The 72,089-nt window shown below is 42.3% G+C and overlaps 3 protein-coding genes across 3 annotated transcripts; 1 reads left to right on the top strand and 2 right to left on the bottom strand.

Annotated features, from left to right (window-relative positions):
- The first annotated feature begins 6,812 nt into the window (after positions 1 to 6,812).
- Positions 6,813 to 23,196, top strand: LOC308285523 (uncharacterized protein). Its single transcript, XM_080726305.1, has 7 exons — positions 6,813 to 7,011; positions 11,322 to 11,595; positions 12,103 to 12,203; positions 17,511 to 17,601; positions 17,808 to 18,173; positions 20,294 to 20,778; positions 21,674 to 23,196. Exons 1-7 carry the CDS (start codon positions 6,964 to 6,966, stop codon positions 21,812 to 21,814), a joined length of 1,506 nt encoding a protein of 501 aa, XP_080582431.1. The 5' UTR covers positions 6,813 to 6,963; the 3' UTR covers positions 21,815 to 23,196.
- Positions 23,197 to 34,154: 10,958 nt separating this feature from the next.
- Positions 34,155 to 66,867, bottom strand: tmem71 (transmembrane protein 71). The gene is made up of 12 exons (XM_080726307.1): positions 66,737 to 66,867; positions 54,763 to 54,915; positions 53,057 to 53,227; positions 50,381 to 50,429; positions 49,161 to 49,373; positions 45,086 to 45,246; positions 44,408 to 44,560; positions 43,615 to 43,818; positions 38,250 to 38,319; positions 35,249 to 35,310; positions 35,039 to 35,088; positions 34,155 to 34,885 (listed from the first exon to the last, which is right to left on the bottom strand). Exons 3-12 carry the CDS (start codon positions 53,085 to 53,087, stop codon positions 34,862 to 34,864), a joined length of 1,017 nt encoding a protein of 338 aa, XP_080582433.1. The 5' UTR covers positions 53,088 to 53,227; positions 54,763 to 54,915; positions 66,737 to 66,867; the 3' UTR covers positions 34,155 to 34,861.
- On the bottom strand, positions 54,871 to 61,471 carry LOC308285228 (polypeptide N-acetylgalactosaminyltransferase 10-like; the record flags this gene model as incomplete). Its single annotated transcript, XM_080725947.1, has 2 exons — positions 54,871 to 54,915; positions 59,717 to 61,471. The coding sequence occupies 2 exons, from the start codon at positions 61,469 to 61,471 to the stop codon at positions 54,871 to 54,873; spliced, it is 1,800 nt and encodes a 599-aa protein (XP_080582073.1).
- Positions 66,868 to 72,089: the final 5,222 nt, after the last annotated feature.

Genomic DNA, 72,089 nt, shown 5'->3' with positions numbered 1-72,089 from the left:
TTAATAAATATTTTCTGTATAGTAGCCTACTGAGTTTTATTTGTCTGTCATTTAATGTTGTATGCGTTAAAAAAAGGACCCCAATTGAAACAAGCCCAAAAGCTTTCATTAGGCATTGTTTACTTTTAGTTGACCTTGTACAAATGTAGGCCTACTGTCCTGTATTTTTACAAACTTCTAAGTTCTAACAAAGGCTTCAATCAATCAATCAATCAATCAATCGCTGATCTCTCGCTTATCATTTATAATAGCAGTGTTGTTAAACAGTGATTATTTCTGTAGAATAGTATGAACTTTGACATTGAAGACACAGACAGTATTCAAGATTTGTATTGTAAGTCTTACAAGCATATAAGAATTAACAGCTCCAGGGGGGGCTAGAGGGGGCTTTAGCCCCCCCCCCCCCCTGGTGAAGGCTTAGCACCCCCTAAGCCCTCCCACCCCACACACCCAATTGTGATGAAAAATATTTATGGAATACATAAATTAAATATGAATATGTGAAAGACAATTGACTGACTTCTATGACTGACTTCTATGTAAACCATACAATAAAACTATACTCAGCCTCACAAAAACACTATTCGATCACCTACAGTACAGGTACTCAGATTTGGAGCTTAAAACGGACAGTGATCTGGTCTGTTCCATTATCCATACTCTAAGCGAGAGATCTTGTTTGTCATATTAGTACTATTCATTGTTGTTTGTTGCCAAAAATTAATTAGCCCCCGCTCTAAAAAAGCCAGCTCCCCCATAGCCCCCCCAGTCCCAATTCTCTGGAGCCGCCACTGCACATAGGCACTACTTTGAATACTAAATGAGTGTGACATTATAGGCCTATCTATTGTTAAGATATGTGAACGTGTGAAAGTACTTTGACACCTTGTGTCAAGTGTTCATTGTCACTACCTAGCCACACCCAAGCCTCCCCATCCCAGTGCACTGACACTACATTTACATTATCATCTGAAAAAGGGTGATTGAAGTTCACTTTCTTCCTAGACCCAGCTCCTCCTCCAGAGTATCAGGCACGTTTATTATTGTGGTTACAGACGGTGTAGGCCTACTATTTTTCCCCTTTTTTTTCCAAAAAAAGGGGGAAAGCATACTATACTGCTTTTTAATTTTATGTTTTTTACTGAATAGGTGCTTGGACTACATGTTTTTTTTCTTTCTTAGATTAGCCTACTATTTCTGTGCTTTTGATGTATTGATGTTGATGTGCTGATGTATTACCTTGCATATTGCAAATCGCTCTGGATTAAAGAAGAAGTTCACCCCCAAAATGACTTTTTTCTATTGATTACTCATGTAACAGAGGTGATCCGAACCTCCCCACCCGGCTTCGAACCCGGGTCTCCCGCGTGAAAGTCCAATATCTTAACCATCACTCCAAAGGGATATCCTCATGGAACAAAGCAGATACTAGACTTTTGAGGCTTCAGGCTGGGGCTGCGACTCTCTCTGCCACACTCACACCATTGAGACTTGAGTTCAATAATATATATTTTTGTGTACTTGTCACATTCCTAAGACAAAACATTTATTGTAGTAAATGTGCTCCCATTGATTCTGAAATCAACGGGGGTACATTTATTGTAATAAAATGCGACAAAAAACAACAACAAAAATGTATGAACTGAAGTCTCTCACTTTAAGAGCGCCTGCTACGTAAATGCCTTCATTGTAAATTGCAATAAAGCCTGCGGCTTGTTGCGTCCCTTTCACATGTAGGCTACTGTAGGTATCGGCACAATCTCTTTAGTTACATGTAGTTACTTTATCAGTTGAAGCTCTGTAATTCAGCATTATGAAAATGTGTCTCTCTTCAACAAACCTAGCTCTTTAGTTAAATGTGTGTGTGTGTGTGTGTGTGTGTGTGTGTGTGTGTGTGTGTGTGTGTGTGTGTGTGTGGGGGGGGGGGGGGTGTCAAGAAGACTAGTGCTTGAGTGGGGGAGTGAGCATATGAGCAGAGACTTGGGGTATTGGAATTTGGCTTGGGAGGGGGGGAGGGCAGGGTGGGTGGGTACAAGGAATGTATTTAAAGAGGCAGCAGTAGGCCTAGCACACACACAACCAAAGAAGTGAACCAAACCTATTGTGTCTTGTCTTCAGTGTCGGGTCTCTTACTGGCTTCAATCTCCTGCATTCAAGAACCACAAGCTGGTCAAAGCCTCCAGCAAGCTTCAGGACAACATCTGCTCTCATCACTGCGAGGTGAAGAAGTGTTTCTGATTCTGCCGTACTGATCAGCATGTTAGAACTGTTATCTGTGCTCCGTAGAAGAACACAAAGGTCACGATACATTATCAGCTGCTGAGAGACAGAAAAGGTTTGACATGGATAAACAGAACACCCAGCAGAGAATCCAGGAGAGAGAGAAAGACGTGAAGGTTCTTCACCAGGAGGTGAAGTCCATCAATCAATCTGCCGATAGAGCAGTGAAGGACAGTGACGCCGTCTTTACTAACCTGACGACTTCCGTTCAGAGACGAAGATCTGAGGTGAGAAAGCTGATCAGAGACCAGCAGAAACATGAAGTGAGTCGTGTTGAAGAACAGAGGCAGCGTGTGGAGCAGGAGGTCTCTGAACTGAGGAGGAGACATGCTGAGCTGGAGCACATCTCACACACAGAGGATCCCATCCATTTCCTAAACACTTACACCTCCCTCTCAAGGATCAGTGAATCTACACACCCAGTCAGCAGCAACGTGCATCCTCAGAGATCCTTTGAAGATGTGACTGTGGCCGTGTCGAAGATCAGGGACAAACTAGAGGACATTTTTAAAGAGGAAGAGACAAACATCTCAGAGGCAGTGAATAGAGTGGATGCTTTACTGTCAACATCACTGGAACCGAAGACCAAAGCTGAGTTCTTTCAAACAAACATATTAGGGAATATTTTTCAGATGAAACATATGGATAGGGCATTTCTTGTGATCCTTTTCCTATTTACTCTGACACATGCTATTAAGAGCAGTGATCAGCCCCAGACCAGAGACGAGTTCTTACAATATTCATCTCCAATGACACTGGATCCCAGATCGGCACACCCCCATCTGTCTTTGTCTGAAGGGAACAGAAAAGCAACACTGACTGAACCACAATCATCTGATCCAAATAAAGACATCAAGGTTTGGAGTGGAGATGGTTTGATTGGACGCTGTTACTGGGAGGTGGAGTGGAGTGGATACGCTGTTGGTTTAGTATTCTACTATAAAGATGACACTGAACACGGATATAAATCTTGCCGTTTCCTGTGTAGGCATGACGTATGTCAGTTCCGAGGCACATTCCTCTCTACGGTTTCCACAGGTCATGTTTACTCAGGTCATGTCTCCTCCAGACTAGGCGTGTTCCTGGACCACGATGCAGGAACTCTGTCCTTCTACAGTATATCTTTTGAGTCCGGCAACATGACTCTGCTCTACAGTGTTGAGATGTCATTCAACGAGGAGTACGTCTATGCTGGTTTTACTTTTTATCTTGAGGAAGACACTGCCGAGCTGTGTGACCTCATGTGGAACAGAATTTGGGCTTGTCTCTCTAAAATAATACCCTTTATTGTGCTTTGTTTTTTGGTTTACAACTTTTTCTCTGATGACATCTACTGCATAGCACTGTCTGTGGCCTATCTGTCTGTCATTCAATATATTTTTATGAGTTTAAAAGAAGTATCTAAATGGAAATAAGGCTCCTTTTAGTTGACCGTGTACCAGTGACCTTGTACCCTAACTGTCATGAAACTGTACCTTTTCCTATATGCAAACTTTTAATAAATACTCCAATCAATCAATTTGTCATAACGATAATTGAGTCATAATTTGATCAGTTGATTTGTTGTTTGGCCGCAGAAACAACTAGAAGCAGTGCTCCTCCGAGCACATGGGCAGGCATCCTGGTAGCGCTATAATAGACCAATGTAAAAAATCTTAGACCTTTCATGGCAATCGGACACTCCATGCATGATTTGAGGCATTGTGTCCCAAAAATGTGTTTTGCTAAAGTCTACCTGCTGGTGGCGCTATAACAGGCCAATGTGAAAAGAATGACATTTGTTCCTTGACCTAGTGGGAATATGTGTGGCAAATTTCACAGTAATCGCAAGCTGCTTTGATGATTTGAGGCATTTTGTTCAAAAACAGAAATCCTGCGAACTTTGGAAACCAATATTAGCCAATTAGGATGGAATATGAAATATCAGACGGATCGGTCTTGATCACATGACTCTAGACTATATACTGTGTACTGATTTGTGGAAAATCCGAAGGAGTAATATCCAAAAATGTGTTTTAAATAAGTCGGTCTCCTGGTGGCACTATAAAAGGCTTGTGTGAAAAATGCAGGGAAAATGTTTTTCCTTAGCCTCTAGGGAGTGCACGTACAAAGTTTGACACTGATCGGTGGAGTTATAGATAAAAACACAAATCGGCCTGTTATAGCGCCACCAAGATTTAAAGTTGCATTTCTTCCTAGTTGGAATGTGCTTGCACAATTTCACGAACTCTGCACACTGCGTTAGTGATTTGAGGCATTTTGTTCCAAACAGACCAATCTTACAAACTTTGGAAGCCAATCTTAGCCATTCAGGATGGAATATGGAAAGCTCTGTGTCGATCACATGACTGTAGAGTTACTGTGTACTGATTTGTGATATTTTTGGATAAAATATGTAGGAGTACTGTTACATGATTACAGCAGTGAGAACAAAACAACACTGACGGCCTGGGTGTCGCCACCCAGCTTAAAGTTCGTCCGGACTCCTTGGCCAGACAACTCAATTCAATTCAATTCAATTCAATTCAATTCAATTCAATTCAATTCAATTCAATTGGCTTTATTGGCATGAGAAAACATACGTTTTTACATTGCTAAAGCAGTTACAATCAGAACAAAAGCCAGGCCCAGCAGGGTCCCGTGACAATCAATGGGTGATACAGTCTTTTACACAATAGCTTGATCAAAGGGTTGAATCAAGACAGGCCTTCAGTCCAATTAAGGTGCACCTCAGCCAGGCACAGCCAGACCAGAACAGCATGGAACAATTACACTCCCACTACCCACACCCAGACCCCCCTCTATGCTGGATTTGGGTCTTTGGTTTGACAATGGAGACAGTGATGAACTGTGGGACCTCAAATAGATAAAACTTTGGAGTTGTAATAATCAGTGTTGGGCAATATTACTAAGGAGAGTAATATGTTGCTTATTACATATTACTCCTTAAAGATTGATTGGTAGAACAAACAGTGTTCCAAAAGAAAGGTGGAGATTTGTCTGACCCTTTTCCGCCTTTTTTATGTTGAATTTGCGAAAACATCATTTTTGGAGGAATACAATTTAAAAACATATACCCTGTCACTATACTGCACTTGAGAGGCTCTCTCTCTATCATGAAAATTTGAGAGATTGAAAACTATTTTTGTCTATTGACAAGATGTAATATAATTCACCTACTGTCTTGTGTTCGAATGCCAGAAAAGTCGCCCTCTTTCAAAGTCGCCCCAGACTCGTTTCCCAACGGGTCTGTGGCCTTAAGCTAGATGCAGATTAGACCAAAATCAAATCTGTGCTTCTGGGGGTCCCTGGAACAAAAATGTTTGCAATAGGGGTCCATCCGTGGAACAAAATATTTTGAGATGGGGGTCCACGGCCAAAAACACATTTTGGGGGTCCTTAACCACTGATAGGCACATTCTACAAATGTCTTCTAAATCATAACAATTTTCGGAAAAAAACTTATGTTGCCATCAGTGTTTCTCAAACTTTGTCATGTGAAGGACCCCCAGAATGATATGCATTTGGTTACGGACCCCCATCACAAAATATTTTGTTCCAGGGACCCCCAGAAGCAAATATTTGATTTTAGTCTATTCTGCATCTAGCTTAAGGCCACAGACCCGTTGGCCGTTGGGAAACAAGTTTGGGGGCAACTTTGAAAGAGAGCGACTTATCTGGCTACCTTGTGTTCTTGTGTGTTTTTAGTTTGTGTTTTACTATTGTGTTCTCTTCTTGTCTTCATACAATGTACCGGGGCTCTCAGAACTGTACTATTTGGTACAATGTTGTCTTGACTTGTTATGAAGTATGCTATTCATCATTTTCTGGGTTTGATATGGTGTCATGTTAAACATTCACTGATGCTGATAATTTTCTCGTGTTTAATGTTTATTTTAAACAAATGAATTGACAGAACCTTCAAAATGTAAATTTCAATTCAATTAAATTGTATTAAAGTGTCAAATCACAACATCAACGTGTTGTCTCAATTCACCCTAAACATGACACAGACAGTTTGAGAACCATTGAACATAGGCCTAGGCCTACTACGTATTTTCAGAAAACTGTTATAAGACATAAAATAATCTGCCTATATCAGTGGTTCTCAAACTTAATTTGTCATGTCAAGGACCCCCAAAATGATTTAGGCCTATATTTGGTCCACGGATCCCCATCCCAAAATACTTTGTTCCAGCCTCCAAAAAAGCCTCTTTTTAACTCAAGATTTGAGTTAAAAATGTTAAATGTGCATTTGGGTCTTCGTGCCTTAAGCTAGATGCAGAATAGATACACACGCGAGGGCACCGGATGCTATGTTGGAATCCGTAGGAGACGCTTGCGGGAGGAGCGCTTGTTTTGCCTCCGCTCCAGCCAATCACAAGCCGCGGATTTTAATGTATTTACCGCCGTGTCCTACGGACTCTATTTTTGCAAAAACGGAAACGCTGTGGTGACGTTTCCTCTATGGTTTCCTCCAACACTTCCGGGTTGGTCCTGCAGTGTTTACAGAACGGTACCGGGGGAAAGAAGACAGATGTTACTGCTATCTCCATAATAACACTGACTTTTAAAGCCGTCTGGAAGCCTTTATAAATAAACAGAGGTGTTCTTCTGAAGAGGATAGAGTCTGCTAGTGTGTCTATATACACGCAGGACACGCACGAACGCACACACACAACAATGTCCGGGGCCGTCGCGTTCCACACGCAGCTCGCCTCCATCATGGAGGTAAGGCCTGTTGGGATTATTATTATTTACCTTATTATTATTAATTAGGCAGACCTATAACTGCTAACTATCACCTGATTGCATTAAATGCAAATATGCATTACATTACATGCGGGACGATTTGGAAGAATGGACAAAAGGGGTGTGTGTGTGTGTGTGTGTGTGTGTGTGTGTGTGTGTGCGTGTGTGTGAACAATGAATTGAGTACAAATGACCCCAATGTAAACAAGCCATAGTGCTTTCATGGGTTTAAACCTCTTGGTAGACTTTGTATTTGAACTGTAGGCTTAGTGTATTTCAGCTAATCAAGTATTAATTCAGTCAATCAATCAATCAGCAGCTAATCACTGTGGTGGCTCCTCAGTGTTAAATGGCATTTATTTATTCCCCCCAAAATGTAAACAAAGAGTTTGGAGAAAATGGTCCTCTGAAATAATTTGAACATGCATGTTACATCATTATGCAGGGTTGTCAACATTGGACAGTCAGAATCCAGGAGATTATTTTTTTGGGGGGTGCGCGGAACTCCCCTACCGGGGTCTGGGGGTCCTCTCCCCAAAACCTCTTAACAGATATATATATTTTCCTGGGTTCTGTTGAATTTTGTGCATGTTTGATACTTTTATCAGGCTTGCTTTACTAGCACTGGTACAATTTCAGCCTTAAAATGCCAAATGTAGGTGAATAATAATGATCTTTCTTGCATGCATTGCCCCCAACCCTAAAGCGGGGGGTCTGGGGGTCCTCCCCCCGAAAAAATGTAACATAAGCCCCGTTTTCACTGAGTCAAACTTCTGGAAGTTTTTTCCAAAATGACGGCAATTTTGAAATTCACGCCATGTGAAAACGGCCACTTATTTTGTCTTCCGTGAGTTTTGGTGTCCCAAACGTGACGGGAAAATACCTAGTAATTTTTGCCTAAAGTCCCGGCAGAATAGAAATATCCCCACAGTGAAAACGGCATACCGTGATTTTTACTTTTTTCGGACAAGCAGGTGCACGCAAGGAGCCAATATTAACAGTTAAAGCATTGTAATTGGGATTGAAAGCTTCAGAATCCATATTGCATTCGAATGTTATGTAAGCCAGCCAAACACAGAAGACAGACGTCGAGAAATGCAAGCTTAATGCTAGATCAATGCATGGTTCAAAATTATTCTATAGCCTATTTGTAATTAAGCTGTGTGGGTTTTGATACAAGTCCGCTCTGGAGACAGGAGCGCGATGCGCTCGTAATGTGATAAAAGCTGGAATCTTTACCAACTTTTTTTACGGTGCTATAGCCTATTTTTTGTCTGAGTGAGACACAATGCGCTCATTTGGCCTATGCTGTGATGAAAGTTGGAAGCTACCAACTCAAAGAGCGGCATCATTAGTTAATAGTTTCTCGTCGTAAAGTGTTTTACTGAGCAGCGAGCGAGTGGATGACCAGCATCCATCGGTGACGCGTGAAGAAATAAAAAACAAGCCCACAATCCCACATGTGCAACACGTTGCATAAGCGATCCTTTCTGAACCTTATGTGACACACATAAGGTTCACATGTGTTGTTTCATGAAGAATATTTCTTGTAACTTGTTAAATCCATTGGTGAGAGAGAAAAGGAGAGACGAACAGACGTGACTCGCTGCTGCTTTAGCAAGCGACCAAGCGTCCAGACGCAGACGGTGTGGTAAGCACTGGTTGCCATGTTTGCTAATTATAAGCGACTATGGTCTTGATTTCCGTAAAGTTGCTTGTATGTATTGATCGTTTCTGTCTGCTTTTTATTTGTTGTGATCTTTTAGATCGGTAATTGTCAAGTAGCTGATGTGGCGATGCTTATAGTTTTAAATTGCTTTTGTGGCCTAGATAATATCACTTTTTGGGGCTTATTTTCGTACACCTGGTTGCTTATTTCTCTCGCAAAGTCTGGCAACACGGATTTTCATTCCGTGATGGTTTAGTAGTGAAAACGATGTATTTTATGGCGATGCCAGCATTTTTGCTCATGTGAAAACACCCAAAAAACAAAACTCCCGGCAAGTTGAAAATGATTATGCTAATTATTTTGCAGGAAAAATTCCGGAACTGTAGTGAAAACATGCCTATAGTAGATGTAATTTCCTGTGTTCTGGTGAATTTTGTGCATGTTTTATACGCATGTATTGATGACTGAACCAAAGGACATCTTTAATGATGACTTCTAATTTTTAAGTCATAACTTAAGTGATTATGTGTCTGATCTTTCTTGCATTCATTGCCCCACCCCTAAAGCGGGGGGTCTGGGGGTCCTCCCCCAGAAAAAAATGTATATAGTAGATGCAATTTCCTGTGTTTTGGTGAATTTTGGGAGTTTGATACCAAATCCAGGAGAAATCCAGGAGATTTGCCAATCCAGGAGACTCCCAGGAGAGGGGTTCAAAATCCAGGAGACTCCTGGGAAATCCAGGAGAGTTGACAAGCCTGTCATTATGAGAGACCTGCATTGACAATGACATTTGAACTTCTTGTCAAATCATGTGTGTTTTACTTTATTACAGAGCATTTTCCAAATTATTTTGTTTGTTTCTATTTTGGATAAACAGAAATCTGTGATTTCTTGAGATTAGGAGTTGTGTCACACGAACATTTCCGTCGTGAGATTGTATTGTTGCTTTTAATCGAGTGGTTCTGGCTCAGGGCACCCCGACCCCGTAAACAACTTTCTCATCCATGCCACCCCTGTATTATATTGTTTCTTTATGTGTATTGACTGAGGTGAATGTATCAGCTCGTAGGATAGTAGGATTTAAGACGTATAAGTGATGTGTCAGTTATCTCCAGATTTGGGCACTGTTTCATCCGTTTAGGGACATATTTGGTGTTCCATATTGTCAGTCAGTGATGTCAGTCATCTCCAAATGTGGTCACTGTTCAATATCAGTGATGTCAGTCATCTCCAAATCATGTGGGCATTGTTCCATTGTTAACATGGTGGCGACTCTGTTTCAGTGATGTCAGCATGCAGACAGACAACAGACTTAATAATTCGATGTCATATTATGGTATGTCGTAAATATTTCCCCCAAGATACCGTAAGTCACAAGGAACATTTTGGAGAATGTCTGTTTCCGTTATAGGACAGATTGAAACATGAGACTGACCCAATATGTCTATATATGGGCATTCCCAGATATGTGCTTAATATTGATGACAGGGATGATCAGGGATCTCCGTATATGGGCATAAAAGGGACAAGGACGGCCATGTATGGAGTGTGACATGAGGCTGAGGTTTTGATACTCACTGCTCCCTACGGTCGCAATCGTCTGCCTAGCTGGTCGAGTATGACATAACATTGATGTCAGACTCAGAGCGTGACAGTCAATGTGATGTCAGAACAGGTCAGCTATAGACATTACGGACGGACGGACTGGCGGACAGGAGCTGCCAGTTTTCATAGTAAACTGTCACGTTGTTAGATCTGCTATTTTTCGCAAATAGAGATTTGGTGTAGCCTCAAAAAGAACGCACCAAGTACAGTGCAACTCATGTCCGTTTTACAAAGTCATGTCCGTTTTACACCCTGCGTGCCACAGCACCCACTTTGAAAAACCCTGTTTTAATCCAGGGGTCTTCCATGTTTTCAGGCCAAGGACCCTTTAGTTGAGAGGGAGATGAAGCAGGGACCCCCACAACCCAGATTCCATATACAGTATTTTCCGGACTATAAGGCGCACCAGACTATAAGGCGCACTGTCAATGAATGGTCTATTTTCGAACTGTTTTCATAAATAAGGCGCACCGGACTATAAGGCGCACATAATAGACGCTATGCATCCAACAGATGGAGCTGTGCTAAAGGGAATGTCAATGTCAATGAATGATCCATATATAAGGCGCACTGGACTATAAGGCGCACTGTAGTTTTTTGAGAAAATTAAAGGCTTTTAAGTGCGCCATATAGTCCGGAAAATACGGGTAGTTTCATTTTTTGACAGCACGATCATCAGTGTATTTTGGATTCATGTCAATTTAACCATTTAACCACTTGAACCGTCAATACTTAATAAACTTGACCTTTCACTCTGTACTTAGTCTGCTCTTTTCCCCCCCTACACCAAAGCTAGCTCTTTGCCAAAAATAGCAGATCTTCAAAAATAGCAGATCTACAAGCCCACAACGCCTCGCGGTGTGCGGCGCTGTGGGCTTGTAGATCTGCTATTTTTGGCAAAAGTTCTCAGAATATAGACGCTATAGGGTTCAAATGATTAATATAAAAAAAAGGAGAAAAACGAGTTGGAGACCCTTGGGTTAATCCATGCCCCCCTGGTGGCCATACGTTGCAGGTGCTGGCCAACGCGGCGGTGGCAGAGATCTGCGAGCTGGTGGACAGCGGCTACGCCGTGCTGCACGTGGAGATCTCCCGCGGCCAGAAGGAGAACGAGGCGCTGCGGCGGAAGCTGCGCCTCATGGAGCTGAAGGTGGCGCGGGCCTCCGCCCTGCGCCAGGCCCACGGCCACCACCACCACCACCACGGCAGCGGGGGCTTCGCCAGCGGCCGCGCTTCTGCCAGAGCCTCCTCCCACCTGGCCGCCGCCGGGGAGCTGAGGAGGACGCACGGTACGGTAGGGCAGGGGTTCCCAAACTGTGGATCGAGACCCACAGTGGGGTCTCCAAGTTATTTTGGGGGGTCCCAAGATGATTAACCTAATTTGCAACTTTGTTTTCTCACTCAAGAGTAAACAAACCAACATAACGTTTAAGTGTATAGAGGGTGTCTGAACATTTCTAAAGTGACAATTTAAGGACTTTTTAATACCTCTAAAAATGACAAATTCAACATTTGTCAAACTGTCAAATATAGAGGCAGAAATTGTGAAAATAGCAGATCTACATGCTCGCATGTAGATCTGCTTGTTTCACAATAGAACCATGTTATACAAAATGTAATGCACTGGAGGCGTTGTGAGCTTGTAGTTCACAATATTTATCTGTGGAACTGAGTCAAACAAAATGTAATGCCTCAACTCTGATGGGAAAATCACAGCCCTGTGTATCTGGAAATGTATTATTACAGTGTGATCAGTGTGCTATTATTTAGTGTTGTGTGTTCTGAATGAATTTCAGGTGAGGTGCCCTTGCCCAGGGTGACTGCCCTCGTGCCCACCTCCAGGTGTGAGGTTGTGGGGTCCACTGTTGTTGTGGTGGAAGATGTGGCTCCAAGAAAGGTCTGTGCTCACTACTTGAACCCTCTACCTAGCTTCATTATTCCTTCTATGAACAGGTTTTGGTCAATGAGACGAGTGCATGGCAGTAGAAAGACTTGTGTCTTCTCTGTTCATTTTATGACGTTCACACAGTCACTAAATGTATATTATACTTTGTCGTAGGACAGGGCCGTGCGCGGAAAATAGCAGTTGCGTTGGTAAGCTATTTTCAAAACACGGCCCGCTACACTGCGAAGTATAACTCCAGCTGGGGATCGAAGCTTATATATAAGTGTTATACTTATAACCTAACTTGTGACACTTTTGGCAAACTTGGTGTCTATTTTGTTTTTGAGCATTTGACGCACATTGCAATGCTCAGATTTATGATTAGATCTATCTAGAGCACTCTAATTAGCTTATTATCAATATGACCACTATCCCACATAACCTATTAAACATACATTTTCACCCAGATTGACTGCAGAGAAGTAGGAACAACCTAAAAAGTTTAACCTATGTATCTCACACATATGGCTTTATTGAAACAACATAATAATGGAGTAAAACACATTGCTCTTGATACTGTAGGCAGTAGAGTTTTTATATGAAAGATATAAACACAAATTGTAATGCTTTATACCAGTGTTTCTCAACCTTTTTTCTGCATGGGCACCCTTTTCATGTCCCAAGAATCCATGGGCACACCAACATAATGGGGGTGTAAATATTGTCACTGTCGGGAAGAAATCTCCAAGTTTCAAATTTGTATGTTTCTTTGCAAAGTAAAGCCCTGCTTCATCATACAAGGCTGTCGCACAACAGTAGTGAAAACAGCAGATCTGGTGCGAGGCGTTGTGTGCTTGTAGATCGGCTGTTTTCACTGGTTTAAATCATTTTTAAAATGATAAATACAATACTGGCTTTCAAGCAGTTTCAAGGGGCACACTTGACCCTTCTCAGGGGCACACCAAAGGTCCCTAGGCACAGTGGTTGAGAAACACTGTTCTATACTGCACAAAAACAAAAATTAAGTCTAGGTGGTATATTTACGTGCATAATTTACACGTCTGGGTTTTTTTCTGGTGGGTAGGGATGTTCTGTGTTGTCGTCTGAAACCTTGTTGGTGCAGGCAACTTCACATCCACTTAATGAGGACTCTGCTTTACAACACTTGCAGCGCCCACTACGTGGTGGCTTCTTGCAGCCGCAACGGGAGGAGAATGGCACATGCTGTAGTAGCACCTGAAAGATGGGCTCAAGTCTTTTTTTTTGTGGAAAAATTAAGCTTTTTCTGCCCTCGGTGTATGGGTGTTGCCATCATTGTATTAATGGAACCCAGGGAATGCTATTGGCTGCCAACGGTCACCTGCAACCGCAGGGATACTTGGATACATTGTCTTGAGCTTGCCGAAAATAAAGCACACAAAGAAGAAGCATTGGATCAGAATCATCACAAGATAGCCACACCCCTCCTATAGCACACCCTGCTTTAACATCAATTATAAAATTAATAGGAATATATTTTCACAAAATGCATATCATGGTGATTGAAACGAGACTTTAAACTAGCGACAGGAACCATACATTATTTATGGCAATTTTTAAGGCAAGAAAATCAAAGTTGCTTTTTAGCACCCCAAATCATAACTGACTTCGGAAACTTCCCACTGGACTTCAAGCAACTCTCACTTCAGAAGGTTGACATTTCTCTATTATAAATCCTTGTTTTGAATGGTCTCATGTAATATTGTAATATTTTGAAATATGGATTTTTGATATTCATGAGCTGTATGCCGTAAAAAAATCTAAATTTGAAGAAAAAAAAAGTTAGAATAATTCACTGAATGTGCTTGTGCAATGTATCTAGAATATATGAAAGTTTCAAGAAATATATTAATGTGTCAAGAATATTTACTTTTACAAAATATTCAAATTTTCTGAGATTGATCTGTATGTTGTAATTTTAGCTCATTGTAACTACTTGATATACTGTTGTATAATTTAATCTACAGTAATGCATCATATCATATGTATAGCATTGCTGTCCTGTCAAAATCATGCATGAAAAGAAACACTTAATCCTTCAGTTTATCACAATAGCCTACTATATATACATAGTTACAGTCCATCACTGCTGTTTTTTGTAAAGGGTGTGTGTGTGCGCGCGCATGTGTGTGTGAGTGAGAGAAATGTTTTTTTTTTTTTTCTTTGTGTGTGTTTTTGAACCAGTGGGTTTAATAAAGTGTCTTCTCCTTCTGATGTTAGTTGAGCCACCATGTAATGATTGACTGTCTTTCTATTTTGATACGTTTGTGTCTGCAGCATATCACCCATTCCCAAGCCAACGTGGCTGCAGCTCCACCATTGTCTCCACCCCATGATCCCAGCGTGACTACACCTCCACCCGTGCCTCCACCTCATGATCCCAACGTGGCTCCTGCTCCACCCGTGCCTCCGACCGACGCTCGTGTTAGAAAGAAGCAGTTGGTCACGTGTGACCTTTGTGGACTTTCCCTTAACAGACGCAACTTAAGGGCACACCTGACAAGGAGGCACCCTGACAACACGATGGAATCTCCACCCATGTCTCCACCCCGTGCTCCCACCGCGGCTTCAGCTCCACCCGTGCCTCGTGTGCAAAAGAAGAAGAAGCAGCCTGTGGAGTGTGACCTCTGTGGACTTTGTCTTGATAGACGCAACTTAAGGGCACACCTAACAAGGAGGCACCCATTCAACGCAAAGGAATCTCCACCCACGTCTCTCACCGTGGCTGCTCCTCCACTCGTGCCTCCGACCCATGCTCGTGTGCGAAAGAAGCTGAAGCAGAAGGTCAAGGTCATGTGTGACCACTGTGGGCTTTCTCTTGACAGACGCAACTTAAGGACACACCTGAGAAGGAAGCACCCTGACGTTAACACGAAGGAATCTCCACCCATGTCCCCACCCCTGTGGGAATAGTATAAAGCAGGGGTCTTCAACGCTTTCAGGCCAAGGACCCCTTCGTTGAGAGAGCGATGAAGCAGGGACCCCCACAACCTTCATAGAGATTCCATAGTTTTGTTGTTTGACAGCACAATCATCAGTGTATTTTGGATTCATGTCAATTTGTGTTTTCAGATATTTAACAACTTGAACTGTCAATACTTAATAAACTTAACCTTTCACTCTGTACTTAGTCTGCTCTTTTCCCCCTCTACATCAAACCTCTTGGCCGAAAATAGGCGATCTACAAGCTCACAACGCCTCGCGCTGCGAGTCGTTGTGAGCTTGTAGATCGGCTATTTTTGGCTAAATCTAGATTAGAATATGGACAAATGGTTAATCTAAAAAAGAAGAAAAAAGTTTCTATCACTCAAAGATTTGGTGGACCCCCTGTAGTAACTCTGAGGACCCCCTAGGGGTCCTGGACCCCCTGTTGAAGACCCTTGGTATAAAGTGTTGTGTTGGCAAGATGTCAGGTGGCTTGATTGATTTATAGTAACATTAACGCACTGCGGTAAAAAAATAACACACAATCACCAATTACAAGAGTTCTTGCCAGACTAGAAATATATTGTTCACAAGATACAGAAACACTGTCTCTGGGTAGTTCATAAGTCTTTACACAATGTATTAATGTACAAATGTTTACAATACAAAATGTTTACCCACAATGTTCACCCACTCTTTTATACTTAACCCATTTAGGCCTAGAATTATTGACTGCTTTAACCAGTGAAAAATAGCAGATATACAAGCTCACAGCGCGGCACCGAGTGCCGCGCTGCGAGCTTGTAGATCTGCTATTTTTGAAAAAGTCGTGAAAATGTGTGCAAATCTTTGAATATATGTATTTTCAAAGCGAATGTTTGTAACTCAAATTTTGCTTCTGGGTGGTCCCTGGAACTAGATATTTTGAGATGGGGGTCTGTGGCCAAATAAATATCATTTTGGGGTCCTTCACATGAAAAGGTTTGAGAACCACTGACAGTAGTCTCTCAAGAACAGACTAACTGAGCTCCAGTTAAGTGAAAAGGACCTTTTCTTTGATGATGGCTGGCCAGATTGCTGACATAGAAACACGGGTTTTTCAAAAAACCTTAGAAGGATTCAAAAGACACTTATAGAATTGGGTCAAAATTCAAATTTTCACTTTTTTTCAAAAATAGCAGATCTACAAGCTCGCAGCGTGGCACTCGGTTCCGCGCTGTGAGCTTGTATATCTGCTATTTTCCAATAGTTAAAGCATAAAATAATGAAACACAAAATGTGTACCCGTTTTAAATGGGTTAAAGTGAACTTGAAGTTGAGGCATTTGTCTTGATTAAATTTGGAGATGCCAAAAACATTGATTGGTTGGGTAGTTTATTAACAGTTTGCATACAAAAAGTACATGGCAGTACATTACTAGCCTGGCGGGCCATCCCTCATACTGCGTCCACTCATTCCTCCTTCCAACAGTATGATATATTGTGGGAAGGAACGAGAATGCACAGTATGAGGCTGGCTGGCCGGGCTGGTACATTTCAGAATATAGGTTTAGTCATTAAGCAAGCTTATTTATGAGACACTTCCTTTGAGCTCAATTCATGGATACAATTTAATTGGGTACAGCAATAATGTGTAAAGAATGATAGATTGTATCGTTTACAAACTAAGATAAAACAAATATTTACAGATATTTGCAAAAACACGGAGGGGGAGGATTTTTTTATTTGTGTTAGGGTTAGGCTAACTAGATTGTCTAGGCTAACTAGATAGATGAAATCATAAATCTGAGCATTACAATGTGTGTCAAATGGTCAAAAACGAAATAGACACCAAGTTTGCAAAAAAGTGTTACAAGTTAGGTTATAATACTAAGTACTAAGTATTCCAACATGTTTGCAATGGTCAATAAACTTGAAATAGAGGCCAAATTTTAATTTGTAGCTCATATGATTCAAAAGATAAGGCCAAAACCCTTTATAGGTGGTGGCCATATTGGATACCCCGAATGTCGCCGGCTTGGGCGCCCTAGCTAAATCATTAGAGCATGCCCTGGGCTACATCTGGGCAAAACGTGGCACTTTTAGACTGATTAGCACGAAATTGCCATTTTATCTACATAAGGCCCCGGACTAAGTCAAAGATGGATATATCCAGAACCAGAAGGCCTGCTTATTCTTTACAATATTTTATATTTCAAGTTGTCTGTCTCTCTCTGTGTGTGTGTGTGTGTGTGTGTGTGTGTGTGTGTGTGTGTGTGTGTGTGTGTGTGTGTGTGTGTGTGTGTGTGTGTGTGTGTGTGTGTGTGTGTGTGTGTGTGTGTGTGTGTGTGTGTGTGTGTGTGTGTGTGTGTGTCAGTCTACAGCAGGTGAGCTGGTGAAGGTTAAGACTCCGGTCATTAAGGTGGAGAAGGCTGATGAACAGGTCTGGACCGACACCAAGCAAGACAGTACGTTTCTTACACAATTCAATTCAAAGGGCTTTATTGGCATGAGAGAACATACATTTACATTGCCAAAGCAGAAGCCAAGGGGAGACCTTGAAATGTGAAAGTTTGAGAAATACTGATATAAACTGTACATAACTCTGACTACTTTTAATGTTGACTCCAGACATCAGTGCAACATTTTCTTTTCTTTTCCCCCCGTTCCTCAGAAGACTTCCACCGCGCCACCGCAGACGGGCGTCTGGGGGGCGACCCCGAAGCCCCGCCCCCAGTGACCACCAAACAGGAAGTGACAGAAGATCATGAGGATGGCGCCGGCGGCGGCAGGGCGTGTTTGTGGGGGAGCGGCACCAGCCCCACCCCCCCGCAGCCTCTGGGTAAAAACCTCAACCACTCCATCAGCAGCTGCGGCGGCAGCGGGGCCGTTCCAGCGCTGGCCGAACCCTCCGACTTCGACTGCATGATGTACGAAGCTCCTCCCATCGCCCGGAACGCCCAGAACCCCTCGGCGGCGGACGACCCCGGCTGCTCCTACTCCATCAATGCCGCCGGCGTTCCCTCTGCCTCCGACCAAGGTTGTTGTAGTTTTAAATGTCTCTGTAGTTTATTTTTTCCCCCCGTTTTGATTTGGCTTTGCTAGTTTAGTTAGTTTTTTAGAAGTTTTTTTTTTTTAAATGTTTTTTATCCCACGTTTTTTGCAACCCATTTTTCTCACCCGGTTTGATTGATTGATTGAAGACTTTATTAGAAGTTTGCATAGGAAAAGGTACAGTTTCATGACGGTACAGTTCACTGGTTCAAGGTCTACTAAAAGGAGATCCATGAAAAGACTGAGCTTATTTCCACAGGAAACCATTAAAGTATCTCATATAACATTGAATGACAGACGAATAGAACACAGTACTATGCAGTAGATATGTAAAGGAACAAAAATGATAGAACCTACCTAACCTGTAGTCCTGGTTTCCGCTCTCCCCCTGCCGCGCCAGGGGACATTGGGGAGCACCCGGCTGGCTAGGGGGAGGTAGTATAGAAACCTGGACTACTGCATGTTTTTGTGTGAGGGCCTAGTTTTTTAGAAGTTAGTCTTAGTTTAGTTTGTTTTAGTGTTAGTTTCAGCGTTTCATTGTTTCATGACACACGACATTTTCCCCAAAATAATTAAGAAAATAGCAGATCTACAAGCTTACTATGCTGTGCTTCGCGACGTGTTCTAGGCTCATAGATCTGCTCTTTTCACTACCTTATTTTGGAAGGAAAATAGTGGATATTCACAAAGACTAAAATTAAGGACTTGATTATAGTTAGTCTTGGTTAGTTTGCAGACTTTGCACCGTGGTCATCCTTATCACATTCCTGGACGTTTGTGGCATCACAAGTGTTAAAAGAAAATGATCAACACAGTGTTTAAAACCACAGGGCAGGAAGAGGTGGTCATAACATTGAAATCTCCCCCCTCTAGTCATAGTTATTTTGTTGCCAGACCCAGGGGGTCGGCCTACATAAGGCTTTGTCGGTCGGTCTGTCGGTCGGTCCCTCTTTTCCTCAGTGTGCCTGTCCCTTTTTTTCTCAGTGTGCCTGCTCATCTGCCCCTCCCTTCCCTTGCTGGGCTGATTGCCTTGAGTGCCGTCACCTGTACAGGACCAGCTGAGTTGAGTTGGCTGACGAGCTGCTGACACTATAAATTCCTCAGCCCATCTACAAGCTCACAAACATTTCCAGCTGCTCAGCCTATACAATCCTGTGTGTTCATGTGTTAGTTCAGTGCCATACTAGTGAAAACAGCCGATCTACAAGCTCACTACGCTTTGTTGCTGAGACTATAAAATCCTGTGTGTTCATGTGTTAGTTCAGTGCCATACTAGTTTTCATTGCGGGTCTGGCACGACCAGGTGACCTGGTCTAGTTTGTTTAAAGGAGCTAGTCTACTTTTGTCTTGAAAAAGGGATGCTAAAATAAAAATAATGTTTCGATTTTATAAAAAAATAAGCTTCATATATGTGTTTCTATTCAAAAATGACCACAAAAACGTAAAATAATGATAAAATAATCATTTTGGCCATTGTCAGGCTGACACTTTGTTTACATCCTAGTCTAACACTATCAAAGAATAGACTAGAACAGTGGTTCTCAAACTGTGGTACGTGTACCACTGGTGGTACATGGGCCCCCCTCTGGTGGTACTCAGGAGTTTCCCAAAAATAAGAAAAAAAGTCATAAGTTGAGTGAAATATGTATATTATACTACAGGTAGTTCTTCTGACAAGCAATTGGTTGAAATAAGCTGAATTGAGCATGTCAGCACACCTAGACGTTATTAGGATTTGAGAATTGGTCACATTAGAAATATCATCCGTTTAGTCAATCATCCGAGAAGTTCACAAATGTAGTAGCTAAATCTGGCCGATGTCCTGGTCATCAAATTATTGGCTTAGGGATGCAACAAAAACAAGGAATAAATTGGCCTCCTGTGTTAATTGTGCATAGCTGAACAGGATGGGATAGGTCTACGAACCTGTATTTTAACATCAGTTGTTATGGTGGTACTTGGAGAAAGAGATATTTTCTGAGGCGGTACTTGGTGTAAAAAGGTTGAGAACCACTGGACTAGAATGTAAACAAAGTGTCAGCCTGACAAAAAGTCGACTATAGCTCCTTTAAGTTAACTATATTAACCCTGCCTTTCCGAACACAGGGACCGGCTTCCCGTACGTCCTCGGCGAGGTGACCCGCGGCGTGGCCGAGCGCCCCCAGGGGAACGGGACGCAGTCGTCGTCGGAACCTCAGTCTCGGAAAGACCTGCCGACCGTGGTGTCCAACCCCTTCGTACTGCGAGGCGGCGGGGAGGACTGGGCCTCGCCGCCCCAGGACGTCGACTTCGCCAACGGCCTGGCGGCGGGCGGCTACGGCCGCGGCGGCGGAGACTCCTCCTCGGACTCGGCGGGCGGCGGCAACAGGACGTTCGTCTGCAGCTTCTGCGGGAAGACGCTGGCGTGCCTGAAGAACCTCCGGACGCACATGCGCGTGCACACCGGGGAGAAGCCCTTTGTCTGCGCGCTGTGCGGCAAGCGCTTCTCCGACTCCAGCAACCTGAAGCGCCACCAGAGCGTTCACACCGGCGAGAAGCGCTACGGCTGCCTGCACTGCGGCAAGCGCTTCGCGCAGTCGGGCTCGCTCAAGGTAAATTAAATCCCTATCATGTAATACAGACCGATATGGGAACTCCTTCATCCCAAGGGCCATTAACCCATTTAGGCCTGAACACATTATGACTCAATATTTTATGCTTTACATATAAAAAAATAGCAGATATACAAGCTCACAGCGCGGCTGCGAGCTTGTAGATCTGCTATTTTTTTTAAATCGTGAAAATTAGAATTTTGACCCGATCCTATAATTGTCTTTTGAATCCTTCTAAGATTTTTGGAAAAACTGTCAGCAATCTGGCCAGCCATCGTCAAAGAAAAGGTCCTTTTCACTTAACTGGAGCTCAGTTAGTCTGTTCTTGAGAGACTACTATGTCAGTGGTGCTCAAACCTTTTCATGTGAAGGACCCCCAAAATGATATTTATTTGGCCACGGACCCCCATCTCAAAATATCTAGTTCCAGGGACCACCCAGAAGCAAAATTTGAGTTACAAACGTTCGCTTTGAAAAGACATACATTCAAAGATTTGCACATATTTTCACGACTTTTTCAAAAATAGCAGATCTACAAGCTCACAGCGCGGCACTCGGTGCCGCGCTGTGAGCTTGTATATCTGCTATTTTTCACTGGTTAAAGCGTTCAATAATTCTAGGCCTGAATGGGTTAAATCCTTTTTTTTATATAATATATAATATAATATAATATATAATAGTTTTAGTTTTAGCTGTGTCCTTCTTGAACCTTTTGTTTTATTTTTCTCCTTTTAATTATTGACTTCCTATACTTGCATTGTTTTTATATGTTCATCATGCTCTTTTTATTAATAAGTTGTGTGAATGTACTGCATTGGAGCTGTCGAACGAAACGAATTTCCTTCGGGATTAATAACGTACGTCTGTCTGTCTGTCTGTCTGTCTGTCTATCTAGGTGCACATGAGCGTGCACACGGGCTGCAAGCAGTTCAAGTGCCCGCACTGCGGCAAGACCTTCATCTCGGCCAACCACCTGCGGCGGCATGTCAGCTCGCACGAGGGCGACAAGCAGCAGCTTCCAGGGACGTTTCAGTGACGCTAGCCACCGTGTTTGCACGTTTTGATTGAAAAAACGTTCTTCCAGTTCTACGTTTCTGATGTTGTTGTGTTGGCTCGAATATGGGCCCGGAATGCTTTGGCTAGGGTTTGGGAATGGGATCTGGGAAACCTGGAGGATTGTGGTGGACATGTTTGCCAAAAATATTTGCCACGGACTTCCAAAATGAGTGGACAATAATGTTACCGGAAACACAAAAGAGCCCTGAAGAGTTCCATTTGAGAGTGTTCAAATGGAACCAAATGGACCCTACACTCTCACAGTTACAGACATATAAGGGGCCATTTTGTACAAATATAGACAACGTTAAAGGGAACCGTTAAGGAACCGGTTAAGAGGGAATCGTTAACCAGAACCAGAATGGTAAAAAAAATCCTAAACATCCCAACCCTAGCTTTGACCAGATTGAGGGATGGGAATTGACACGAAATTAAAGGTGCTGTTCATGATATTTTTTTTGGTTAAAACAAAGGGTATTTTCTTATGTTGAAGCTCTATGTTACTGTTACTGAACAAACACTCTATACCATTAGGTTACTCAGAATATACTATTTAACTTTTATTTTAACAAAATAAATGGGTGTGCAGCACCTTTTAGAATGTATTGATACTACAGACTGTAGGTTCTATGTGAACTCACAATTCAATACGATTCTCAATTATGGCTTGGATACACCGTTCTCTCTGTTTTTTTCTCAATTATTTTACACATTTCTCAGACAAAAACTAGAAAGTACTGTATTTATTTATTATTTATTATCTTTTCTGTATGAAAGTAAACAATGATTAAAGGTCATGGTTGATGTACTGTATACGCTCAACATCATACCAAAATTGATTTTTAAGATACCGGTATTTAAAACAATACATATAATATATATATATTTTAGCAGCTAATTATTACACTTTTTGTACTTTAGTAATTATTGCAGTAGACTGTTCTGTAACCGTGGTCTCCCTGTCTCTTCACTTTTTTAGTAAACAGAAAATACATTTTTTAAGTCAGGATTTATCCAATCAGAAAGAAAGAACTCATGCAGGATACAGGAACAAGTGAAAATGGAAGTGATCAAACAAAGAAATAGCAGGGGAATTTAATTTAATTGAATATTAATCAGAAACAATATAAACGTGTCACTGGTGCAGCAACAAAAAATGCCCTCCCCACCCGGCTTCCCTCCTGAACACAGACAGTTTTTCACAACCCTTTTCACTTCAAGGACCCCCAGTTCGACATGAATAGGAGGACCCCCATTTAGTATGACATCTTGATTGTTAGATTTAACTTTGAGAGTGTACAAATGGAACCTGAGAGGGTCCTATGGTTCCATTTGTATGCTCTCAGAGTTACAGAACTGCAAAAGTCGATTTGGTTCCTAACTAACAATTATTTAGCCCTAATTTATTTTTCCAATAATGTGATGAGCAGCCTTGGTTCCCTATGGAGACACAAATAGCCTGCTTTGTTCCCAATGGAGACACAAAGAGCCTTATTTGTTACATACATGTATATACAAACAAAGAGTTCCCTCAAACTTTTGACATAGGAATGGGACAAAAACATATTCATGAATTCAAGTCTCGATAGAAGGTTTTGGGGCGTGAACTATCGTTTGAAAAATATTGTGGTGTATGTTTTCGATCATATCGCCAAGGGCTTATTTGAACATGCTCAAATAAATCGCGATGCTAAATTCTCAGCATGTGACAATTTTTCGTACGACACTGTAGAAATGAGAAATGATCCCGGTGTTCAATTCCCATCCCTCTTTACCCATCAGTGGGTAGCTAGAGCACAGGCACTAGGGCTGTCACGATATGACATTTTACATGACGATTAATTGTCACTCAAATAATTGCGATTAACAATTTAATTGTGTATTTGTCGTTAACAATTACATTTCTGTTTGGCTTTTAGGCTTTGAAGTTGCACATGACAGATATGACACATAACTTAAATATACAAAGAAATTACTGACATATTTATCAACTTTCTACTTAAAAAATAACATTGATAGTGGAAATAGCCGATCTACAAGCTCACAACGCGTCGCGATGCGACGCGTTGTGAGCTTGTAGATCGGCTATTTCCACTATTTCTGAAAATGTTTGTCAATGTATGAACATTTTTCAACATTCACGATTATGACAAAATATTTGCGATTATGTCAAATAATGACGATTAGACGATTATGTAATAATTGTGACAGCCCTAACAGGCACCGACTTTGCGTTCACGGTGGGTCTTTGTATGTGTATTGAATATATACCCACCAAATGGAAGATGTAAATATAAGTTATGACACATAACAAAAGGGGTGTAAGTGATATGTTTTGTTATCATAAGCGTTAAATAGCTATGTTCTAATACTTATTACAGAGTTGTGTTTTTCAGTTACTAACAGGGGTATCCATGTTTCACCAGCTCGTCAGTAAACAGAAAATACATTTTCAGGTTGGGTTAACTTTTTTCCCTGCACATTTGCTTGTTTCATCACTTCCTGTATCTGGTATGAGTTCTCTCTCCCGATTGGATCAAATCTGTATCACGACCTGAAAGCGTACGCCATTTGCTGGTCACTGCTGAGCTGAAGAGATAGGGGAGGAGACCTCTCTTACCGAATAAACACACCGCAGCAATGAATTCTATCGGGTTATAGAGTGGCTCAGGGGTTGAGTTGCCGTCTTGGCATCTTAAAACACGAAGGGTTCCCAGTTCGATCCCGGGCTCCCCCCAGTGTTGGTGTCGAAGAGTCCTTGAGCAAGACACTGAACCCCTGGTTGCTCCCGGTGAGCAGGTTGGCGCCTTGCATGGTGTCCTCTGCCATCGGTGTATGAATGAGTGTGAATGTAATGCACAATCTATGTAAAGCGCCTTTATAAATGCACCATTTACCATTTTACCTTTCACAATAGAGCGCTGACATTTGAACAAAAATCTTTTGTTTTAACCAAAACATATCACTTACAACACTTTTTAATTAATTTCCTAAAGGTACAGCTTTGTAGTACCGGAAATAAATGTTGATGTCTAGTTTGTAAGTGTATCGTTTCCCCTGTTTATCTCTGATGGAACTTATCATGTGTACTATTAAACTTTATTATGAGGGACTGTGCAGAATAATGTACGTGTGAATTTGTCTCATCGTCGGTTGTATTCCAGCCGTATTCAGTGATAGACAGTCTGGATGTTCATTTACTTGGGTGCTGTTGCTGTACATAACAGGGCATATGAGCGGAGTGAGTAGAAATGCTGCCTCCCGCTCGCTAATCGCTCTGGTCGGCCACCGCGCCACTCCGCTCCTCAACCTGATTTGCGCAAAACATAAAAATAAATAAAAGTAGGCCTATGTGCGCTGCGTGTCTCTCCTTTGCCACAGCACGAGCGGTCCCAATCCCAACACAAAGAGCCTACTGCCTGCATGAGCCACGAGCCTCGGCTTGATGGACACTATCCTATGACCTATGTTACAACGGCCATCTTTAGACGCCAAGTTTACTTTTTTGGTGATGAAACTTAACTGACACAGTATTTATAAACATTTTGAGTGGATGACAGAGAAATATTGACCAAGGAAGGATGAGGGCCATGCACTGCAAATTCTTTGACTGCTGTGCTCTCAGAGGTGCCTTGTGCACTCTTCAGTGCAGGTGTCTGTGCGAGGTTCAAGCGGCCCCAACAGGATCGGCTTGGAGCGGAGGAGGGTCGGCGCTCCAAGGAGCGGAGGAAAATCATCGCTCCACTGCCGTTCAGATCCGTTATCCATTTTAAATCTTGCTCGCTCGCGCTCAACCACAAAGAAAGGCTTGCCCTGCTCCCCGCACCGCTTGTATGCCCTGGTACATAAAGTGTATTTTATGAGTATGCCTTTCACTCCACTATATTTAAAGATAAATATATACTTACAAAAATACACTACTACTACGACTTCAGCCTTAGTTCAAAAACAGCGAGAATAGCCGATCTCTAAGCCCACAGCTTGTTCTTGCTTGTGAGCGTGCATGCATGGCTATTTTCAGTCGGTTTTTTTTTATATTTCTGAAAGATTGTTTATTTTTTGGGAAAAATGATATACCGGTAGGCTATTTTACTACAGCGCTTCTAACAAAACTAACGCAACTAAAAAGGCTATCCTATATTAAAATGTGCGTCACGTAGGATATAAAATATACTGGTTAAGTTGATTGTGGCGATACTGTATTAACAAAAATGTTGCTGGGGAACCCCTATAGGCCAGGGTCCCCGCATCCCACTTTGAGAACCACTGGCATATATGCCTACACCTCAGAATAAAATATCTCACTAAATCGATGTAGCTTAAGCTTACTAAACCAGTATTGCATTTCACTTGGGTAGCCTAGTTGGCAAAACAATCACCATTAAATCATACTGCTCTCATGGGCACACACTGCCAGCTCAGTCAGGGTACGATTATACTGTAAACAGATAAGATACAAAATCAAATAGGTTCTTTATAATTGCTGTAGGCTATAACTGATTTTATCATCAGGGCTGGATTTTGTCGTCACCTGTAGGCTGTAATTAGGTCCACCTTATTTTTTTGGCATCACATCTAGAATACCTGGTGTTAATGAGTTACTTGGGCAACAGTTTGGGAAAATCCATCTAAAACTATTTTGAATCAAATAGCCTTAATTCAACATTGCAGGTTAAAGCCTTTTCAACAGACCTCTCTGCCCACTAGGGGGCACACAAGTTCACAACCAACGGACGTTCATACGACGTCCATACGACGTCCCAGTCAAACCCTGAGTGCTGCTGCGCCTGAGCTGCGTTGCAGAAAGACTTTGAAACGACGTCCATACGACGGACAAGGCTGACCCTCCCTAAACGTCAAAATAGGACGTCCGCGAGAAGACGTTCATACAACGTTGATACAACGTCCCAGTCAACCCTGGGTGAGCTCGTCCCTGAGCTGCGTTGGAGAAAGACTTTGAAACGACGTCCGTACGACGTCGCATGCAGAGCTGCCAACTCTCACGCAATGAGTGTGAGACTCGCGCAAATGAGCCTCTCTCTCTCTCTCTCTCTCTCTCTCTCTCTCTCTCTCTCTCTCTCTCTCTCTCTCTCTCTCTCTCTCTTCACGTGCACTCACAGGCCGTCGCATAAACATCAAAACAAGAAATTACATGACACACACAGACATATTACCACCACTGTGCAGCCCCAATGATCAAATAAATCATTATTATTAGGCTATTATTATCTGCAAATGTATTGATTTATTTATCAGCAGCACACTGCTTCTTCTTCTTTTTTTGTATATTATCCTTTACCTTTTATTCTTAATTTTCTGATTTTATTATTGAGGTTATACTACGCAAAGTAGACTACTGTGTTCTATCCGTCTGTCTTTCAATGTTATATGAGATAGGCTACTTAAAGTGGTTCCTGTACCTTGTACCAGTGATTTGTACTGCCATGAAACTGTACTTTTTCCTATTTGCAAACTTCAAATAAATTATTCCACCAATCAAAATGTATTGAAAACAAAATATAGGCCTATATGTAAATATATCTGTGATACATGCGTAGTATGCCAACATTGGACTGTCAGAATCCAGGAGATTTCTATTTTTGTAAGGTGGGGGGGGGGCAACCCGATTTTGGGGTCCTTTTGATTGATTGAAGAATTTATTAGAAGTTTGCAATAGAAAAAAGTACAGTTTCATGACAGTACAAATCACTGGTACAAGGTCAACTAAAAGGAGATCCTAGAAAGCCGAGGCTTATTTCCACAGGAACCACACTTTAAGTATCTCATATAACATTGAAAGACAGACGGATAGAACATAGTACTTTATCTAGGATAATATCAGTTTCAAAAGCATAACATCAAATACAAAAGGCAGAATACAAAGAAAAAGGGGGGGGGAGCATGGGGGCTTAGTCTATTTACAAGTCACGGGTAGCTGCTGTCTGAAGGTGACTTTTCATACCAATTTTGAAGGTATGAAAAAAGAAGAAAAAAAAATAGAGTTTGACGTATTCTCTTATTCTGGGCTTGTTTGCATAGACCTGGCTGCTAATTGTTTCTCTCCTACAATGTGTTAAAATAATAGGGTCTAAGTATTGCTGAAGCAAAAATGTCATTGGACAGTATAATACGTAACAATTTGTCTTTGTAGTCTATTAGGCCATTATTATTCCAAGACTGGGAATGATGGCCAAGTATAACATTATACCATAGAGCAGGGTTCTTCAACGTTTTCAGGCCAAGGACCCCTTAGCTGAGAAAGAGATGAAGCAGGGACCTCATATATTGTATAAAATTGTGTTGAAGATTTTCATAGATTTCATAGATAGATTCATAGACTTGTTTGACAGCACTGTCATGAGTCTATGTTGGGTCATCAGTCTAAGTTGGATTCGTGTTAATGTGTTTTTTCAGACATTTAACCACTTAAATCGTTGATACTTAGTCAATTTGACCTGCTCTTTTTTAAACCTCTACACCAAACTTATTTGCCAAAAATAGCCGATCTACAAGCTTTCAGCCCCTCGCAGCGCGAGGCGTTGAGAGCTTGTAGATCTGCTATTTTTGTCAAAAGTTCTCCTCAAAATAGGGATATGAGGGTTAAAGCTGTTAATTTAAAATAATTATCCCATCACAAAGATTTGGAGGCCCATCCATCCATCCATCCATCTTCAACCGCTTATCCGGAATCGGGTCGCGGGGGTAACAGTTCCAACTGAGACCTCCAGATTTCCTTATCCCGAGCAACTTCCTCCACTCCCTCAGGGATTATACCAAGGCGTTCCCAAGCCAGTTTGGAGATATAATCCCTCCATCTGGTCTTTGGTCTTCCACGGGGTCTCCTCCCAGTGGGACGTGCATCGAGGACCTTCCTAGGAAGGCGCTCGGGGGGCATCCGTACTAGATGCCCGAACCATCTAAGCTGACTCCTTTCCAAGTGTAGGAGCAGCAGTTCTACTCCAAGTCTCTCTCGGGTGACTGAACTTCCCACCCTATCTCTAAGGGAGATACCAGCCACCCGTCTGAGGAAACCCATTTCGGAAAAAAAACCCGCGACCTTATACTTTTGGTCATGACCATAGGTGAGAGTAGGAACGAAAATTGCTCGGTAGACAGAGAGCTTTGCCTTCCGGCTCAACTCTTTTTTCTTCACCACAGTGCGATTTAGCGACTGCAAAACCGTTCCTGCTGCTCCGATTCTCCGGCTGATCTCCTTCTCCGTCTTCCCCTTTCTCTCATTCGTGAACAAGACCGCGAGATACTTAAACTCCTTCACCTGGAGTAAAGCCTCATTCCCTACTTGGACTGCACAATCCATCGGTTTCCTGCTGAGAACCATGGCCTCAGATTTCCCCCTGTGGTAACTCTGGGGACCCCCTAGGGGTCCCGGACCCCCTGCCATAGACTCATAGAAAACAATGCACTGGACAGAGTAAAGATGTTTAACATTGTTTAATGGAAATATTCACATGTGAGACACAATACAGGAACTGATGATAGCTATTCATCCAAAACTGTAGAATCGTAATCTTTAAAAAAAACTGAAAATGATTCATGTATGAAAGGCATTGAAAATTCAGCTCCCAAATTTAGCATTATTCTAGCCCAATTCAAGACGCTGTTAGTAAAACATTAAACCAATCAATTTCTTTATACATATTCTTTTGACTTCAGCATTTTAAGATAACAGTTTACAGTACTTTCAGTATACCTTAAATGGTGACTACATGAACGTGAATGTAATAATAATCTTTTCGTGTCATAATACATATAATCCAAATGCAATAACAATAGCAACACAATAACAATAGCAATCACAAACATTCATGCACATACACAGAGTACCACGTTTTCCTGTCTTTTGGAAACGAGTAACAGTGGAACATATAGAATGTACAGGATTACTGTTGAAACATACAGTAGATATGTCACAGAGATTGGGCCAACAGGCAAGAGCTTATTTAGAGGCATACTGTAAGTGTATAATTCTAATTCATGTGACCACACTCACCACAGTCACGTCTGCTTGCACAGGAATACATATTTTCCTTTGTCCTTCCTTGTAAATTCTATATATTGTTCTATATTAAATAATATATATTTTCATTGTGAATATAGGAGACATATTGATACAAAAAGTGCCACATTATAAAGCAATGTACATTTGCATTTTGATGCTTAATATGAAAACAAAGCAATACAAAAACAAATCTACAGAATGGTATTAAAAAAGAAAAACACATTGATTTTGACTTTCTAAAGGAGAAACTGTTAACTACTTACGCCAAAGCAAAGCTTGTAAAACAGCTCTCCGAAGAGATTTAGTGTAGAGGGAAGAAAAGGATTGGGCCAAATATTAGACTGGGGGGAATTATTCAACTAAGAGCCCATGTTCAGGATCGTGGCTTAGCGGTCCGGCTCTAAAGTAACCTGAGGTTCGAGTCCTGGCCCCCGACAATCTTTACTGCATGTTTTCTAACCATCTCTCTCTCCCAATTCCCTGTCCATCTCCACTGTCCGCTATAAATAAAGAAACCTCTTAACAATATATAACAACTCATGTATGTCTAATATAAATGGGTTGCATTTGTAGTCCTATACCGGCCATATTGAGGACCAACAAGACACCTGTGTTGGTCCTCAAAATGGCTGGTGTAGGACTACAAATGCAACCCACGAATAACCTTTCTTTTAGGAATCAAATTTTATTTTGTGTTATATTGTTGATACAATATAACATATCGTCACTGTCGGGCAGAAACCTTGTATCTTCAAGTTTCACGTTTTTTCGCCAAGTAAAGCCCTGCTTCATCAGACAAGGCTGTCGCACAAAAGTAGTGAAAACAGCAGATCTACAAGCACGTTGTGTGCTTGTAGATCAGCTGTTTTCACTAGTTTAGTAAATTCTTTTAAATTATAAAAGCAAACCGTTTTGGACATACAAGGTTTCCACCCGACAACGACGATATGCAACTGGAGTGGTCGTATTTTTGAGTTGATGGTAAAGATTGAATTCATCCCCTGGGCAAGCAGGCAGGTTCTATCACTGTAATGGTAAAAATGTCAGCAGTGGCGCTGCAGGAAAACCGGGTTCAAATCCAGAGTAGAAGAGGAAAGCTACAGCTTTAACCACATAAACCCTACTGGCGTCCCCCAGGGCTCTGTACTTGGTCTGCCTCTTTTCCCCCTCATACACAGATAATAATTGGATCAACCATATTTGGCACTTGGATCAATCAACACAAAGGTGATTATAGACACCTTTGTCTTCTTGACGTACACTACAGTAATACATCATTCCTGGATACGCCCTCAAAATATCTGTTGTCATTTTTTGTGGCAGACCTTCGATTTGAGATCCAACGATTTGAGTTTTCATGAATATTATTTATACATTTTTTATGTCATGAAAATATCTTGGGCCACAAGGAGTAAAAGCTGCAATCCGTTTATGTTCATCACATGAAGAAAACATTATTTGAACCAATCTTGCGTGGTAGAGTATGTTAATACAATATAACTAAAACATCTGTTAGTTAAACATTTAGACCCTGGTGTCGGGTTGGACAATTTAGTTGCGTCTGAGGCTCATAACCCCATTCGTAGCCCTCTTGCCGTGAGCGGTATACATTTGGACTCTCATTACAGGAGATCCGGTTTTGAATCTCGTGTATAGGGCATAAACAAATTACAGATTGTGGCTTTTACAGAACATAGAATTTTGCAGGAATGCAGAGTTTTAAGTGACAAACAATTCTAACAACCAAAAAACACGCATCATAACTGTACATTTACAAAGAGTTGATTTGTGCGTTCAGCAACGCCGCTACACAATCCATCCCTTGTGTTAGTCCTTCAACTAAAGCTCTTAAACGCTTGGCAATAGTTTGAGCCTCAAACATGATTTACATTTTTTCCAAGTTATAGTAGACCTTCATGAGGAAAAGTCCACTATGTAGTTTTTTTCTTTTTTTTTCTACCATTGCTACTGTCATTTTCCTGATGAAAACACAATGTATTTTACTCAAACAGGCTATATATCATTAACCACATCAGCCATATTTAACAATAACAAAGAAATCGAAACAAATTTATAGAAGCTCAATTTGTCGTGATGAGACGCATTGAGCTTGTAGATTTACTACAGATTGTGCCTTGTAGGGAGTTACACAGGTTAGAGTGTAATAGATCTCAATCTATTTACCATAATAGACCCATCAAATCACAGCGTCTTTCTATATAAACTAATTCATATTAAAAGCTACAAAAATACTGTTCCCTAACAGCTTCAATGTATTGCTGGCTTTACGTTTCTTTATTCTCCCTGTGTTTTTAAGCTGCCACTATAAATAGGCTACCTGCTAAACAAGGTTTGTAGTGTTGGTTATAACCTCTGTGGACCACCAGGGAGTGCTGTTCGCTACACAGAGCAACATCCTGAGCTGCCAGGAAGCTGAGACTATTTTGAACACAGATATAAAGAGGTAGATTCCTCGCTCGTTTCCGGGACTTATCCAAGGACCACAATTCAATTCAACAGAGCCAGTTCCGGTGTTGCGCTGTTCAGCTGTTCTTACAGGCTGCATACGTAAAGACCCGCCCCCACCTGCCTCTGATTGGCTTACCGACTTCCCTATGTGTGACGCATGCGGAAGCAATGAACACGGAAACGATGAAGATTCCCTTAGTTGCTCAATGCATACGCCCCCTAGCCGAGGAGGCGTCTACCTTTCTATGTCTATGATTTTGAACATCAACCCCCATGTCCTTTTTATGCGATACACAGCCAAATTGTCCAAAATGTTACATTTCAAGGACCCCCAGTTAACTCTGACAAGTGTACAACGGGTCCATTTGGTTCCATTTGTACACTGTCAGAGTTACAGACTTGTAAGGGTCCATTCAGAACCCCCTCAAGGAGCCCTGTGAGTCCATGGACCCCACCCCTCTGGTGCTCCAAGCAGGCGAAAACAAACAAACACTACAAATTATGTTAATACCATACTCTAGACACAGTCTTGACTAGTTTAATATTGATTCATATTTCAGCAGCATTGTATGGTTATCTCTTGACATGTCCCTGTATTAAGTGTTCTATGTTATTATTCATGTATTAAGCAATCTACATTAATCATATGATATTGATTAAGTATTCTACATCAATCATATGATGTTTGACGTCTGTGACGTATTCTACGTCACCGAAAGTCTATCAATGCACAAGGCAGGACAGCTACTAAAAAAAGGCACTTAACATTAGAAAAGTTTCACTCCAAAATGTTTTATTATATCCATTTTGATTCAATAAGAAAAAATAATCTTAATATACCTGAAGTCATGATGGTTACCTGAAATTCAATGGATTTAAATTGGCACTCGTCATTGATTTATAAAAGTACATTGAATATCTTTTATGCCAAATGGTTCGATAATTCATTATGCAATGAAACTTTTCAGTATGTCTGCAGTTTTCTCAGGAAACTAAATGGCACTTCTCTAGTACTAAAATGGCAGGTAGTTTTAACTTTCACAACATTAGCTGTCGTATATTTGGTTGCGTTCAGTAAGTCATTATTTTTCTTTCCATTTATATGTTAATATAAATGAAGCAACAAGCCCTTTACTCGTCTGTGTCTCCTTATCTTTGAACGGACCTGAAATGTTTTCGTTTATTTTCACGACACCGAAAGCCTGAAATATTTTGGTCACGTTGGACAAGCTCAAAAATAGCCAAGGTAAAACTACTATTGATATAAACTACACATAGAGTTTTATAAAAAATACGTGTCCATAGCCAGGGGTCATCAATATGTCCGTCCGTACACGGACAAATGTGTTTGTGGCAAAGACTTGGCCTTGTCTGTGGCACATTTGAGGTTTTCATTTTTACACGCCATTTAAATGTTCCAGGTTTTCTCCATAAAATTACACTGTAGGTATGACCCTAGATACCATTAGTACTAGTGGTTCTCAAATGTTTCATTTGCAAGGACCCTGAGAGTATACAAATGGAACCAAATGTGTTTCCATTTGTACTCTTAAGGGCGCTTACTCTTAAGGGCGCTTTTCGACCGTCAAAGAACCGGGTCAGGTTCTTTCTCCCGCCTATGGGATGAACCAGAGGTGAGCTTTTCCACCGAGAACCGAGTTGGTTCCGAACCGTAAAAGTTGGTTCTGAACGGGAACCACAAAATCCTTGGATCCTCTGGTTCAATCTGGTTCAATCCGGTGGAAACGCAAGCCAGTTCGCGGCCGGTTCGCAAGAACGAACCAAGATTCCAAGAAAGTTGAACGGCCCTGGTTCTTGAACCAAGGTTCTTTTGGTGGAAAAGGCCCCATAGAGTTACAGACCTGGTCATTCAGGGCCCTTTGCGTTTCTGATATTATTGTCCACTTATTTATCTGAGAGTCCCTCGCAAATCTTTAATTTTGACAAGAACATTCACCACAAGCCAGCATGGTGATGACCCCTGCTCAATAGATTTGTGGGTTATATTGGTACAGTGTATTTACAGTGAACTCCACAAGCATCCGGACAGGGAAGCATGATAATGGTTTACCCACGTTAGTCCTGTATATACTCCGCCATACGATGAATAGAGAAAATAGACAGGCTACATAGCTTGTAGATCTGCTAGGTGCGACAAGTATTCCTTCAATCTGTTGGGAAATAATCGCAGCGCAATGATTTCATTTCATAATTTTTTTCGTTGTGTCATTTCCCAATTCTCCCTCGTCTTTTAACCCTTTCACTTCCCAGTTCCCCCTTGAAAGCGTTATGCTCTAAAGGGGTCTAAACACTTCCATAGCTCACTGTTAACACCTGTTTCAGTGCAACATGCATTACATTATGAAATATAAAATATGAAATGAAACATGAGGTACATGTAGCTGTATGTCCAAATACTGTACCTCCATGGGTGTGTGTGTGTGTGTGTGTGTGTGTGTGTGTGTGCGTGCGTGCGTGCGTGCGTGCGTGTGTTCCCCTGCATCCAGACGAGTGAGAGAACGTCTCTGCGTGTTCTTTTCATTCGTTCCGTGACGTGATATCCTGGAGGAAAATTAAACGAGTTTCAATTAAATGGTCGTTATTTCCGCCTGTAAGTCGATGACAAACCATCGTCCACATTATGTGACCTAATACAATAATATAGTGACTTAACATCTTTAATGTATATATTATTATTTACGATGAGTGACTCACCTCGGTCTTGGCTCGCCGCCAGCGACCCATGGGTCCCGTTTTTGTAACCACTGAAACGTAAGACATTACTGTTACATACATTTGACGTATGCACGCACGCGCACGCACGCACGCACGCACGCACGCACGCACGCACACGCACACACACACACACACACACACACACACACACAGCGTATAAAGTTTTATGTACAGTATAGTGATACTTACACATGAATGACGTTATCATCATAAACGTTGTCAACGCAGCTGACACAGCCCACCACACACACCTAGTGTGAAAGAGAATATAACATTAGCATATTAGTATTTTATCAATTGAATTGGGAAACATTTAAATGTTTCCAAGAAAAATACATTTAGGTAATCCTGGTCTCAATAATGCCTCCCCCTGGCCAGCCGGGGCGCTTGATGGAGGGGAAAGGAACTGGTTGGAATAACGTGTTCCTTCCACGCGCTACGTCCATCCCGGGGAAATCCCCCCTGTCAGGTGAAAAGAAACAACTTGGACTACTCATGCATTGAAGGAAGCATGAGGTCAGTCCGTTGTCTCCCCAGGCGCGGCAGAGGGAGGGCAGAGCCCAGGATTACATAGGCAATTGGCACTGGGTGAAAAAGGGTTGCAAAATCGTGGGATAAGAATTATAAAAGAAAGAAAAATACATTTTTGCTGACAAAATCAACTGTAGATTACTAATGATATTTAGTCAACTGAAACTAAACTACAGCTAGAGCATTTCAGATGACTAAAATATGACTATATTAGAAGCATGTAAGGAGTGTGAATGTGACTAAGAACTATTGTTTATCTTCATTATTGTAAAAGCCATTTTGACCTGATTTAGCTTATTATTTTGTATTATTATTATCTGTTTAGAGTTTATTGGTTTAAGAGAATTATTGGTTAATTTGCTAATTTGGGCACGCCTCTCACAGGTGGGGTTGATTGCAGCAGAGGGCATATCAGTGAGCAGGTGAGGGAAGAAGGGCAGTTAGTCTAGTGGTATTTCTGAAAAATGTGATTGTTAGAGGCATTTTGGGGTAAAAGTTGGGAACCAGTCTATTTTACACAAGTCAAGGGGGCTGAATCTGAAAAAAATGGTTACCAAGCTAAATTTTGAGTTTTTGACCTTCTAATTTGCATAACAAAATAGCTGCAGAATTGTCAATTTTAAACTATTTCTTCAAGGGATATTTCACTTTCAAAAAACCTTTAGTAATTTTATCGTCTAATCAAGCTTTTGGGAACACCCAGGACAGTTTTTGAGTTGTTTGATTCAGTTTAGATTTAGATATTTGATATTCATTTTATCAGACACGCCCCCTTCCTATACAAACCCATTGTAACTTCAAACTCCATTTTAACCATGATAGATTTAATGAGAACACCCGTCCTTTTTTCTGGTGACTCCTGATATGCTCTAATACGTGAGCAGGTTATGTTTTGTCAATAACATTTTTCATTTATCTTTAATAAGTTCTTAATTGTATTTTATTTCTTTAATTTTCCCAAATAATTATAGAAAATAAACTAAAAAGGTTATCGAAAGAACACGTGTATTAGAAGGGCATCAGGAGTCATCAGAAAAAAGAATGGGTGTTTTCATTGAATCTATCATGGTTAAAATGTTTTATTTTTATTTAAAAGAGATATTTCACTTAAATACAAAAACATTTTAACCATGATAGATTCAATGAAAACACCCATCCTTTTTTTCTGGTGACTCCTGACGCCCTCTTAACACTTATGTTGCAATGATTTTTTCCGGCCAATGTCCCGCGTTGCCATGGTTACCATAGACTTCCATGTAATTGTGCAAGTGTGTAAAAAGTGCACGCCCATGCCTAGATGATGCACCACGCGTGTAGATGCTGTTCACAGCTTTCAAACAAAAAAATCCGCTTGGAAATCCGTTCAGGCATTCATGATTTATCAGCCATTATGTTTTCTTCAGATGTAAACAAACATGGCTGCCATGTTTGAAAGAATGGGTTGGTATGGGGGTTAAACATGCAATTTCGCGATCGCGATCATGCCTAATACATTTCTGGAGGTCCAAAAAAAATTTTTGGAAAAAAAAAAAATTGAAAAAAAAAAAAAAAAAAAAAAATCAAAAACGGCCCAAACTCGGGAAACTCGGGGTTGGCACAGCACTAGTACCAATACAAACTCGGGAAACTCGGGGTTGGCACCATATGTGTTAATACACGAACAGGCAGTGTTTTTCGATAACTTTTTTAGTTTCTTATTTTTAATAATTATTTGGGAAAATGAAAAATAAATAAATACAAAAGATAAATTATTAAAAAGAAATGAAAGGAGTTATCGAAAGAATACGACCTGCTCACGTATTAGGAGGGCGTCAGGAGTCACCAGAAAAAAGGACGGGTGTTTTCATTAAATCTATCATGGTTAAAATGGAGTTTGAAGTTACAATGGGTTTGTATAGGAAGGGGGCGTGTCTGATACAATGAATATCAAATATCTAAATATAAACTGAATCAAGCAACTCAAAAACTGTCCTAATGAAAAGTTTTTTGAAAGAGAAATATTGCTTGAATAAATAGTTCAAAATGTACAATTCGGTAGCCACTTTGTTATGCAAATTAGAAGGTCAAAAACTCAACATTTTTATTGGTAACCAGGTTTTTCAGATTCTGCACCCTTGAATTATGTAAAATGGCCTGGTTACCCACTTTTACCCCCAAATGCCTCTAACCTGCTTATAGAAGGCCTTTTTCCAGAATTTCCGCCTGACTAAGTCACCGAGTGGGAATAACAGTTACCATTGCAACAGAGTAGAACATGGACAAGAAGCTGTTTGTCTGTTTTTGTATGCATTTGCACTTTTTGAGCAGTAAAAAGAGCACAAACTCAACCTGAACTTTTGGACATTGTTTTATTCTTTGCCTGCGTTGAAGACACTCATTGGTGCACTCAGTGGGGTTTCATGATTACTGGAATCTATGAACCTTGCACTTTCAATTATATTTCGTACTAAATGATTTTATTTCTCTCTCCCAGGGCCAGCAATTACCTGGGCCAGTTAATTACAAACTAGCTTGTCCATAAACATGCCAAAAGGATTTGGCAGATGCAAAAATATTGTTCTTTTAATGATGACCCATAATGATAAAAAACAAGAAATCCTCAGTCTGCCATGATGGCAGGATGGATAACTTAACTAAACATTGCATTTTGAAGGTTTACCTGGAATATACGGCAGCAAAGATGAAGACGCAGAACACCAAGAGCAGAATGCTTTTCATCGTGATCACGCCTGAGAACACACAAAACACACATTTTATTTAAGCATCACCTTCGGTCGCAATGAATATTCAATCAATACACAATGGCGTCAATACGCTCTGACGCCATTGTGATGTCAGGGGAACCACACTAACAGAATCCCTTTTATGCCCATTTATAGAGATCCCTGATGTCATCAATATTAAGCCCATATTTAATAGGACTTCATATGGGAATGCCCATACTGTATTATAGAGGCCACATCGGCCACATACCACAGGAACAGAATGTATATATGGCCAAGATAGATGGCCAAGACAGTCCATATCTGTGTGGCTCGTTCTACAGACAGGGATCTATCTCCATATGTGGGCTTAAAGGGGATTGTATGCAGGGGCGCAGGAGGCATTTTAAAAGTGAAGGGGACACATCTGGGAGGTATGTGCGCGCGCACAGCGCGCGCGAAAAATTTTGGGGTATCCCCCCCACTTTTGGTGATATCCCCCCCACTTTTGCCCCGAGGAGGGGGGGACATATCCCCTCCACTTGAGCTGAATTACACAGTTGTTTTACGCAGATTTCAAGGCATTTTTTTTCTTGTTACTGTATCCCCCCCACAGAAACAAGAGGAAACGTAACTTAAAATGTGTTGACAAACGAAATTGCATTTCCATTATGCATCTGTTCAAAGGTACTTACATTGTTGCTTGATTTAAAGAACGACGTTATTGTTTTTTGGTTTTTTGACTGAGAATGATGTGAGACTAGCCTACACACACCAGCAGCAGGTCCAGCACCTGCAATGACGGTCTCCTTCTGCCACTGCCTGCCTGCTTGTCACTATCGCGTTGCATTAATTAAACTCATTCAGAACAGCTGAGCTGAGCTGACTGCACTGCACTGGTGGGACTGTGCCTCTAGAGGGCAGTAATACGCCTTGAAATGAGAACTACTCAGGGCCCAATTAAGAAGGCGGTAATTAACGCCCGTGCTAAGGAGATACCGACTTCCGACGATCGCGTTTGACGCATGAATAACGCTCAGCAGCTGATTATGTGATTTGCGATGATCGTAATTGTGCGCTCACCACGTGAAAAATTATTCATGGGTGTGTTTTCATGGAAACGTGTGAGGAAACCGATGGCATGACCGCTGTAGGTACATTCACCAATCAGAAGCTTGTCCGTCATTCCATTTAACTGGCATAAAACTAGAGGATGGGGGGGCTAATGCTTATTCACATATCACAGTGATATCATGCTTGTAAATATCTCACACTCAATAAGGTCTGTTTTATTAGAACCGACATTGTTTGCGTATAGAGAAAAAAAGGCGAGAAAGAGAGAGAGAGAGAGAGAGAGAGAGAAGGCTATATTAATATAATACTTTTTTTTGTCACGTCCACATATCTATTTGTCTCTCTCATCTCATGCCAGCGTGTCAGTGTGACATAGGCTGGCCTTGTTGAGTGAACAATGGACGCATAGTGGCCTATTAATTAATAGGCTACGGAACGGCGGCCTCCTGCCAAAAAAAAAGGGAATCTGATGGAACCAGTAGCCTAATTAAACGAAATAAAACATATCCCACCTGATTTAGTTTGATATTGAGTACAGTAATAATAAATACATTTCATTTATTATTTAGAAATTTACATTTGTAAAATTAGACCAAAAATGACAGAGATGTAAAAGAATAGGGCTGTTTAATTACTTAATTCAGCGCCTAGGTAATGGCAGCCAGACGGCTGCTGCATGTCCTTGAACTGTAGCACATAGGCCTACTGTACATGTGTGTTTCCGAAAAAAACATATTTAGACTTAAAAGCTGTCAACATGCCATGTATAGCCTATAGTGCTTCGAGAGCTTTTTTTCTTTTCTTATTTGGCTAAATTGGCATGACGCATCGCGATCAGCGATCACGCATCTATATGAAGCAAAGCAAAACTGCAGATTGATTCCTCATAGATCGGGCAATTATGAAGCGATTTTAAAAATTTAAAGAGCTCCTGAACACTGGAGGGGATATCCCCCCCACCCAAAAAAAGTGGAGGTGTTAATCCCCCCCGTCCCCCCCTACCCCCTGCGCGCATGTATGTATGATGTCAGATGTCATAGACGTCATAGGACTTTCACATAACGAATAACAGAGTAAGCATGTTTGGGCTCCATATGGATCACCATGTATGGGAACCAGGGGTCTCCATATAGGGCCAACTGGTCCGATATACATCACTGGCCAGATGGCCAAGACATGGCGCGACCTCGCCCTGACCTCGCTTGTTGCCCTTAGGTATCTTACTGGTATTCAGTGTACACTAGAATTAACATCCTATTAAATGGAGTGAGTGTTAAGTTATTTGTTGTTGTTGTTTTCAGTTACAGGGTTCTCCCTGTCTCTACCACTGTTTAGTAGACAGGAAATCCTTTTTCAGGCCGGGGTACCAATTGCATCCAGTCAGGAGAGAGAACTCATACAGGATAAACAAGTGAAATTAGAACACTATAGAATGTAATCTGGTACACACAGGTTTTCTCTCCTGAAGTTGGCAACCTGTCTGGTGTCTGAACATGTGTCTTCTGTTTACTAAATAGCTGTTACTGAACAAACTCTCTACAGCAATGATTGCTATATCTATATTCTGATAGTAATCATATTAACTTATAATGCAAAATAAACACCAGTGGTTCTCAACCTTGTGACCCTCCAAAAGAATCATATTGGAACTGAGGACCCCTCAAAAGAATCATAATGGAACTGAGTGTACATATCGTCGCTGTCGGGTGAAAACCTTGTAAGTCCAAAACCGTTTGATTTGTATTTATCATTTTAAAAATGATTTAAACTAGTGAAAACAGCTGATCTACAAGCACAACAGATCTACAAGTGTGCTTGTAGATCTGCTGTTTTCACTACTTTTGTGAGACGGCCTTGCATGATGAAGCAGGGCTTTACTTTGCGAAAGAACGTACACGTTTGAAACTTGGAGATACGAGGTTTCCGCCCGAAAACGACGATATGTTTCTGTGCACTATACAGTCCATTAAGGCAGCTCTGCAACTGCTGTGGCGCACAAAGAATTTAACACGTCTCGTAAACGGCCCTCACGTGTACGCAGCGTCATGCAGTTTGGCCACAGAGAATGACCTCATCTGTGCAAAGAGGCCTGTTTGGAGACGGACAGACGGGTCTATCTGCAGCCTGTCAGCACCGTGGAGGGGTTACATAACACCATGCATGCTCTACCAGATGCTGGGAGGGTGCCTGTGATGTCTGACAGGCCTGGTGGCTCCACTTCCTTCTGGTTGCTGTCTGAAGGGGAGTGAGATTATATTCCCAGTGTCCAATGTTCAATGGGTCCTGCTGTGTGCAGTGGTGTAAAGTACTTTACACTTTTTTACAACATGGGTTCATATTTTAGATTGTAATTAGAGAAAAGAGTGTTAAAATGTTTTCATTTATTGCTTTTATTTTTTTTATTATTATTTTTTTTTCTATAATTTTTATCCCACAATTTTGTAACCCATTTTTTCACCCAGTGCTAATTGCCTATGTAATCCTGGGCTCTGCTCTCCCTCTGCCGCGCCTGGGGAGACAACGGACTGACCTCATGCTTCCTTCTATGCATGAGGAGTCCAAGTTGCTTCTTTTCACCTGACAGGGGGGATTTCCCCGGGATGGACGTAGCGCGTGGAAGGAACACGTTATTCCAACCAGTTCCTTTCCCCTCCATCAGGCGCCCCGGCTGGCCAGGGGGAGGCATTATTGAGACCAGGATTACGTGCATGTTTTTGTGAGGGTATCAACCCTAGGAGACACGGGGAGAACATGCAAACTCCACACAGAAAGGCCCTATCGCCAACCCCACCTAGGGTGCTTTTATAATATTATAAAACAGACACAAACCACTTTAGCCCTATTTTATACCTAAGGCTATTTGAAAATAGCCAATCTAAAAGCTCACAACGCGACGCGTTGTGAGCTTGTAGATCTGCTATTTTCAAACATTTTGTACTTAAACTTGTGTTACTTTAAGTACATTTTGATGCACTTTTCATACTTTTACTCAAGTACATTTTGAATTCCGGACTTAACAGACGTGACAGAATATATGTCTACATTGCATTATTGATACTTTTACTTAAGTAAAGAATCTGAGTACTCTTTCCACCACTGACTGTATGTTCAAGGGCCCTATGTTCAAAGCGTCCCATGTTCCCATGAGTGCTATGTGTTCCCCAGCACACGCAGAGGGAGGGAGCACAGAGCCCTGGAGGAAGATATGCAGAGATTGTTTTGTTTTTTGTTTTAATTGATTATGACATTTGTGTATTTCTGTCTTGGATGCCGGCCAAACCCAAATATACACTGGACAACGTCCATGTTTAATATCCATAACACTCCATACAATATACTGTATATAGAATATAAACCCTCACCCTAAAGCCACGGTAGTTAGTTACCCACCGCATCGGGCACCTTGTGTTCCGTAATGTTCTGTTATTGTTCAAGTGTCTTTATACTGTCTGTGCCTGAACTTCACTATCCAGTTTATAATACCAGCTTTCACCTGCTGCAGGAGCACCACTACACCCAGGAATTGAGGAGTAGCAGTGGCTCAGGGGTAGAGTTGCCGTCTTAGAACACGGAGGGTTCCCGAAGGCTTCCCAGTTCGATCCCGGCCTCCCCCAGAGTTAGTGTTGAAGTAGCCTGGGACGGCTTCCAATTTCGGGCTTTTGATCTGGTCGGGAGCGGATGGCGTCCTACGTCATTCTGTAGTCAAAATGGACTACACTTTGGCAGGAAACACCAAACCGGAAACAGTTTTAACCCCTACTTGCGCATGCGCTAACTGGTTTGGTGTTTCCTGCCAAAGTGTAGTCCGTTTTGAATACAAAATGACGTAGGATACCATCCGGTCTAGACCGGATCAAACAACCTGTTTTGTAAACGAAGACCAGGCTTTCTCCCAGCACAAAGCCTGGTGAGGCGAGGTTAGTGTTGACTCTGAACCCCTAGTTGCTCCCGATGAGCAGGTTGGTGCCTTGCATGGTTTCCTCCACCATGTGTGTGTGAATGGGTGAATGTAATGCACAATCTCTTCAAAGCACCTTGGATAAAGGTGCTATATAAATGCACCATTTAGCCTTCCTTATACTGCAGTATTACGGAACAGAAAGGGGCTGATCACCCTGATGTGATGAAGGCATCAAAAGTGCAAAGGTGTAATCCACAATTCAAATGAAGATTAGCTGTACCGTTGCTGTACCAAAAATCTGTAACGTGAAACGTGTTTTACCATTCATGTCATCATTTCCAGCTCACCTGATTGGTCAGTCGTGGCGGGGGGACAGCAGCTATTGGCGTAGAAGGCCGAGGGAGGCGGGACTTCGGAGAGGCCGCCCAGGCATTGGGTGTAGCGCCCCTGTGAGTGACAGGTCTCGGTGCAGATCTCTTCCTGGAAGAGGAGGCGTGGCTCGGAGGGGGGCGGGGCCAGTTTGTCAGGAGGGGGCGGGGTCTCTGTCGGGTCTGGAGGTCAGAGATACACAACACATGGCTTTAGTTTAAAGAAACAATCTGATACGTAACACATGGAGTGCATAACACGTTCCCAGATGTTTTAACGATTCCCTCCGTGAAGTGCTGGTTACCATGGTAACCAATAGCCAGCTCTCTACCGCGGGCAGGAGTGAGGGAAAAGACTCAGTTTCCCATGATGCCTCGCGTAATAATGTAGTCAGGACATCCGGCGGTCCATTGACTTGTATTCATCATGAAAAATGGATATATATATATATATATATATATATCTCAAATTATTTCCCCACATCACACATTTGATCAAAACTGACCCTTTTCTATGGACCATAACTTATGCACAGATCATCACGGTTCTATTTTTTCTTCTCCAAGTGAAAGAAAAGGGACCCCCCCCCTCTACATAATGGACACAGAGCCCTCGAAAATCAGGAAAAAAGCCTTGGCAGTAATCTACATTAGTTTGATAAAGAATTATGTCAGTCAAAGTGTTTAAAATGACACACACGCAATCTAAAATTACACTGATTGTTTCCCGGTTTTAATGGGTTACAGAGAGGAGGTCAGATGTTCTTCTCACCGTATGTGAAGCTACAGCTGCTGTCCAGCGTCGTGGTGGCCATGTTGTCTTCTACCCATGATGAACCTGTGGCGGGGCGGTTCAAGCTGGCCTCTACCCACGATGCATCAGTGACAGGAGGGTTGGTGCTGCTGTCCTCTAACCACGATGCCTCTGTAGAGACAGGGTCAAGGTTATTAGAGTTAACCTTTAGAAGAAGGCCGATGCATACTGTACCTCCGGTGTACATTTTGACAGCAAATTCTGATTTAGTCTTATAGTCGTTTGAATAACAGTTTTAATACTATTTTAGTCATCTGAAATAGTTTAGTCTTAGACTAGTCTACTCTTAGTCGACTACATATCAAAATCTTAGTATTTTAGTCTTAGTCTTAGTTAAGAAAACTATTCCTAAGCCAATACTTTGAGTAGACTCCATAGGGAACAAAGCAGGCTCTTTGTGTCTCCATAGGGAACCACTGCTTGTCATCAAATTATTGGCTTAGTAATGCGACAAAAACAAACAAAAATAACCATGAATTCAAATCCACAGTAATCGATAGAAAAAAGAGAGTTATTTTATGGGTGAACTATCCCTTTAGCTAGTTTCGCTATAATTCTGATCAAACGCTGAACTGAAATTGATAATGAAAAGTCTAAATAACAATGAAAAAGATAATAATGAAAAGCTGCAGTAACCTTGGTTAGTGCTGTCCTCTGCCCACGGTGCCTCAGCAGTGACCTGGGTGTTGAACACTCCTCTGAAGACCTTCTGGTCCAGCCACTCCGTACAGCTCTCTGTCATGTCACTGAGCAGGCTGACCAGAGAGCGCCGAGGCCTCCTCCTCCGACGGAACACCCTGCAACATCAAACACCACAAGAAACTACATGAAGAATGTGCCTTTTTATAACTATCTATGAACTCTGTCTCTAAGTGTGTGACCGCACGTCGCCTGTGAATCCCCAGAGCCGTCTGACTGATGGACTTCAAACGTGATCATTCCCCCTTGTTTCTCAAACGTGATGGAGGACTGAGTGTTCACATTTTTATCAATCTCTCGAGACAGAGTCAATGATGGCTATGCCAAAGGAAGAGAGACAGACCGAGTGGGCGTCGCCCCTCCTTTGATGATGGGTTCCCAGATTGCATTTTTATTAACCCATTTAGACCATGCTTTAACTATTAAAAAATAGCAGATATACAAGCTCACAGTGTGGCACCGAGTGCAGCGCTGCAAGCTTGTAGATCTGCTATTTTTTTGAAAAGTCTTTGAATATTTTGACCCGATTCTATAAATGTCTTCTAAATCCTTCTTCTAAATCAGTGGTTCTCAAACTTTTTCATGTATATCAAGGACCCCCAAAATGACATGTATTTGGCCCGCGGACCCCCATCTCAAAATATGTTGTTCCAGGGACCCCCCAGAAGCAAATGTTTGAGTTACAAATGCTTAACTTATACTCTAGTAACCTTTTTCAAATAACTGTAGTGAAGTAAAAAGTACCGTAGGCCTATTTGCCTCTGAGATGCAGTGGAGTATAAAGCATTGAAACATTTACACATTCAAGTAAGTAAAAGTACCTCAAGTCAAACTTGATCTTAAGTACAGTACTTCATTCCCACCCCTGCCTACAGACAGTATTTAATGATGACATAAAGGTGAGTAACAGATCATTCTCAAACATCATGCTTGTCACAACATGTGACATGTCATCCTGTGACATGTCATCATGTGTCTGTGCCAAAGTTGGCAGCAAACCGGTGAAAACAGGAACTCCTCGTGGTTAGAAAGACACAGTAAATAGGGTTGCTAATATCAGTGATTTTCTCAACAATTATTCCATCAGTTGTTCTTTCAATCAATCAAATGACAGAGAACAGAAGATCTTTTTTCACTAAATGCTTAAATTTGTCCTTTGAGTATAACTCTTTCTACTTTTCAGAGAGGCTATGAGCAGGTGATTCACTCCAGAGAGTGCTCAAACTCCTTGGAGTTAGAGGACTGCAGTTGAGGAGAGCCACCAAGAACATCCTTGAGGCCGCAGGGCTGGGTCGCCCGGGCGAGGGTGTATGAAGATTAAACACCCTGAGACCCCGGGTTCTTCACTGATGACGTGTCCAAGTATCACCGTAAGGCAGGGTTCCCCAATAGGCGGCCCGCGGGCCATTTGCGGCCCGCGGGGGGCTACTGTCTGGCCCCCACCAACCCCAGTAATAATGGTGTTATAAGAGCAGCAAAAAAAACTAGTATATCGTCGTTGTCGGGGGGAAACCTCGTATCTCCAAATTTGTACATCATACAAGGCCGTTGCACAAAAGTAGTGAAAACAGCTGATCTACAAGCACACAGCGCCATGCGAGGCGTTGTGTGCTTGTAGATCGTCTGTTTTCACTAGTTTAAATCATTTTTAAAATGCTAAATGCAAAACAAACGTTTTTTGGGCATGCAAGATTTTCACCCGACAACAATGATATCTGAACTGTCTCTGGAGTAGCGGGAACGCCACCGTCGCCCCCTGCAATGCTGACATAATTCGGCCCTTGGGGAAAACTAATTGGGGAACCCTGCCATAAGGTGTATTAAAGTTATGAGTATAATTGATCTGCATATCTGGCTCACAACACGTTGCAGTGCGACACGTTGTGAGCTTGTAGCTATTTGAGCTATTGGCTCTGTTATTGTAAAGAAATTGGGCCCCTTCCTTACTTCCTTCACAGGTGTTACCAATGATACTGATTAAGGCTCTGTTCCAGACTCAGGGTGCTGATATTGTGCATGTTGGCTCCTATGGAAACACTCTGCTACACCGGTGGGTCTCAAAGTGTCCATGAGGGGGTCCCAAACGGCCCCTTACGGGCGTGTAACTCTGAGAGTGTACAATTATTATGCGTCTCTATTATCAATAACATCCAGGTCGCCTAGCAACAGCGACAGCTGACTTCACATGCTGGCGGTGGAACACACGGCGCATGCCGCGCTGAGAATTTAACGCAGCTCGTAAAACTCCCTCACGTGTACCGAGCGCTGCGCCACGATTGGCCCGCGGAGGACGATGACCTCATCATCTGTGTATGAGAGGCCTGTTTGAAGACGGAGTGTCAGCACTTTGGAGGAGTTATGTAATGATCATACATAGTGGAAGAAGTAGATTTTCTTTGTTTTTACAAGGGCTGGTACTTTAACTGATTCATTTTGATTTATTAATTACAGAAAATACACGTGATTAGTCTTTGCACCTTAGAAAGAACCTCACTTGCGGGTTTCAGGCGTACCGATCGATCATACCGGTGCACAAACCAACAGTCAACAAACCCCAGTTCACGCAATGGGAGAAGAGGCCGATCAGACCACTTATTTGCTCGATCAGACCACTTATTTGCTCGGCCCAGTGGATGTCAAGTTTTGATACACTGATATACCAAAATGCGATTTAATTGAAATAAAATTGCTTCTCAGCCTCTCAGGTAAAGTATTTATATGCAATTAAACATGTGATTAATTTTGATTAATTAAATTACAAAGCATCTAATTAATTAGATAGATATTTTTTTTAATCCCAGCCCTAGTTTTTACTAAATAAAAGTAGCAACACCATAATGTAGAAGTTCTCTGTTACAAGGAAAAGTCATGGGTCCAAAAATGTTACTTGTAAGAAAACACAAAAGTTGGCGTCAAAATACAAGCGGTTAAACTGAAGTGATGTGTGATCAATTCCAAATATTATAAACAGTATCCTGAGGCACCCCTGGGCTAGCGTCACGGCACCCCAGGGTGCCCCGTACGGCACCCACTTTGAGAAAGCCTGCTTTATTAAATGTACTGGAGTTATGCAACCACCCTAACAGTCCTCTCATCCAGACATGCTGCACAAGAGGCTGCATGCATGTGATATCTAACAGCCAACAGGCCTGGGAACGGCACTTCATTCTGGCTGCTCTCTGAAACACTATCAACAAGGAACCCTTAAAGAACATTCTGTCTTTTCCAATGTCATCTCCTTATCATCTCTGTCGGCTAGAAACCTCTTAACTCTGTGTTTTTTAATTCCCCCGCTTGATCACACTAACTACAGTGTCACAAAAGTACAAGCTCGAAAAACAGAATGAAGCGACGGTTTTGAGCCTGTCGATCTGCTACTTTGGATTTTTTTTATTTTTATTTTTTTACAGTAACAGTTTTGGACATAGGCTACTGAGGTTTCTACCCGATAGCGATGACATAAGAGTCCTTAGTATTGCTCACTGTGGAATGATGCTATTTCTGTCTACACACTGTAGACACGCTGTAGACACTCGCTGTAGACAGAAATAGACTGGTATCAACAAGTTTCCTGTGTCCCATGATTCCTTGCGTAAAAGTCGGGCATCACTTCCTGTTCCTCTGCGCTGTTTCATTCTGACTGGTTGCTGTTGCTGCTGTGAGCCTGTCATACCTGAATCTCTGCATTGTGATTACTTGGTGTTTTGTTCAAATCTCCATGATACGATTATTGTGAGTGTTTGGGGTTTTTTGTCACGATAAACGATAATAGCGATAATCATGGCATCGTCCCGACTCACCTGACCATGTTCGCCTTGTAGGAGACATTAATCTTGGACAGAGTGAGGGAACAGGGACGTGCAGAGAATGTTAGAGGCAGGGCCTGATGAGAATGAGGGGTGGAGGTTGTGATTTGGGTCTGGAGAGGGCACTTTTTACAGACGGATAAAAGGGCAGGGGCTCAAGCCCCCTTTGATGTCTATGTGTGCCCGTGCCTGTGAGGGACACTCACCTGACCATGTTCTCCTTGTAGGAGACATTAATCTTGGAGGGGGTGAGGGAAACGTTGCCCTGGTCGTCCCAGCTGTAGCTGTCCTCCGTCAGCAGGTAGTAGCCGTTGGAGAGGAGGCGCGGTGAGCGCCGGCAGGAGCACGGGGAGCCCCCGGTGGCCGTGGAGGAGTAGCACACGTAGGAGGAGTCCGGGGAGAGCAGAGACAGACCCAGACTGAGGAGGAGAGAGAGAGAGAGAGAGAGAGAGAGACGTGATTAGGAATGGGACGATATGAAAATTTCATGTCACGATTACTCGATTATTGTGACCAAAAAACTGCGAGTTACGATATAATTGCGATCCAACATCCATTATCCCAGGCGGAACATTTTCCCAAAAAATAGCAGATCTACAAGCTCACAACGCAACGCGACGCGTTGTGAGCTTCTAGATCAGCTATTTTTTGGCAAAGAGATTTGGTAGAGAGTGAAAAAAATAACACTGTATCAAGTACGTTATTTCCAGGTCCGTTTGACCAATTATAGAAGGTTTAAGTGGTACCGCATAATGCAGCTCGGCAAAAAGGTGAATTGATCCCAGTGCATGACGGAGGACGATTTCCCTATAAATTAAATCTCCACAATATGATTATCGTGAGTGTTTTTTATCACTATAAACGATAATAGCGATTATGGTGACATCCCTACATGTGATGTCATGTCACAGCACTGCCCTAAACATGTTATATAGTGTGTTTGTTGTTGGTAGGAATGAACACAGAAACACCCGGGGGGAAGTGCACTAAGAAAGGGGCTAAACAGAGTTCCTGTTTCTACACAAAAAACGAGGGGTTGCACCTAACAAAAACAAAGACTTTTTTTCTCCTTTTTTTCGCCGAACTGGTTCACAGATTACTGGGTTTGCGTGCGTGCATGCATGCATGCGTGCGTGCGTGTGTGTGCAGTGAGTGTGTGTGTGTGTGCGTGTGTACGTGTGTGCGTGTGTGTGTGTGTGTGTGTGTGTGTGTGTGTGTGTGTGCGTGTGTGTGTGTGTGTGTGTTTGTGTGTGTGTGTGTGTGTGTGTGCGTGTGTGCGCGCGTGCGCGTTTGAGTGTGGGTGTGATGAGTCTACAATGTTCACGTTACCAAATTTGGCAAGCGTTTCGTAAAAGCAATATCTCACTCCATCCAGGTCATGATATATTGTGGATATAAAGTATCATTGTTACTTCTATTGTCCTACCTTTGACATGACTGGTCAGCAAGCGGGTGTCTCTCTTTGATTGGTGAACCTGAACAAAAAAGAAAAAAAGAAGCAAAAAAGGAAACAGAAAAATGTGAACCACTAGCAACACAATGTAATTATGTTGTCATCCAAACATGTGTTTGATGTAGAATAGCTCTGCTCCATTGGTCCAAAAAAGGACCCGTTTGGTCAAACGTTTCAAGGACCCCCTTGAAACCCTGGTGGTCCCTGGAGCCTATGAGAACCAGTGGCGGAGTAGAGTGGACCAACGTCCTTGAATGTGGCGTTTCGAGGACATTTAGTTCATTAAAAAGTGAAAAGTACATCTTATCTGAGACAGGTGGTCGTACTCCCTCTTCTCCAATACAGAAGAACAGGAGTTCAGTCTTTGTTCAAGGCCTCTGCCTATCTGGAGAGAAACACTGGACCCCCTAAGACAGGCTAACAGTTTATGTCATGAGGAAAAGAATATCTATCCGTTTCCATTAGGACAGATCGACAATAGCTTTTATCCCTACTTTTAGAATCCCTATTCTGGGCGGAACATTCACCAAATATAGCAAATCTACAAGCTCACAACGCATCAAGTTGTGACACTTTGCTATTTTTGGTGAAGAGACTGAGAGTACTGTTGGCTGAAAAAGATTGTGCCAAGTAACTAACTACGGTCCGTTTTATTAAGTTTAAGTGGTTAAACTGAAGTGATATTAATCAATATCCAAAGTATTCTATGGCACACCTAGAATGTTGTCAAGGCAAGATACTGTCTGTATCTCAGCTGTCCTACTGTCTGTCTCTCCTACACTGTCTCCCTCTCAGCTTTCCAAGAGTCATTCTGTCTTTCTTAGAATAAACACTGCCGTCATTGGGCTGCCCCCACCTTGAAAGATATACATACGTTCACATCTTTTCAGCCTAAACCTCTCTTTTACTGTTCAATAAAAGCAGACATTGTTCAAACTACTCTGTAAATACAGTGAACTGGTCACAGATAGAACCGTAGGACATTCAACACTGTGATGTTGACACTGACTCCACACATTGTCTGGCAGTGTTTCACTTCACTGCGCCGGAATGTGACCGTTTGTGTTACTGTTGTTGTGCAATATACAGAACATAGATTATATAGGCCTATATGTTACTGTTGTTGTATAATATAAACATACAGTAGGCCTACTGTACGTTACAGTTGTTGAGCAATATGAACATTAGGGATGAGACGATATGAACATTTTATGTCACGATTACTGTGATTTACGATATTATCGCAATAATCAAAACATCTCCAGCATCCATTATCCTGGGGTGGAACATTTGCCAAAATATAGCTGATCTACAAGCTCAAAACGTGCCGCGTAGCGATGCATTGTGACGCGTTGTGAGCTTGTAGATCGGCTATGTTTTGGCCAAGAGATTTGGTAGAGAGGAAAAAAGACTGTATCAAGTACTTTATTTCCAGGTCCATTTGACAAATTATAGAGGGTTTAAGTGGTACCGGATATGCAGCTTGGTCAAATAAAAGGCGAATTGATCCCAGTGCATGACGGATTTAAATCTCCACGATATGATTATTGTGTGTTTTTTATCACGATAAACGTAAATAACGATCATCGTCCCATCCCTAATGAACATACAGTATGAGCTATGAACTACTGTACGTTACTGTTGTTGTGCAATTGGAACATACAGTCAGTAGGCCTACTGTATGGAAACCAAAATATGGTTATTAAACTCCATCTTCATGAGTTATGATACTCTTGGTTGAGTAATAACTTTAGTTCGGCTCCTTGGATGTTGCAGTACTAGCATAATTACAATGAATAAACAATGATATACAATATATCATTGTTGACGGGCAGAAACCTTGTAAATCCATATTCAATCTTCAGTCTATTTTCATAAATGAATGCCCTATTTTATACTTATGCAGTGTTGTGCAAATGTAGAGAAACAATGTGTGAGCCTGGTGATCTGCTGTTTCTTTTTAAACATTTAGAAAAATTACAGTTTAGGACACCTGACAGCAATGATAAACTGCATTACACACAGTAGCATTCAGTGTATAGCAGCAGCAAACAGAGACAAACAGACTCCACGCCTAACTGTAAACATGATGTCAGCATGTGGAAGGAATGCTGTGACACAGACATGTGTGAGAGTCATTGTTCTCTGACATACAGTACAGTAGTACAGTGGTTCTCATGCCAAGGACCCCCAAATGAATGTGCGTTTGGCCATGGACGGTGGACCCCCATATTCTTGTCTCAGCGACCTCCCCCATTATAAGATTTGGGTTGTTAAAATGTTTCAAAACGTATGCTTTAAATTAAAATAGCCGATGTACGGTAAAATATAGGCTTAAAGTGGTTAAACAGATTTTGACCTTATCAACTCATTTAGCTGGGGACCCCCTGGAAGCCTCCCGAGGACCCCACTTTGAGGACCAAAGCAGTAGCATGTCGTCTCTGTCGGGTAGAAACCTCATTATGTCCAAAACTGTTACTTTTCAGGATTCAAATTCAAATCGAGCAAAAGTAGCAGCTTGTAGATCTGGTACTTTTGATGCTTTTGTGTCTGTAGTATGATCCAGTAATAGGGCATTCATTTACCAGAAAACACAAACAGTCAGATTCAGAATATAGAGATAGCGGCGCCGTTGAACGCTAGACCTACTTGTGACGGCGCCTGAGAAGAACAGAGACATGGTTCCCTCTGAGGTCTGCTGGGTCCACAGAGAGAGAGAGAGAGAGAGAGAGAGAGAGAGAGAGAGAGAGAGAGAGAGAGAGAGAGAGAGAGAGAGAGAGAGAGGGAGGAGGGGTGGGGAGTATGTGCCTCTGTCCCAATCTGTAAAAAAAACATAAACAAGAACAAAACATTAGACACAAGAAGACACACCCGCATGTCAAGACCAAAACCACAAGACCGACCACATAAATACATACAGGAAACACTGCCAACATTCTGCAATGCACAGGCAATGTTGTGTGACACCAGAATATCCACTCTACTGTAAATGAAGGTTTATGTATTTAACATGAAGGAACAAGGAAGACCAACAGTGAAACTGTGTGAACTCAGAGAGAATTGAGACTACACCACCAAACCAGGAATGCACAATGGAGGCAAAATGGAGCAAATGAAAACGTTGGATGTTTGTAAACAGATACAGTACGTCTCCAGAACAGTAGCTACAGTATGTCCACTAGATTAGACTAGATTAAGGATTAGATTAAGGATTAGACACAGCCTCTGTAATCTCACCGCTAAGTCGCTATAACTGGCTCCTCCATTAAGACAATAACATTCTCGTGCAGACAACACACACACGCAGGCACACACACACTCACGCACGGACGCATGCACACACGCACACATGCACGCACACCATCAATAGCATACTACGAAGGCTACAAGTATCCATCATTTTCCTTGGCAATTATTCTTTACATCAATTGAATAATCTTCAATTCACGTTTGTTTTAAGAACTTATTTTACTTTAACTTCACATTAACTTCTTGTGCCCTGTTTCACACAACAGTGTCAACAGTGCCACTGTCAAATAAATAGAATAGTATGCTACAGTTAACGGTAGCCGCAAATTGCAACACTAGATTTTTTTTATACTCGGATGAATCTAGGGTTGCAATACCTCCCATAGGGATCCAATGCATCAAAACGTTTTTTTGCTATCTGATTGTATTAAACGACTTCAAACTCACCAATATTGTGGCTCTATGGAAAGCTTGTAATTCACTCTTGCTATCTGCAAAGTGTTTGTTTCAGAAAAAATCCACCGTAGAATTGTTATGATTTATAAATCCGAGCAGACATGGTTTATTTTCCAAGTGTTGAACTTCGGAAGCGCTCGTCTTCTATTTACGCAGCGTCCCGCTGCCTCCTGCATTATGTGACATTTAGAACCAGGTGGTACACAGGACCGCTGAGTGACTTCCCACAAGCGCTTCCAAACTCCAGCACTTAGAAAAAATAATCACCTGAAGCCAATGTCTTGATAGAAAGTAGCTCCTAACAATTCTACGGTGGATTTTTCTGAAACAAACACTTTGCAGATAGCAAGAGTAAATTACAAGCTTTCCATAGAGCCACAATATTGGTGAGTTTGAAGTCGTTAAATACAATCAGATAGCAAACAAAAACGTTTTGATGCATTGGATCCCTATGGGAGGTATTGCAACCCTAGATTCATCCGAGTATAAAAAGATCTAGTGTTGCAATTTGCGGCTAAGTTAACGGTAAACCCTATATACCACGTGACTTGGAGAGAGACACACACACACACACACACACACACACACACACACACACACACACACACACACACAGTATAAAGTACTCATAAATTGTCATAACATCTTACCCCAAAGTTTTCTCTCTTCAGTCTAAAGTGGACTAAACTCCTGTCCTGGGTGTTGAAAGCAGAGCCCTGCGTCCAGAGAGTCGGGTCACCAGCAGCAGTGCAGTGCAGTCAGGCTGTCTCCCACATCGTCTCAACTCTACCAGAACTGCTGCTCTGAGAGCAAAGAGAAGAACAAAAACACCATGATGTCACTCTTCCTGTTAACCCCGTCCTCACCACCACCACCACCACACAAACACTTCACACACTGGTTAAACCTACTTTGTTGACCGGAGTCCCACAGGGGTCTATAATAGCCTAGGCCCCGTTCTTTTTTCCATCTACACCAGTGATTCTGAAACCTTTTTCGTTTCACAGACCCCCAGTTTGATATGCATTAGGCTACGGACCTCCATTTGATACACTTTTTCTTTTTCTTTTTCAATATCTCTGGGACCCCAATCTACCCTGTCAAATTCTCTACTTATTTAACTCTGAGAGTGTACAAATGGAACCAATAAGGGTCCATTTTCCATTCCATCTACAATTTGTATCAGCCCTGAAAATTCTAAAAGTTATCTAGAAACCAAAAATAGAATGTAGACGGTTGAGCGCTTTCAGGTTGAATTAAGGGGGATTCTCTGTTCTCCGCGTGTGTGTGACTCATTAGTCAGACCAACCGACTCCTGTGTGTGTGTGTGTGTGTGTGTGTGTGTGTGTGTGCGTGCGTGCGTGCGTGCGTGCGTACAGACATTAGTCGGGTCATGTGAACAGTGTGTCCCAGTGTTTGGCTGGAGGGGAGGGGGTGGATGGGGAGGGGTCACTCCACAATGGGACGGCTCCTCTTACTGGGAGCAACTCTATTGGCTGCCTGCCAGGGAACGTTTAACGTTTTTATGTGTTTTCTTCTATTATCATTTGAATTCAAATGTATTTAACTCTGACCACACAAAGCATCTTATTTTACAGTACCTCAAATATCTTTTTGCAAGCTCCCAGACTAGAATGACATCCTAAATAAACAATGGCCAGGGTTCACTGATGCAACTTCCAGAAGTAGAGGATGTTTACTGAGGGAGCTAGTGGTTTCTGGGCTGGCTGACGGCTGGTTAAAGGGATATTTCACCCCCAAAATGACTTGTTTTCTAGTGATTACTCACCCCACGGAGACTTGAATTCATGGTTATCTTTTTGATTTCTTTCGCATTCAAGCCAATAATTTGAGGAGACTCTTTGTGTCTCCATAGAGAACAAAGCAGAGAACAACGTGTCTCTTTAGGGAACCACTTTTTGTATGAACTGTAAAATGGAACCCAATTTAAAGAAGCCAAAAGCTTGCTTGTGGTTTTTATCTTTTTAGTTGACCTTGTACCTGTGAACTGTACTGTCCTGTAACCTTTTCCTGTGCAAACCTCTAATACAATCTTCAATCAATCAATCAATCAATCAATCAATCAATCAATCAATCAATCAAACTGCTAGTCATCAAATGATTGGCTTAGGAATGCGACAACAGCAAAAGTATATCCATGAATTCAAGTCTCCATAGATTTTTGAAAACTGGGAATACATTTATAGCCTATATTCGTACATATAAATCTATAATAATAAACATGTTTCCAACACATAAGGTCAAGTTGCCGTATTTGTGTGCCCGGATCTTGCTTTCTTATTCAGTATGTTTCCCATTGATCCACTGCTTTGATCTGCACCAAGCGCCCGTTTTATTTTGTTCATTTCACTCGACACAACTCTGCCAACGCTTTGTTGGCTCACAGCAGTCACATCGCCGTGGTAACGTGTACAGTTCCTGACATCCGTCTATAGCAGTAGGGAGTGAATAAAGAGACTGTGTCTCTCACAAGGGCTCCAGGGGCCCCAACTGTTCATATCTCCTGGACCAAAATAGACCACCAGACCTCATCATAATGACTGACCCAGCAACACAGGGACAATGTGATGGCTCACACAGCCTGCAGGGCACAAACAACTAGAGCTAGACGATGATAAAAAGATAAAAGATATAATAAATATATATCACAAAATTGTTAGTCTAGCACAGTGTATCCCAAACAGTGGGTCGGGACCCATTTGTGGGTCACGGACCGAGTTGTACGGGTCACGACTCAAGTAAAAATCACATTTACTTTTCCTATAAAAATAAAATGAATATTTCGCGAAGCGGCCCGTTGTGAGCTTGGAGATCAGCTATTTTCACAAGTTTGGGTCCCGGGCAAAATCTAATCTCTCTTTTGGGTCACAGGCTAAAAGGTTTGGGAACCACTGGGCTAGCAAATCCCTCCATCAATTAAGTCCCTCCAGAATAGAGCCCTGGGCAGAGGGATCCCGATCAACTAAATGCATTTGGTCTTTAAGTGGTTTTAACAAGATGAGTGAAGCTTTTGTAAGCTGCTGTGCAGAGGGTGTGAGGGTTTTTGTTCTGCTTTGGATTTGTTTGCAGAGACACACCAAGGGAGGAGCGTTCACTGTTCACCAAAAATCCAAATACACAAACTGATTTCCTCAGGAAGTCACTGAGGCAGAACTCTTGCGATGAAAGAAGCACTCAGATGCAATCCAGTAAAACAAAAAGTAAACAAATTTGCCTAGAAGTTTTATTCAGGTACAGAACTTACTTAGCCTACTTAGATACATTCACCGATGGCAGATAAAAAGGAAGGAGCATTCACCGAATGTCAAAACTAGCCATGCTAATGTTCGATTAATTCATTAATAGATTCACCTAATCAACCAATCATTGATTAATTAATAAACGGTGATTTCTCTGGAACCCTGAATTTATTGCCAGACCCATGAAATGGGTAGGCCTACATAAGCAAATGTCGGTCTGTCCTGTTTTTCTCCATAGATGGTCATGATGATGACATGATGATGACATGAGGGAGGGATAGACCGACAGACAAAGCCTTCATGTCATCACAATGACATGAGGGAGGGACAGACCGACAGACAAAGCAAAAGGCTTTGTCTGTCGGTCTGTCCCTCCCTCTTTTCTCCATATTTGGTCACAATGATGTCACAAATGATGATGACATGAGGGAGGGACAGACAGCCTATAAAGGGACAGACAGCCTATAAATGTACCATTAAATTTATAGGCCCAGAGGGTTGGCAGAACCGGGGTCTGGCACAACCAGGTTGACCTGGTCTAGTTTATGTACAATTACTAGATGCATAGCAGCATCTGAAACATTGTGCCCTGAAAATGTTGTTTAGATTGACCAAACAACTCATTCATTTTACATAAATAATTGTCAACTGTAACTAGAAATACTGTTCCAAACAGTGTGGGCTCGCTCGTGACTATATTCTGCAGTGTGCTCACTGTCATGTGAAGCTCAGCCAATACTCCAGCCAACACCACTCCCAGATGTTGTTTTTCCGCACCTCAATTGCACCTCATTGGCTAAGGGCCCTGCCTTTGTACTGTCTGCGACGGAACTCGCTATATAAATAATGAAGATAACAGTGTTCTCGCCTTTCAGGCGAGCCCACAACAATAGAAGTACTGTTCCTACGAAACAGTGTGGGCTCGCTCATAAAGAAATCATTTTAAAAGAATAACTAAAATAAAAACACTTAATCAAATAAATTGTTGTTTTTCCTTCATTTCTTATGTTTGCCAACGTGACTATATTCTTTCTTTCTATATTCATGTGAAGCTCAACCAATACTCCAGCTAACACCACTCCCAGATGTTTTTCCGACAATTGGCTAAGGGCCCTGCCTTTGTACTGTCTGCAACGGAACCTGGTAAATAAACAATGAAGATAACATAGTGTTCTCGCCTTTCAGGCGAGCCCACAATAAATAAATATAATAATACTCCAGCTAGCTGTAGTTTTCTACATCAAGAATATAACCAATTGCAGGTTTGGTTGCCAACATGACTATATTATATATATGTTTTTCCGCAACTCAATTGCACCTCATTGGCTAAGGGCCCTGCCTTTGTACTGTCTGCGACAGAACTCACTATATAAATAATGAAGATAACATAGTGTTCTCGCCTTTCAGGCTCGGTTCAGTTTTATTGTCACACATATCCATACAGGTACAGATACAATGAAATGCTTGTGCCAGGAGCACTCTCAGCCTTAATACACAAAGACATGGTCACAGTGACCGACAGGAGTGTGGACCCACATACCATGCAGGCCACACAAGACAAGTCCCAACAACGACAATACCATACAGTGTACAGTTTAAAAATGCGTACAGTGCCCATGTTCACCTACGTTTCACTTTCATCCCTTCATTGAGCAACCTGACTGCCTGGGCAAAAAAACTATTACTGAAACGAGTGGTGTGCGATTTGATGCTCTAGTAACGTTTTTTGGATGGGAGGAGTGAGAACAGGGAATGGGCTGGATGGCTGCTATCTTTCATGATGTTCTGATTCTTTTTCTTCCAGCGTGTGGTATAGATTGTATGGAGCTGTGGCAATTCTGTGCCGATAATTTTAGCAGCTCTCTTCACAATCCTCTGCAGTTGTTTACAGTCTTGAACAGTCAATTTACCAAACCACACTGTGATGCAACCTGTCAAAACACTTTCTATGGTGCAGCGATAGAAATTCACAAGAGCCTTGGTGCTCAAAACAAATCTCTTGAGGCGCCTCAGTACAGTCGCTGCTGTGCTTTCTTAAGGATACCTTTGGTGTTTAGAGACCATGTGAGTGTGTTTGTGATGTGTACACCCTGGAATTTGAAGCTGTCCTCTATATCTACAGATGAACCGTTGATGGATAAGGGACTGTGATTAACTTTAGACCTCCTAAAGTCAACAATGTTTTCCTTGGTGGGCGAGCCCACAATGAATAGTAACGTGGAATGAATAGTCAGTGGAATGTTGAATCAATTCTGCTCCTATAAGCAGAGCACTTTATCAGCAACAACAAACCAAACAACAACACTGCAACAATCTGCAGCCCATGTTTCGAAGTGAATCCTACCAGACTACTGTTAGCGTTGTGGTCTAGCACACTGGGGATGGTGTTCTCGAACAGCCACTGCTGACTGGGAGAGCCGGGGTCGCAGCTATTCATGAACACGCGGCGCTCCGCGGGACTGCTGTCCACGCAGCTGTTGGTGGTGGGGTGGTACAGGCTCTTATCCTTTCTGTATCGCCACAGCTGGTTGCCTTTCATGCCGTGACAGTCATACAGCGTGACGGGGCTGTCGTGGGAGATGGCGTCGAGGCAGACCTTCTGGGTGTGCTTGGGATCGCCCACCCGGATGTCCTCTCTCCAGCCATACGTAAACACCTGTCCGTGGCCCACCTCACCCCGATCCTTCAGGCAGCTCTCCAGGCGGACGGGGCTCCCGGACACAAAGTGTTTGCTCTCCAGGCACATGCCGCTGCCCACGTTACGGATCTCTCCCCAGGCGGCAGCAGGGGGCACCACCGGCGGGTAGTGCTTGGGCAGGTCCCAGGCCACGTGGCTCATGAACCACTTGAAGCTCTTGCAGTTGAGGCTGTTGCGCAGCTCCTTCTGCTGAGTCAAGTCCCCCGCGGACAGGTGGCGGTACTCCGGCTTCCGCTGGTAGATGTACTCCGCATACTCGTCCATCCACACCTCAGCCACGCGCTTCAGGTTCCGAGCCAGGTTGACTCCAGCGGGGAACGTGTACGGAACGTACTTCCTGTAGATGTGACCCACCCTGGAGCAAGGAATGTCCTCCATTCTACCGCCGCACATCCACACCTTAAAGGAGATCTCGTATTGTTCTCCTCCCCAGATCTCCAGACCCGGGTCATAACCTCCCAGCTCCCAAAACCACTTCCTGTCCACGGCGAAGAGCCCGCCCGCCATGACCGGAGACTCGAAGGGCTCGCTGGGGTCCTCCTTCTGCAGCTCGGCGGGGATGGGGATGCGCTTGTAGTACATCTCCCAGTCGAAGGCCCCGCGCATGGCGTCCCCATGCTGCGTCTCGTAGCCGAAGTGGTCGTGGTCGATCACGTCGATCATCGGACACACGATGGCCGTCCTGTTCTGGGCGATTCGGTCCAGCAGAGGAGGCAGCCAGTTGACATTGGCCTCGCAGTGGGAGTCCAGGAAGGTGATGACGTCGCCCCTGGCGGCGGCGGCGCCCATCAGGCGGGCCCTGATGAGCCCCTCCCTCTTCTCGGTCCTGAGGATCCGGACCTTGGGCAGTCGGACCATGTACTCCTCCAGGGCCGTCTTCAGGTGCTCCTTGTCGCTGAAGTCGTCCACCAGGATCAGCTCGTGGAGGAGGTGTGGCGGGGAGCGGTTCAGCACGCTGTGCACCGTCCTCAGCAGAGACGACCAGCCCTCATTGTGGAAGGGGATGACGACGCTGCAGTTGGGGAGACGCTCCGAGTACAGCTTCCGCTTGCAGTTCGGGTGCCTGATGTCCGGCAGAGAGCGGTTGAGGGAGATGCGGTCGCTGACGTAGATGTTGAATCCGTTCTCCTTGTAGGCCTGGTCTGCCTTGTCGGCGTCGCTCAGCGGAAACGCCTTGCCCTGCTCACCGTTACCGGAGCGCGCGGCATCTCTTCTGATGGCTTCGTAGTCGTGCCAGTCCTTCCTCCTGACTCCGTCCAGGCCCACCTGTCCCTCCTTCGCCGCACGGTTCAACCCCTGGATCGGCGACGCGTCGAACACGCGACCAACGTTGGGGAGAAAGAGGAGAGCCACCACCAGCAGCCCCGCGACCTGCAGCAGCCTCTTTTCTTTCTGCTGCATCTCCACTCACAACCTCCCTGAGATCGGCTCACTCACTCCACGGCCGTGGAAACACACAGAAATAGTGATCTGTGGAACGTGGACCCCCGATCCACGCAAGCTGGTGATTCCGGGTGGGTATAGTCCTTGTTTTCGGGGGTGCTGCTAAGACGGAGGGACGGACAGACAGACAGAGGTAACCTTCTCTGCTCCAGGATCCTGAAGCATGAATAACGTGATCCAGTGTTTGCCTGTGCTCGATTAGGGAGTGGTTTAAATACTCTAGCTGTAACCTGCAGTGATGTCATATTAGCGAATCTAAGCAACGCTAAGGTGACGGCAGATGACAACGGCAACCGGAAATGATCAGCGCTCGATAGATCAACCTGCTGCCGTAGCAGCCGTCTGCACTACGTCAGAAGGTCCCTTTTCACATTGCGCCTAAAACGTCTGCTCCATAGACACGTCGCCATGGGAACCAAAACGTTCAGTGAAAGAAGTGGGATCCCGTGGTCGACGGCTCTTGGCTTAATGATTTGGACCACAACGGCGATTGAGTCTTAGCAGTCGTAGTCCTGCCTCACGTCGCGGTAGTAGAAACAGGCTCCTTAAATTCCCCATTATTAAGTCAGAATGGCTCTTACACCGGCCCCTAATTGCTACTGTTACAAAAGAAACAAGCAATTAAACAATAAATAAATACAAAGAGACAAACATTAACACCAAAAACTAAATCAATATAAAACAGCTTTTAGGAAGCAAAAACTAAGGCAATATATATTCATAATTGCAAAACCCAAACCCAAAATTGTTTTTTTATCTGTTCCTTCCCATAAAAGGCAGATTTCAATGTTCAAATTGTTTGCCAGCTGTACAGAACAAAGGCCAAGTTGTTGCCAGCCCCTGTATGGGCACAGGTTTATGATGTAAAGTCAAAGTCTCAGATTTTATTTTGGCAGTCCGTGAGTCTGGCATTTCGAATCTCGATATCTAAAACACTTGTTTTACATATCGCCTGTCGCAGTTCTTGCTCATGTGCCCTATGCACAATTGACCCAAACACAGGCCTTTCTCCTGTAGAAAGTCCAACTTCTCTGTGTGCCTTTCCCCCCCCCAGTTGCGGACAATGCAAAGCATGCTCATGTGTGCAATTAGGACAGGGTGTAGGGATTGTCTGAGGAGATACTTTGGTTTTGAAAACTTTTCAACTCATCTAGTGCCTTTCGCGTGATGTCACGCAATAAGTACTAGAGTACGTATAGTGCCGAATGCGCGATGTCGCGCGAAAAGTAATATATTACTGTAACGGCGAGTAAAAATACCTAGTACAATGGCCGACGCTCCGGAGACGAAATCCGCGCTGATTTGTCATCATCACGGCTCCACGAGCACACAATAGTCATCCCATAACATTGAGGTGGACGGCCGATCTCATCTTTAATGTCCATTATCTCAAAACAACACTTTAGAAGCGAAGATGGAGGCAGATGCTCGCTTATAAAACACATGTATAAACGCTCCTATGCAATCCAGCATGGCACCACGTAAACAATGATCGGTTCCGTCGCAGGATCCGATGACGTCAGACCGGAAGTACTTCCGGTCTAGACTTCTGGCCTTCAAAATAAGACAATGGCCGTTAATGGGGCCGGGAGGGGGCACTCTGGACCCCCTAATCCGTTAATGTCCTGGGCTCTGGATGAGTTAAGTGGCTCTGCTGAACATACCGCACATGATTGAATGTTGGTCAGCTCAGCGTTGATGATCTGCGTCCGCTGTGCGGTCCGGGTCCAGTTCCGATGATCTCTGCTGGGCTGCTGCTGAGGTCCTTGGTAAGATCCCCAATAACTCCTATTTAATCCACTCAAAAAGCAGAACCTGCTTGCAAACGATCCAGCGGCAAGAGCCCCAATAGCTCTGTCCCCGGGTTGCAATGATCACACCAGAACACCCCCTCAGAAGATCACTGTTGCTGCTTTTTTTCTGTTTTTTTTTTATTTTTTAACCTGACTATATCTACTGCATAGTACTTTGTTCTATCCGGCTGTCATCCAATGTTATATGAGATGCTTCAATGGTTTCCTGTGTAAATAAGCCAAGTGCTTTTCTCGGGTCTCCTTTTAGTTGACCTTGTACCAGTGAACTGTACCGTCATGAAACTGTACCTTTTCCTATGCAAACTTCTAATAAAGTCTTCAATCAATCAATCAATCAATCAATCAATCAATCAATCAATCAGTGTATGTCTGGTCTCTCCACAGCCAGCACACTCCACCACCAACACGAGCCACGCCACAGCATGTGCGTGTCCAAACCAACCCCGCTGGTTTGATTTGTTTCCCAATACAAATCGCCGTTGAAACGAGGCAGTTTTTCAAACTTGTGTAGTGCCCAGGTCCAATACCTGGAGCACGGATGCCAATGGCTAGGGATTCAGGTTCAGACGTGTGCTCAAGAACTGATGTCCAAACCTTTCCATATGGCACGTAAATTATATGTATTTGCCGTCCAAAGTCCTATACTTTATACTTTAAACGGATACAATAAATAAACATATAGGGCCAAACGATACAGACCACCAGCCTAACAAACAAAGTTGAAAAACTGTGTGCCTGCCATCAGCAACACGTGTGCTTGCTCTAATATCATCAAGGCTTGACTATTGCAATAGGCTGTATGCATATACGCCATTTTGTTCTACTTCCGGGCCTCTTTCGACTTCCTTCACAGCTGTTACCGATGATACTAATGAAGGGTCTGTTCCATTCTGGTCAAACAGGGTGCTGCTGTTGTGCATGTTGGCTCACAGGAAAAACTCTGCTACACCAGTGGGTCTCAAAGTGTCCTTGAGTGGGTTCCAAATGTCCCCATACAGATTTGTTGATTCCATTTGTATAGAGTTATGGGGGTCCTTGAAATTAAAGAACCACTGTACAATAAATCAAACAGAGCCTTAATTAGTATCATTCAGTAACACCTGTGAAGGAAGTCGAAAGAGGCCCAGAAGTAGAACAAAATGGCATGCATAGGGCCTATTCCCTTTACTCAGGTGTTTCTATCGCCTCCCTCTCCAGACTACAACTGGTTCAAAACTCAGCTGCCAGGTTCCTGACCGGCACCCGCAGGTGGGACACATCACCCCCGTTTCATCCACCCTCCATTGGCTGCCAGTCAAATTCAGAATACAATTCAAAATCCTTCTGTTTACCTATAAAGCCCAATTCAATCTTGCAACACCCTATATATCCAACCTCATCGAACCCCCTGATTCCACCAGGCCACTACGATCAGCTGACCATAATGCATCTAAAGCATACATGGGCAACTGGCAGCCCGGGGGCCACATTCGCCTTCGGCCCCCACCTTCACTTAATGCGGCCCGCAGGTTAATACCAGACTACTGATATATTATTGATTTCAGCTGTTACAATTCCAAACATGACCTGCTTTAATTACGTCATATTAGTAGCTTAATGACTAGTATAGTAATATTAAATTACTTAATTGTATAATTAATTGTATTTTTTTATGTCCAATGTATTTGTATTTAAGTTCATGAAGTTAGTATATAACTAAGTGTGTTTTAAATGAAATCAAAATGTTGCATTTCAGGATTCCAATAAAAAAAAAGAAAAAAAAAAACATTATTCAGGATTCCAATTCAAAAGAAGCAAAAATAGCCGATCTACAAGCTCAAAACGCATCGCGATGCGATGCGTTTTGAGCTTGTAGATCTGCTATTTTTGCTTCTTTTGTATGAGATATGACAAAGTAGGATGTAGCAATATGCAATGTGGCCCTCTGGAGTGAAATATAGAGGCCCTTGCCATCATCAAAGTTGCCCACCCCTGATCTAAAGGTTCCATTCACAAACCTAAAACGAGGTGGTCGTGCCTTCTCGGCCGCCGCACCGATCCTGTGGAACACCCTGCCCATCACTGTAAAGACTGCATCTTCCCTGGCCATTTTTAAAACCAGTTTTCCCTGGCCTTTTAAATCACATTTTGTATAGGCCTATACATTTTACTTGTGTAACATTGATGTTTTTTGTTTGGTTTCTTCGCACTGTATTTTATCTGTAACATTGCATATTTTCTATTGTTTTTCTTGTATGTTGTGCAGCACCTTGATTGACCTTGGTGTTTTTTTAAATGTGGTATAAATAAAATTGACTTGACTTGACTAGCTGTAACCCAGCAGTGATGTCATATTATTAAGACAGAATGGCTCTTACAATGATAATATTGTATCTACCAGAACTCAATATCATTACATATCAAAATGGTGCAGTCTATATTCCATTGCGTTGCACACCTCACTCAGCCTTGTAGCTGAGGTGTGTGTGTGTGTGTGTGTGTGTGTGTGTGCGTGCGTGCGTGCGTGCGTGCGTGCGTGTGTGTGCGTGCGTGCGTGCCGCGTGCGTGCGGCGCTGTTGGAGATGGTGATGCTGGAGGAAAATACGTAGCAGGAAGTGGGGTACCGGACCAAACCATTCCACCTGCACCCCTCTTTCATTCAGAGTAACGGACCAAACCATCATACATGCATCCCCTTTTCATTCATGCTTTATTATGTAGGTTATTCGGTCAATTGTATGAACAAGGAAACTAAATACTAAAAACAGTTCTACAGATATATTATAAGGCGAGATTATATTTAGAGCAATTATATTTGCTCTAAATTCAGTTTGAGCAAAGCTCATTAGGTGTTTATTATAAAATATAGAGTGGTGCACAAATATTGTCAGGCAGCACAGCAGAACTAGTGTGAGGGATAAAATCAGATGTATCCTTTGATTTGTTTGCATAAAAAGATATTTCCACATCTTGCAGCTTAATTCGCATTCTATGATACAGTGCAATTTTCATTTTTTTTATTTCAAGTTTGCAAAATTGCAAACGATTTACCATTTTTACTTTCATTTATTGAGGATGAATTCAATGTTTCCATAATAATTTCATACGTACTGAACTTCATGATAGCCTCTATCTCAGCTCAGAATCATACTGGACAATCCTATAACTCACTTTGCAAAAAGAAAATATCGCGAATCCGGAATTATTCTCTCACCCCAACCTAACGGGCTCGCACCATAGGGGCTCGCACATCGAAAATAGCCAATCTACAAGCTCACAACGGGCCGCGGCGCCGCGCGTTGCGAGCTTGTAGATCTTCTATTTTCCCCCAGTCCGGCTTTACAACAAGACTTTGTGGGGATTCCCACGGTGTCAGACAAAGACAGAAGATTAGAACAACATAAAAAGATTGGTAATTAAAGCTACTTACTGGGTCTGTTCTTTACCGGTTCTAAGGAGAAGTCGGTTAGATCTGTAGAACCTAGTGGTTGGATCAGATGTGTAGATCCTATGGGTTCTGTAATGTTGTTTTTTCCCACTCTACTCCCAGACATCCGTTAGATTATACTCTCTGCTACTCACACACAGAGGGCTGAGGAGCGCTGATTGTCATCCAGAGTGTGTTGCCACATTCCTAGAGAAATAAGCAACCAGGACTATGAAAACCAGAAAGATGCGATTGAATTGGAAATTGCAAGTATGGTTGCCATGACGCGAATTTAGCAAATGATTTTTTTCTTACCATTTGAATTTTGGCCATTCAAGTGAAGTTAATTCACCAATGGAGATCCCTGATGGCATCAATATTAAGCCCATAGGCCTATCTTGGAAAGCTCATATGGTCATAGGGCCTACTGTGTGCATCTCCATATTTGGGAAAAGTTTAATTTAATTGGTCAATGGAGAAAATTAATTCACAAATATTTTATATAGGCTAAATCAAACTATCCACAAGTTTCAAACGGCAACGTCCCATCGTGCATTGCACAGAAGGAGTGCGGCATTTCCGATGTGAGCTTGTATGTCTGCTGTTAATAATTCTAGTATTCTGGCGGAAACAGGTGGATAAGGTATCTCAAAATTACAAAATAGCATGCATGTATTCAACAAGACAGTTAAACAAAACATGTTTATAGCAATATAGGCTATAGGCTATGTATGTCCTGATGAAGTTTGAGAACCACTTGTTTAAACAATCAAAATAATTCAAAACAAGCACAAATAAGCAGCTACACTTCTTTAGAAAAAACACTCCAATAATAGCAACCTGCCAACTACCAATATTTTAGCCTACAAGCGACTCTACAGAAAAAAACAAAAACAAAAAAACAAGTCCAAAGTGGCTTATAATGAGCGGACATGGCAACAATGATTGTCATCCAGATCCCAGCCAACACAGCAGCTGTTGAAGCCTCGCCTAGAGGAGGAGACAAAGAGCATGGAAACACTCCTCCTACACGCGCACACGCACGTGCACACTGTCAGAGTCAAAGGTGCAGACATTGTTTCTTTTTTTCTTTTATCTTTTATTCATTTTTTCTTTTTCTTTTTTTTCAATTCAAAGAAGAATTTAGTACAGTATATCGCTGGATTTGAAGCAATGGAAATAGTGGCATCCATGTGGATGTGGAAATAAAACAAGAAACATGCACCATAGCTTTAGTTACAATGTAAATGGCTCTTAAATTAAATTAAATTAAATTACTTAGTAGGTCTATTTTATAAAAAAAAAAGTACTTGTTTACTTTCCATCACTGTCTTTACATGTCATGTTACTTCATAAGGAGCTTTATTGACAGGGGAAAACATTGGCATAGGAAATCAAGTGTTTCTGATTCAAATGTAGGTCTATTAGTGCCCTCTGGTGGCCATTGAACGTTGTTGGCTAAATAGCCTTAAACACCAAAACCTAGTTTATACCTCTGTATAGTTTTCATATATTATTTTTCTCATTGTCCAGCCTACACACACCCAGGCTCTTGTGGATTTAAATAATATAACTCAGCCAATAAACAAATGCTTGTATTTGTGCAACAACATTAATACACAAGATTGTATGCCTGTCTGTATGTCTGTCTGTGTGTGTGCGTGCGTGCGTGCGTGTGCGCGCGCGTGTGTGCGTGGTCTAAAACACATTAACAAAAATGCTTGCATGTATACTGTATGTAGGCTACTATTTCTGTCAGAATAAAGTGTGACTACTCCATTTAGCCTACATTGTGGTTATTTGAGTGTTTTTATTAATTTATTCGTGGGGGATAAAATAATGTGTAGGCTGTGTGTCTATTCATATATTTCTATCCAAATCCTATAGTTTAAATTGATATCTGTTTTATACAGTTTAAATCCCTATACGATGCCATAGAGGGATAAAATATGTATTTATTTGTACAACGTTGTCCTAGTGGGTCTACAGTGTCGTATTGTATAATTGTTATTATTCTAATCTTTTTACACTTATTAGGGTTTGTTCTACAAGTTATCTGTTATTTTTGGTACATTTTTAAGTGCATTGCCTTCCTAAAGAAGTGGATATAACGTGTAACAGTGTATTGTAATATGTTTTGATGATGTGAAGATAGCTTATTCTTGTCTTTTTTGTTACTGAGTGCTACAGGATTGGTAGAGTAGAGCCGGGAATCAAACCCAGGTCTCCCAAATGAAAATCCAACATCTTAACCATCAGACCAAAGCTACTGTATATCTGGACTAAAGGAGATAGTAGACTTTTGATGCCATCGGTCTGAGGCAGTGAGTCCCTCTGCTACAGTATCATAGCCAGTGGTTATCAAAGTGTGTTCCGGGTTGGGGTCAGGGTTTCCAGCAAAAGTACCTAAATCAGATTAGGCTAAAGCACGATCATGTAACCCTTCTGTACAAAGATCTGCTATTTGAAAATAGGTGATCGGATCATCTACAAGCTCCCAATTCTTTTTTCCTTCTAGAAAATCCAGACTATTTTAACAACACAAATCTTCTATAGGGGGTACCTGCTGCCACAAACTTTGAGCCTCGACATTTTTTGAACGCATTTTAACAATTTACAATTTAGGCATTTAGCAGACGCTCTTAATTCAGAGCGATTTACAATTTGGAGCCCCATCCGGTATTAAAGGTGATACACCATGAAAATTCACTTTTCCTATTTTAAAACCTTTTTTTGGGGTCCCACTAGAACCTTCTATCCTCACAAAGTCCCATTTCAGACCGTTGTGTCTTTCTCTGGTTTTGGGAAGGTGGAGGAGGTGGAGCATCCCACGGGTTCTCAAAACAGGCTGTCCAGATTTGCTGCCGTTTGTGACGTCATAAACGGCCATTTTTTTTATTTTTATTTATTGAACTCAAGTCTCAATGGCGACAGTGAATGAATGAATGAATGTTTGACAATAATGTTCACTATTTTAATAAACTGAATCAGAATACGACACAAAGAACACATCATATTTCATTTATTCTACATGTGCGTTATTAAAACTGAACAGACAGCTGTATAGATTCATGTTATTCACTTATATAAGCTGCCCTCTAACTAAATAATGAAAATATGAATAACTTGTAATGCAATGTCTATACTGTGCATAATGGGTAGAATTACAAGGCAGACAAAAGCAAACACATGAACGGCCACATGCAAACACAGCAGGCCTGGCTGCAGGATGAAATGACTAAGGGGGCTGTTGAAAATTGTGAGGGGGCACATATGTTTTTTATATAGGCTAATAATAATGAACATTATTTTTATTATCTATAATAGCCTACCTACAACAGATGCCAGTTTTTGGGAGCTGAAATAACAGCCGCTGCTACTGCACTGAGGTTTAGGTGATTTTAAATTGCGGATTAGACAGGAGTTGCGCTGCTGCATTAGCTGCGGATAACAATAATCAGATAATTATTATGGGGGCAACTGTGTTTCAATACTGTTATTGTAATCTCTATGACAATAATAATATTCAGCCAATATTTGTGTTGTTTTTTTATATTTTCTTGAAATTACATAGAATATAAACTGAAGGGGCAGAACTTGCAACTGAGGGTGCAATGCCCCAGCAGGCCCCCCCATAGCGCCGGGCCTGAAACACAGCCACCATGTAATGCAGGGGTTTTCAAACTTTTTTGACTCAGGGCACTCCTGTAAATAACTGCCATCCACGGCACCCCTGAATTACATTGATCATTTTTTAGAATCGTACATCCTATTACGCAATGTAAATATGCACATCTTTCCACCTGAGATACGGTAGGCTATGTCACTGAGAAAATATCAGTTTCCATCAGAACTGCTGAAAAGAAGTTGACTTGAAACCCAGCATCCCTATTCTGAAGTAAGCCAGTTCACCAAGAATAACCGATCTACAAGCTCACAACACGTCACAACGTGACGCGTTGTGAGCTTGTAGACCTGCTATTTTCTGGTGAAGAGAGTTGGGGTAGATGGAAAAATAGTACAGTGCAAATCACGTCTGTGTATTAGCATATCGTCACTGTCGGGCCAAAACCTCTCCAAGTTTCAAATTTGTACGTTTTCCCGCAAAGTAAAGCCCTGCTTCATCAGACAAGGCCGTTGCACAAAACTAGTGAAAACAGCAGATCTACAAGCACACAACGCCTCGCGGTGCGAGGCGTTGTGTGCTTGTAGATCGGCTGTTTTGACTAGTTTAAATCATTTTTAAAAATGATAAATACAAAACCGGTTTTGGACATATAAGGTTTCCACCCGACAACGGCGATATATCGTGTATTATTACCCGGCTTGTTTGAATGCTTGGTTCTGATTGGTCAGTTGCTGAAATCAGAGGTCTGTTATTTCTGGATAACAGACCGCTCCGCTCTATAACAGACCGCTGCCTAATCAAAGACTCAGAGCACCAGCTTAAGTCAAGCTGCGCTGCGTGAATTTAGTGCCGTATCCAACATGTCAGCCATGTAAACAACCACACAGCAACATTTAGAACTAAACCTTGATCTCAAGAATGTTTTTAAAAATATTTTAAGCGAGAAATAGACGACGTAGTATCAGAAAATGGATTCTATCTAATCAGCACTTCCTTGTTTTCCAAGACGACCGTGTCGCGCTGGGAGGACGCCCAGCGCAACACTTGTGGAACACTTCCAGCCGTCTGTAAACAAGGAAATACTTTGTTTTGTTTTTAGTTTTCATTCAAATTATTAATTTTATTTAGTAGCCGGGTAATAAGCGGGATAACTGGCTCCTTGGGGGTTGTCCATATATAACATCCCTTCGAACATCCCTTCGAACTCCCCTCGGCTTGCGCCTCTGGGAGTTATCAGTCCGTCGGGATGTTATATATGGACAACCCCCGCGGAGCCAGTATTTATCCCTTACTTAGTGAGGTGATATTGATGTAGTGATATTGATGAATTCCAAATGTTTCAATGAATTATTCTGTGGCACCCCTGGGCTGGCATCACGGCACCCACTTTGGGAAACGCTGACCTAAGACAGCAGCATTTCACACACCCAGTAGTTCACAGCAGAACATGGTCTGTCATTCCACCCTCTGCGACCTTTCAAAGTCACAAACTCAACACAGTCCTCTGCTTCTGAGGAAGGTCCTTTGTTGTTAGGCTCGCCACTGCGCCAGTACCTGGAGGAGTGGGAACACTTCATTTATTACAAAACCTTTTTCTGATCTAGACAAATTAACCACTTTCAAAACAGCCAATCTAAAAGCTCACAACACTAATTCAATAGTGTGTATAGTTTCACTGTACAGATGATAGTTTACAATTTTGATTATTCTACTGATTGCGACCGCCAG

This window comes from Nannobrachium achirus (genome assembly GCF_963921795.1).
Source record: "Nannobrachium achirus genome assembly, chromosome: 5".
Taxonomy (NCBI): domain Eukaryota; kingdom Metazoa; phylum Chordata; class Actinopteri; order Myctophiformes; family Myctophidae; genus Nannobrachium; species Nannobrachium achirus.
Note: the sequence above shows the minus strand (reverse complement) of the source record. Positions and strands in the feature narration are given on the sequence as shown.

What these genes read in the sequence shown, in the direction of transcription:
- LOC308285523 (XM_080726305.1), top strand. Translation starts at nt 6,964, where the DNA reads ATGTCCGGGGCCGTCGCGTTCCACACGCAGCTCGCCTCCATCATGGAG. An exon ending in AGCTCGCCTCCATCATGGAG is followed by an intron (nt 7,012 to 11,321) that starts GTAAGGCCTGTT and finishes CATACGTTGCAG; the next exon opens with GTGCTGGCCAACGCGGCGGT. An exon ending in GGAGCTGAGGAGGACGCACG is followed by an intron (nt 11,596 to 12,102) that starts GTACGGTAGGGC and finishes AATGAATTTCAG; the next exon opens with GTGAGGTGCCCTTGCCCAGG.
- tmem71 (XM_080726307.1), bottom strand. Translation starts at nt 53,087, where the DNA reads ATGTCTCTGTTCTTCTCAGGCGCCGTCACAA. An exon ending in AGAGGACAGCACTAACCAAG is followed by an intron (nt 44,561 to 45,085) that starts GTTACTGCAGCT and finishes CTGTCTCTACAG; the next exon opens with AGGCATCGTGGTTAGAGGAC. An exon ending in GGCGGCGAGCCAAGACCGAG is followed by an intron (nt 34,886 to 35,038) that starts GTGAGTCACTCA and finishes ATTTTCCTCCAG; the next exon opens with GATATCACGTCACGGAACGA.